The 72,089-nt window shown below is 42.1% G+C and overlaps 1 protein-coding gene across 1 annotated transcript; it reads left to right on the forward strand.

Annotated features, from left to right (window-relative positions):
• The first annotated feature begins 37,882 nt into the window (after window positions 1-37,882).
• LOC124649776 (putative leucine-rich repeat receptor-like protein kinase At2g19210) lies at window positions 37,883-47,939 on the forward strand. Its single transcript, XM_047189351.1, has 11 exons — window positions 37,883-37,988; window positions 38,141-39,187; window positions 39,432-39,570; window positions 39,653-39,724; window positions 39,818-39,889; window positions 39,971-40,051; window positions 41,723-41,886; window positions 41,983-42,254; window positions 42,347-42,473; window positions 47,080-47,148; window positions 47,248-47,939. The coding sequence occupies exons 1-11, from the start codon at window positions 37,883-37,885 to the stop codon at window positions 47,937-47,939; spliced, it is 2,841 nt and encodes a 946-aa protein (XP_047045307.1).
• Window positions 47,940-72,089: the final 24,150 nt, after the last annotated feature.

A 72,089-nucleotide genomic window follows, 5' to 3' on the forward strand; every position in this document is an offset into this window, starting at 1 on the left:
ACGAGTGCTAGAAAGACGTTCATCTTTCCCTCTGCTATAGATGCCTCTACGAGTGCCGTAAATAGCAAGAGTTCGGAAATACGCATAAACAACAACCCACGTTCGATATTTCACTTATGGAAATATCAAGGGACAACGGGCTCATCGGCAGAATCACTACACCCGAAATATTCGGGAGTGCCTGTCGAAATTTAAAACGGTTGAAAGCAAAGTTGCGCATACAACAGGTTTAGCAAAACCTGCAACACGAGTTGATCACTCACATGATTTGCTAAACAGCCAATATACATACATTGAAAACGAGCAACCAAGATTCGCTCAAAATTGAAAACTTGCCAACGGCAATAATATGGTAAAAGTACATATACATGTATCTACCGACTGAAAAGGCGTCAGTACATAATCCAAACACTTGGATAACATAGTCAAACTATCTATTTACAAATAGTCATTTAAACCCTGAAATCATCCTCGCGGAGTTCCTTTTTCTTTAGGTCCCTTTGAATCCTTCTCGAGTCTGTCGACAATTATGTTTGCAGGCAATAACACCTTCGGATACAGCGCCTCCAAGTTTCCGGTAACGTTGGCAATCGACAGTAAACCTGCCGAAGGATAACGGGCAAGTACAAGAGCAAGTGTAAACCTGGCTCCTGCAAAAACTTGTGCGCGCACTAAGTCCCGGATCTTCTTGGCATTACCAAACTCCGACATCAAGGCAAGGAGCATGGGGGGAACTGCGTTCAAAGGAAACATCGTCTTCCAAACCACCCTCATGGCTTTATAGCACTTGTCGAAGAAGTGGTGGACCTGCTGAACTCGATCCTGAAATTGTGCGACAGCCGAAGCCTTCGAGTGCTCCCGCCAGAAAATTTCCTCGGCTGAGGATAGCTCGATCAAGGCATTCACACGCTCATGAACCCGTTTGCTCTCTTCCGCACGGTTCAGAGCTATGACTGACAAGAAACAAAAAGAGGATCAGATAAAACGCTATCGACCAAAGGGTGAAGAGATTAAAGGACTCACAGTTCAAGCTCTCGGTAGCTTTATGCAACTCAGTAAGAGCGTACCGCTCTACGTTGGCTGCAGTCTCGCTCTTCTTGTTGATAATCGCGGCCAAGGCATAAGTGCTGCGCAGGTCCTTCTCCATCTGGGCGATCCGACCCTTCATCCGTTGGATCCGATCACTTTCGGGAAGAACACCAGAGGAGTCATCAACAAATGAGGGCACTGAGAAAACCTGAAGACAACAACGTCAAAGAGGATGATATGGTCAAATTGAGAATCCAACAAAACTCCCATCGGGAGAGGTATAAGCAATCCTTATCAGAAGAAGCACAAGTGAAAGATATTATGATAAAAACATGCTGGCAACATTGCCAGCATAGTATTCATTACAAACTTAAAGTTCTCGCAGCAGAATAATGTTTCATACTAGCCCAAGGGTAAAATTGTTACAACAGTCAAGGAGCCTGAGTCTGGGTCGACAGGCTAGGGCCAACCGATGTTTTTCTTGAAACTAAATCAAGGAGCTGGCGAGCACAAGTACGGGCAGACGCCGTAAAGGCGCTTAAATCAATAGATCGCCCATCTTTTCCTTTCGGCAGCTCCTTAGTCATTTCTTCGATATCAGCCTTAAAGCCGTAACCCATCATAAGCTGGAAGGCAAGAAGGGCGCCATAGGTACGCGAGGTACGCTTGAATACCTCAATGACCTCCTTGGTGTCGACTGCAAAGGCGTCAATCAGCTGCCCCAGAGTCTTCTCCTGCGTGGCCTTGGGGAATATCATCGAATGCATCCGCGTCAGAGCACCCTTTCCCTTGTCAAGGAGCCCCCGGGTGAGTTGGTGAGTGGTGAGAACCGTCGACACACCGTTCGCCGGGGAATTGCTCAGAATTTTATCCAAGGAAGTAGCAGGGATGTCGGCGGCTTCTGCAATTAGTCAAAGAAAATCGTTGACGAAGAAGCAGATCCATAAAAAAGTAGTAATCTACAAGGGATATAGGAACTTACCAAGCAGGGCCAAGGCAGACTGGCGGAGGAGTTCATCCTTTTCTGCTGCCCGGGTTTCCTCCTCCCTCAGCCGCTCCTTCAGCTTGTTCAGCTCTTCTTTCAGGGAGTCGACCTCCTGGCGAGCCACGGCGGCCTTTTTGATGGTGCCTTCCAACTTCGAAGAGGAAGACTTAGCCTCCTCTTGCTGCCGAATCTTGTCCGCCTCCAGAGAGGTGAATTGAGAGGCGAAGGCCTCTAGAGAGGATATCACACCTCGCAGATCCTTGAAAAAAAGGGAATATTTGACAAGGATCGTTAAGCAAAAACACACTCCGAAGGATTCTTGCTAGATTCAATGGGGACTTACAGAAGAAGGAGCTCCGGCAGCAGCAGGAGCATCTTTCCCTTTGGAAAGAGAGGAGGCGGTCGATGCTTGCGCCACAGGAGCCGCCTTAAGAGCCGAAGCTTCGGAAGCCGTGGCGGCTGGCGAGTCAGCATCAGATCTGACCCTCTTAGGCGGAGGCTCAATAAAAGCATCATCACTACAAGAAAGATTCAATCAACCAAGTCGTGAGAAGAATGTGAAAAATCGAGAAAGTTGAAGATAGTAAGAAGAAGAAAAGCACTTACAAATCAAGGAGATCATCTTCGTCGGCAAAACCGCCGATTGATCTCTTCTTAGGTGAAGCCCTGGTATCCTCCGCAGCTGCATTAACAAAGGCACCGTGATCAGCGTCATCGTTGCGCACTGATCCCTCTGTGTTGCGAGTATCACCGGCTGATGGGGGGAGATTGGCATGGGCAGTTTCAGAATCTATCGGGTCATCAGGTTCGCATGATGGGCTTGTGTCTCAACAGTATGAGAGTTAACAGGTTCTAAAGAGCCTCTTCCTTCGGAATTTTCATTTGGCAAGTTATGTAAATCCTCGGAGGCTGCGAAGGTCTGTTGAAGGAAAAATAAATAAGAATAACAGTGATATATGTCGGCAGCAGCATAACAAGAATTTGAGGAGGGAAATTACCTCTGATGGTGGATGATCGGCATCGAAAGGAATATACGGAGATGACAGTGGGATCGAATCCTCTTGATTGAAGAAAGTGAGGCGACGGACCTCATCGAGCAGTTCTTTTTCCGACAATTCGGCAGCGTTAATTCTAGTTTCATCTTTTGGACCTGAGTACAACCACATCGGGCGAACCCTGGCCATGACTGGCTGGACTCGACGTTTCAGAAACACTGCCGCTACTTCTGTGCCGATCATGGTTTGCCCGTCAGTCTCCTTGATCCGAAGGAATCTGGCAAATAGTTCATCGGCTGCCACCTTTTCGTCGGGAGAGAGAGCATTCTTCCAGGAATTCTTAGGTTTGGCCTCAAGGACGTCGACGAAGCGAGGGAGCTGAGATTCGGGTGACGAGGAATCCTTGATATAGAACCACTTCAATCTCCACCCTTGCACGGACTCTCTCATTGGGAAATTGAAGTAATTGACATCCGAACGGGCTACGAATCCTACTCCTCCGGTGACAAATGATCCATTGCTACTGCTATACCTCTTCACATAGAAGATCTTTTTCCACAAACCAAAATGGGGCTCAACGCCCAGATATGCTTCGCAGAGGGTAATGAACACAGCAACGTGAAGGATCCAGTTGGGAGTGAGTTGCCACAATTGGATTTCGTAAGTTCGCAAAAGATGAAGGAGGAATTCGTGAACAGGAAGTGAAAGGCCTCGGTACAAGAACGACAAGAACATCACGGTAAAACCGGCAGGAGGGTTAGGACGAGAAATCGCACCTGGAAAGATTACATTCCCCTCATCGGAGGAGATCAATCCCAGGCTTCGGGATCTCTTCTCGTCACGCTTGGTGACGGACGAGGCTATCCAATCACCAGACTTGGCTGCTGAGCTTGGTGGCGCCGGCGGCGCCGGAGCTGGGGGAGGAGCACTGGGGGCGCCCTCCTTCGAAAGAATCGAGGAAGTTTTGGCGGCGGCACCGCCGCTCGCGGAGCTGGCGGCGGCGCTAGGGTTCTTCTTCTTCACCATTGAGAGATCTGGGAGAAATCAGAAGACAGTGGTGGCGGCGCAAGCAGTTGTGAACAGGAGAAGGAGCGAGAACGGCAAAGAAGAAGAATGAAAGGGATTTTTTATCTCTTGGGGAACTTAAGGTTTTGTATTGGTAATGGGCCTTTTCTCCAGTTAATGATTGCGGAAATCGAGGAGGCGCCTCGATAACCGTGTAAAGAGGAGCAGGAATCGCTTGAAAACAGGGCTGGCAGGTCGTGTCTTATCAGTTAGAATCAAGGGGATAGAAAAACGTCATCAATGACATCATGGAGAATGATTGCATACGAAGAGATAAGAAAATGTCGGGTGATCGACTTGAGCCTATGCGCGGATTGCGAGCATCCGCACCTAGGCTCGAGGGCTACTCCCATCGGGAGCGCTGTCGCGCACCCGACAGAACGAGGACTCGAAGGAAATATTTGACTCGAGTCTGCACTCGGGCGTAAAACGCCCGTGCCCAGACTCGGGGGCTACTCCCATCGGGAGCGCTGGGCGCGCACCCGACAGAACTTTTTTCGCACTCCAGGATCATGCCCAGGGACTTGATTCTGTGTAGGGTAACGTTGTTTTGCTATCGGCAGTTAACCAACAAAGGTTGGGCACGTTATTCGTTATCCCTTGCATAAAGAAAATATATCGGATGATCTACAAAGACTTACAGGAAAAACTTCGGCAGAAGAAGATGTTCGAGTGGTACAACTTGAGTCTACGCACGGATTGCAAGCATCCGTACCTAGACTCGGGGGCTACTCCCATCGGGAGCGCTGACGCGCACCCGATAGAAGACAGAAGGAAATCAAGAATGATCAAGAAGGAGGACTTCGGAAGAAGATATGCTTCAGTCTCTACCCGAACTATGTTCGGCTAGACACTCGGGGGCTACTGACATGGGCATTACCCTTCGGTTAACCAATATTGTTCTACCCTATACGGTCCAGATGGAGGCCCATGAAGGTACCCGAAGGGAAGTTGGGCCACTAGGACGGTGCGGTGGAAGATTACTTGAAGTACAAGACATGGAAGAAGCCGAACAAGGAAAGGTTAGAGATAGATCTATTGTAAGCCTACTCGTACTCGATTAGACCTCTCGAGACCTGGTTACCTATATAAAGGCCAGGAGAGGGGATATCGAGGGACACAATCAATCTTAGCGATCTTAGCCAACAGAAGCTTAAAACTAGGTTACCCTAGAAACCAGCTATCTCGACGAGATCACAGCCGAACTATTCGGCACCCCTTTGTAACACTGTTTTCATCATAATCAAGGACAGACAAGCAGGACGTAAGGGTTTTACCCCACCGAGGGCCCCGAACCTGGGTAAATCGCTCCCCCCGTTTGTCTGTGTACCGATGTCTCGTATCAGCTTGCAGGATTTCATCAACCCTAAGTCCCAATCGGAGGACATTGTCGAGGAACACCCCCGACACCAGGGATTCGGCCCGGCCACCTTTCTTTTTCTTTTTCCTATTAAGTCACCAGTAAGTAGATCTGCAGGTTTGATAATACCATAAATTCCTCAAGCGGCCAAATCTTGTGATTCAAATTTCTCTGTGCTCGTGAATGAAATCTCTACCACAAATAATTACATGCATGTAATTTAGGGTGTTTATTATGTGCAGATAAATAGAAACCTAAATGTATCTGATTGTGTATTTTAATTATTGTGTGAGATTTATACAACCTTTTTTCATGAGGTTAATCTGGTTATGAAGTGTATTTAAGTATCTTTATATTGGCACTAGCCTCACATGCAGGACCTTCTTGGATTTGAACTGTTTTAGAAAACAAAATCTGTCCAGAGAGCCAGTAAATGATTTTTAGTTTGAAAACTAATAATGATTTTGAAACAAAACCAAGTGCCACTGGTAGATATATCTATAGGGTAATTCTGTGCCAAAGGAAATATTTTTAAGAGTTATAGTTTAATTCCAAGAATTTAATTACTGAAACAGAATACCTTTTCAGTATTTGATTTTTATAAAATCATTTACAAATCAGAAAAATACGAAACCAGTGGGGTTGGCTCACATTTAGTCTCACCTATCCAGGGGTATGTTTGGTGTTGGTTGGTGATGCTCTAATGCTGGTATTCCTAGCTATTTGTGTGCTCTGGTTACTTCCTTGTGTAATTTTTCTAGGTTATTTAAAAATGTGTTTGCAGTTGATTTTTGTGCATGTGTACTCTACATGTTATTAGCTTTCAGTAGGTATGCTGCATGCATTTTTGTGACATACAGAAAGATTTAGACCATTTAAATGGTTCCTAAGTCAATTCTGGAATTGCAAAAATCATATCTTTTGTTTTAAAAATTATAAATGGGTGAAACCACTTTCAGTAGCTTGCATTAGTAAACCTTTACATACTGTAATTTTCCCAAATTTTTATGTGAATTATTCTGTTGTGGCTTGTTGATTGGGTATGGCTTGTTGTTTTTCTTTTTGCGACGCTAGATTCGAACACCGCCGGAAACGAAGGAGGAGGAGACTTTGGAGGGATTGAAGAGGAAGACCAGGGGCACTTTGCTGATCAAGGCAAGCCACCTCTTGATGCATCTCTGATCCTATACATTTTACTCTTGCATTATTGCAGGTTTTATAAAGTGCATGTCTTTTTATTTTCATTTCGGTGGTTAGTGCCACCCGGAGTTTTATTAGTCCACCCTTAGGGTGCAGCCCTTGCTGGTACCTACCGATCACACCTCTATTAGTGATATGGTGCTTACCACCTCATCACACTTGTCGCCTCTTTTCAAAGGGAAATTGGACTATAGGATGGGAGCCCTGGAAAAATATTTGTGAAAATTGTTTTCAAGCAAAAAAGGTTTTTCTGGAAAACCTTGGAATGGGGTTGCCCCGCCCAAGTGTGGTTTTTGTGATACACAAAAAGGTTTATGAAAGATATTGCTGGAGGCAAATGGAGATGAAAAGTTGTTTTCAAAAAACCTTGGTGACCATAGTACGAAACCGGACCTAGCCAGTACAACCACATTACCCTTTAGTGGGACGGGGCGTAGTGTAGTAGTTTGTCTCGCCTTAGTTTGGGTCCTGCAAATGTAAGGGGTAGTCCGAGCATGGACGCCTATCGACCGGGCCTTCCCGACGTACTGGGGACGCCTTTCCTTCTTTTCAGATGGCAGGGGTACAACCTATGAGCTCCCAATGAATAATGCCCCGCAGTTGGTCGCGGCATTCCGGAGGGTCGAGCTGGTCGGGGAATTTGCTACTCCTGGGTAAACGACCCCTCGGACTCTGGTGTTGGGAGGTACAACTCTAGGCGGGATGTCTTAGGCTAAGGCGAGCAGGCGAAAAACTACGATCGGGTACTTGTCGTGGCATATGTTGTTATGCAGGGATGATGCCCACACGATGAGTATTCGGATCTTGTGGGGAAAGTGTACAACCTATGGAGAGTGTAAATCTATTCGAATAGCCGTGTCCGCGGTTATGGACATGGGAATGGCGGTACGTGGCATTAGAGGAAAGTTTTGTTTTCTCCAAAGTGTTTTCGAAAGTGATTATTTCGGGAAGTTTATGCCAGTGGGACTAGTGAAAAAGTACCTGCGAGGTACGGTGGAAAGTTGGAAAGGAAATGGCCATATGAGATGGCTGAAATTAAATTGGGTCACCCTTACCTATTAGTCTGCAAACAAAATGGTTTACAAAAAGGTTTTCAGCAAAGATATAGAGATGTCATACTCTCGAGAGGAACCACCTCTCGCTCCTTGTCGCCCTAGGTAGTGCCTGTTCCTTGCTACTGCCATATTGCATATCCTTTATTTCTCTCTAAGGTGGTTTGCGAGTACATTCAAACGTACTCATTGGCATTGTTGTCCTGGCTATTTACTTGGCCAGACTTTGAAGAGGAGTACTACGAAGAAGAAAAGTACGACGCCGAAGACGCGAACTAGGACGCTCTCCCAGTCAACCGCCTGTAGGGTAAAGGCCTGACGTGGGTTCCACCGCTGTTTGGAGTCAAATAAATTCCGCTGCTGTTTGTTGAACTTCGGCCTTGATGGCCTATGATGTAAGACTTCCGTATTAATGTTATTTCGGTACTTGTAATGGATGATGTAATCTGGTATCAGTTCAGTTATGTATTCACGATGGAATGATCTTGGGATCGTGAAATTGTATGCATAACAGGAGTTCTGGACTGGTAAGTCCGGGGCCCCACAGAGCTGGTATCAAAGCCATCATGACTGTAGGAGACCTTAGTTAGCATGGGCGTTAGATTGGAAAATACTACTTTCGTAAAATTATTTACTATAATTATTTTCCTACATACTAGAAGTTTAGCCTCTATCTTTCTTACCCCTTCAAAAACTTCTAATTCTCACCCCTCTGATTTCTAGCGACTTTTAAATTTCTTATTGTACTATCTCATCCTCTTCCAAGCCCATATATTTGGCGATGTTCCCCCAACTCAGATTCACCGGACTCGAGGTACTGAAGACATGACAAAGTCAGTTGATTCGAATAGGATACCCCAAATATTAGGTGTCCCTTGAAACTAGTCCTATGCGCGATTCATGTAGTTGTTGTAGTTCCGAAGTGTGAGCTTGATTGTTTGGATATGATTGTTGTGTGATGCTATTTTGTGCCTTTGGCATCCCTGCTATGTTATGCTTTTAATTTTCCTACTTTGCATTTGCATTCCCCGTTTTCAAAGTGCTGTATTTTTTTTAACAAGCCCTCCCCTTTTAAGTGGCTGCCCATCTCCTTGTTTTTCCATTAATATCTGAATCCACACCTCTCCAGGATGGTTGAAACCCGTAGTGGAAACGCCAGCGGGTCAGACCAAAACCCCCCTCCACCTCCGGACCCAACCATGGTGCAACTTCTGCGCCTTGTGATGGAAGACCGCGATGCCGCTCGTGCAGAGCGCCAAGCTAGCCTTGCTACCCTCCAGCACCTCGCTCAACTTGCTACCGGAAACGCCAACAACAATAATGGCGGGAACGGGAATGGAGAACCCCGCTCTAAGCTGAAAGATTTCCAGAGCACCAACCCTCCTGTTTTCTCCAAGTGCACTGAACCTCTCGACGCCGATGATTGGCTTCGCACCATTGAGAACAACCTAGAGGTCGCCGGAGTCGGCAATGATGAGAAGGTGTTGTTCACCACTCACTTTCTTTCTGGACCTGCCCGCGCTTGGTGGGAAAACGTCAAGGCCATTCAAGCTGAAGGGCACGTCATCAACTGGGAAGAATTCAAGGCCAAGTTCCGCAAGACCCACATTCCGTCTGGACTGATCAAGCTCATGAAGGACAAGTTCATGAATCTGAGGCAAGGAAGCATGTCTGTAGTGGAGTACATGGACAAGTTCACCACTCTGTCCAGGTATGCTCCAGAAGACACCGACACCGAAGAGAAGAAGAAGGACCGCTTTCTGAACGGTCTGCATGATGAGATGCAGAGTATCTTGGTGGCTGTTCCATACCCTGATCTCGAGTCGCTGGTAGATGCCTCCATTATGGTTGAGAGCAAGCGCAAGAATGCGTTTGAAAACCGCAAGCGCAAGGCGATGCTGCAGCAGGGCAGCTCCAGCACTCAGCGACCCCGCAGTTTCCCTCCACCCAGACCGGCGCCCCAGCCACAGAGGGCATCACCCCCTGCACCTCGCCCCAACAACCCCAACCGCAACTTCAACCCTCAGCGTTTTGGAGGAAGCAACTACAATCCCAATTACAACTGCCAGACCAACACTGTCCGCCCCACCACCAATGGGTGTTATGCCTGCGGACAACCGGGTCATTTCTCCAAGGAGTGTCCCAACAAGATGAACCCTACTCAACGCCCCAATGCGCCCAAGCCAAATCAGGCACAAGCTCGTACTGCTGCCGGAAGGCACCAGAACCAGAGGAAGCCAGCCGGACCAGCTAAAGGGCACCTGAATCATGTCAACGCTGAAGAGGCTCAGGAAGCACCGGATATCGTTCTGGGTACGTTTCCCGTCAACTCAGTACCCTCCATCGTCTTGTTTGATTCCGGAGCGCCGCATTCATTTGTTACTAAGACGTTCACTAGAAAGAGTGGCTTAAGACCTACCATCATGAGACGGCCTATGCTAGTTCAAATTCCGGGAACCTCCACCAAAACGGATCTATCCTGCAAGGATGTTCCTATAGATATTCAGGGGAAGCGTTTTCACGCCAATCTGATAGTATTGGGTGAGCAAGGTCTGGAAGTTATTCTAGGTATGGATTGGATGGTCAAGTATAAGGGTCATATAGACTGTGCTCGCCGAGCCATAACCATGACTGCTGAAGACGGCAAGATAGTTGAACATGTAGCCACCATGCCATCCTCGAAGGCCTTTGATGCGCGTAGATGTACACGTCCGTTGGGAACCCCAAGAGGAAGGTGTGATGCGCACAGCAGCAAGTTTTCCCTCAGAAAGAAACCAAGGTTATCGAACCAGTAGGAGCCAAGAAGCACGTGAAGGTTGTTGGTGGAGGAATGTAGTGCGGCGCAACACCAGTTAAACCGGCGCCTACGTGGAACCTGCACAACACAATCAAAGTACTTTGCCCCAACGTAACAGTGAGGTTGTCAATCTCACCGGCTTGTTGAAAACAAAGGATTAAGCGTATCGAGTGGAAGATGGAGTTTGTTTGCAAAGAACAGTAAAGCGAGTAGAATGTATTCAGATGTAAAAGAATGGACCGGGGTCCACAGTTCACTAGTGGTGTCTCTCCAATAAGATAACTAGCATGCTTGGGTGAACAAATTACAGGTGAGCAATTGACAAATAAAGATTCAATACATATCAACGATGATTACTATGTGATTTAATCAGGGCATTACGACAAAGTACATAGACCGCTATCCAGCATGCATCTATACCTAAATAATCCACCTTCAAGTTATCATCCGAACCCCTTCCAGTATTAAGTTGCGAACAACAGATAATTGCATTAAGTATGGTGCGTAATGTAATCAACACAAATATCCTTAGACAAAGCATCGATGTTTTATCCCTAGTACGTAGCAACAGCACATCCACAACCTTAGAACTTTCTGTCACTGTCCCAGATTTAATGGAGGCATGAACCCACTATCGAGCATAATTACCCCCTCTTGGAGTTACAAGTATCAACTTGGCCAGAGCCTCTACTAGCAACGGAGAGCATGCAAGAACATAAACAACACATATACGATAGATTGATAATCAACTTAACATAATATTCTCTATTCATCGGATCTCACCAAACACAACATGTAGCATTACAAATAGATGATCTTGATCATGTTAGGCAGCTCACAAGATCTATAACAATGAAAGCACAAGTGGAGAAGACAACCATCTAGCTACTGCTATCACTACAAGAAAAGTTGCCATGGCCGACGAAGTTGAAGTCGCGCCGTGGTTGCTGGTGTACCATGGCCGATGATTTTTGGTCCCTCCGTGGTGCATGTCAAAACTTTTTATTTCTCGTTTTTGAGGCCACCTAGCCCGACGAAAGCGGCCAAAACGTCGCGTATGGTGGCCCGGGACGTGGTGCATCTCGAAATCTCGGGTTCGCCGGATGAGTCAACGCAAATCCGCACCGCCGAGGGATGTAGGGCCCAGATGGCAGCCTCTCTGGCATTGTTTTTTTTCCTAGATCGCGCCATCTCGTTCAACATTCTCCGATCGAGCCGTTTACGATGCAGGATCATGGGTCCCGCATGTCATCCTCTATGAACCAAAATTCTTTCTATTCTTGGATTTTTTTTGACCCCCTGATTTCTAGCTACTTCCTTTTTCTTTTGATCCCTTGCCGCCTTGGAAACGTTGAGACCGCTGCTGCTAAATGGGACCCGCATGTCATCCTCTATGTGCAATCAACTTTATTTTCTTGGAGTTTTTTTGGCACCTCAAATTTGGTCACTTGCCTTTTTCTTTCGATCCCCTTCCGCCTCTCAAACGGTGATACCGCTGCCGCTAACTGGGACCCGCATGTCATCCTCTATGTACTATAAAACTTTCTTTTCTTGAATTATTTTTGGCACCTCATATTTGGTCACTTACCTTTTTCTTTCGATCCCCTGCCGCCTCTCAAACGGTGATACCGCTGCTGCTAAATGGTACCCGCATGTCATCCTCTATGTACTATAAAACTTTCTTTTCTTGAATTATTTTTGGCTCCTCATATTTTTTCACTTGCCTTTTTCTTTCGATCCCCTGCCGCCTCTCAAACGGTGGTACCGCTGCTGCTAAATGGGACCCGCATGTCATCCTCTATGTACTATAAAACTTTCTTTTCTTGAATTATTTTTGGCTCTTGATATTTTTTCACTTGCCTTTTTCTTTCGATCTCATGCCACGTTTGAAACGTTGAGGAACCTGCAGGCTCATGGGACCCGCATGTCATCCTCTATGTACTATAAAAGTTCATTTTCTTGGTTTTTTTTCACCCTCTGATTTTTGGCAATTTCTTTTTTCTTTTGATCCCTTGCCGCCTCTCAAACGGTGATACCGCTGCTGCTAAATGGGACCCGCATGTCATCCTCTATGTACTATAAAACTTTCTTTTCTTGAATTATTTTTGGTTCCTGATATTTTTTCACTTGCCTTTTTCTTTCGATCTCATGCCACGTTTGAAACGTTGAGGAACCTGCAGGCTCATGGGACCCGCATGTCATCCTCTATGTACTATAAAAGTTCATTTTCTTGGTTTTTTTTCACCCTCTGATTTTTGGCAATTTCTTTTTTCTTTTGATCCCCTGCCGCCTCTCAAACGCTGATACCGCTGCTGCTAAATGGGACCCGCATGTCATCCTCTATGTACTATAAAACTTTCTTTTCTTGAATTATTTTTGGCTCCTCATATTTGGTCACTTGCCCTCTTCGTCTGTCCTTCGGTGTTCTGGAACACTCCATGGAAAATAGGGCCTTGGGATTTTGTTTCGTCCAATTCCGAGAATATTTGTAAACTAACTTTTCTGAAATCAAAAACAGCAGAAAACGAGAAGCGGCACTTGTGGCATCTTGTTAATAGGTTAGTCCCGGAAAATGAATAAAAACATCATAAAGTGTGAACAAAACATGTAGGTATTGTCATAAAACTAGCATGGAACATAAGAAATTATAGATACGTTGGAGACGTATCAAGCATCCCCAAGCTTAGTTCCTACTCGCCCTCGAGTAGGTAAACGATAAAAAGAATAATTTCTGAAGTGACATGCTACCAACATAATCTTGATCAACACTATTGTAAAGCATATGAGGTGAATGAAGTGACTCAAAGCAATGGTCTATAGTTTGCTAAAAAAAAGATGATGACTAAACAACTGAATCATATAGCAAAAACTTTTCATGAATAGTACTTTCAAGACAAGCATCAAAAAGTCTTTGATACGTCTCAAACGTATCTATAATTTCTTATGTTCCATGCTACTTTTATGACAATACTTGAATGTTTTATACATACTTTACATCATTATTATACATTTTCCGGCACTAACCTATTCACAAGATGCCGAAGCGCCGATTCGTTGTTTCTCGCTGTTTTTGGTTTCAGAAATCCTAGTAAGGAAATATTCTCGGAATTGGACGAAATCAACGCCCAGGGTCCTATTTTTCCACGAAGCTTCCAGAAGAACGAAGGGATAACGAAGTGGAGCGACGAGGCACCCACACCACAGGGCCGCGCGGCCAGGGTGGGCCCCGCGCCGCCCTATGGTGTGGGGCCCTCGTGCCGCCTCCTGACCTGCCCTTCCGCCTACTTAAAGCCTTCGTCGTGAATACCCCTGTACCGAGAGCCACGATATGGAAAACCTTCCAGAGACGCCGCCGCCAATCCATCTCGGGGGATTCAGGAGATCGCCTCCGGCACCCTGCCGGAGAGGGGAATCATCACCGGAGGGGCTCTACATCATCATGCCCGCCTCCGGATTGATGCGTGAGTAGTTCATCCTTGGACTATGGGTCCATAGCAGTAGCTAGATGGTTGTCTTCTCCGCTTGTGCTATCATTGTTTAGATCTTGTGAGCTGCCTAACATGATCAAGATCATCTATTTGTAATGCTACATGTTGTGTTTGATGGGATCCGATGAATCTAGAATACTATGTCAAGTTGATTATCAATCTATCATATATGTGTTGTTTATGTTCTTGCATGCTCTCCGTTGCTAGTAGAGGCTCTGGCCAAGTTGATACTTGTAACTCCAAGAGGGAGTATTTATGCTCGATAGTGGGTTCATGCCTCCATTTAATCTGGGATCGTGACAGAAGGTTCTAAGGTTGTGGATGTGCTGTTCCTACTAGGGATAAAACATCAATGCTTTGTCTAAGGATATTTGTGTTGATTACATTACGCACCATATTTTATGCAATTATCTATTGTTTACAACTTAATACTGGAGGGGGTGCGGATGCTAACCCGAAGGTGGATTATTTAGGCATAGATGCATGCTGGATAGCGGTCTATGTACTTTGTCGTAATGCCCTGATTAAATCTCATAGTAATCATCATTGATATGTATTGAATCTTTATTTGTAAATTGCCCATCTGTAATTTGTTCACCCAGCATGTTAGTTATCTTATTGGAGAGACACCACTAGTGAACTGTGGACCCCGGTTCATTCTTTTACATCTGAATACATTCTACTGCAATCATTGTTCTTTACTGTTCTTTGCAAACAAACACCATTTTCCACTCGATACGCTTAATCCTTTGTTTTCAGCAAGCCGGTGAGATTGACAACCTCACTGTTACGTTGCGGCAAAGTATCTTGATTGTGTTGTGCAGGTTCCACGTTGGCGCTGGTTTCACTGGTGTTGCGCCGCACTACACTCCTTCACCAACAACCTTCACGTGCTTCTTGCCTCCTAATGGTTCGATAACCTTGGTTTCTTTCTGAGGAAAACTTGCTGCTGTGCGCATCACACCTTCCTCTTGGGGTTCCCAACGGACGTGTACATCTACGCGCATCAACCAACTTTTTCTGGCGCCGTTGCCGGGGAGATCAAGACACGCTGCAAGGGGAGTCTCCACATCCAATCTCTTTACTTTGTTTTTGTCTTTCTTTACTTTATTTTATTTACTGTCTTGTTTGCTTCATATCTAAAAACACAAAAAAATTAGTTACTTTACTTTCTGTCTAATTTAGTAGCTCTATATCGAAAACACAAAAAATTAGTTACTTTATTTACTGTCTTGTTTATTTGCTCTATATCAAAACACATAAAAAATTAATTACTTGCATTTACTTTATTTTGTTATCATGACTAGTCCTGTAGCTGTTGCTCTATCACCTGAGGAATCGATCTTTACTTTTAAACAAGGAGGGACAGGACAAATGACACTTGGAAGATCCCTGCTGAAACTCATGGGAGCAATCATAGATATGGGGAAAGGCACTCTAAATTTTACCTCTACACCCGGATGCGGTCATGTATTCCCTAAACCAAAGAGTAAGAAGAGTAGGCTCAAAGCCTCTGGTAAGAATGTTAATGCTTCATCTCTTGAAAATACTTGATTTGCACTTTCTGCGCCTAGTTGAAAGGCGTTAAAGAAAAGCACTTCTTGGGAGATAACCCAAGTTTCATTTTATTTACTGTATTGTTGAGTCTTGGAAGTTGTTTACTACTGTAGCAACCTCTCCTTATCATGTTTTTGTGCCAAGTAAAGTCTCTATGGTAAAGTTGTTGCTAGATTTGGATTGCTGCACAGAAACAGCATTGCTGTCTGTCACGAATTCACGCAGATCTCTCTGTAGAAGAGTCAAAAAAATCTGAAAATTTACGTGCGTGATCCTCAGATATGTACGCAACTTTCATTAGTTTTGAGTTTTTCCGTTTGAGCAAGTTAAGTGCCCCTGCAAAATTCGTCTTTACGGACTGTTCTGTTTTTGACAGATTCTGCCTTTTATTTCGCATTGCCGTTTTTGCTATGTTGAATGAGTTTCTTTGTTCCATTAACTTTCAGAAGCTTTGTGCAATGTCCAGAAGTGTTAAGAATGATTGTGTCACCTCTGAATATGTGAATTTTTGATTATACACTAACCCTCTAATGAGTTTGCTTGAAGTTTGGTGTGGAGGAAGTTTTCAAGGATCAAGAGAAGAGGATGATATACTATGATCAAGAAGAGTGAAAGGTCTAAGCTTGGGGATGCCCCGGTGGTTCATCCCTGCATATTTTAAGAAGACTCAAGCATCTAAGCTTGGGGATGCCCAAGGCATCCCCTTCTTCATCGACAACTTATCGGGTCACTTCTAGTGAAACTATATTTTTATTCCATCACATCTTATGTTCTTTACTTGGAGCGTCGGTTTGCTTTTATTTTTGTTTTGGTTTGAATAAAGTTGGATCCCATCATCCTTATATTGGAGATATTACGCTCCGCTTTTTCATATGGAACACTTGTGTTCTTAATTGTGCTTTAATGTTCATGGCGATGGCTGAAATTGCTTCGTTAAATTGCTATTTGGTTAGAATCAGAAAATGCTGCATATGGTTTGGAATAACTTGGCAATTGTTTGAGCTCTCATAGATCATGTTTAAGCTCTTGCATCATGTAGTTTAATCTATTAATGGAGAACTACCGTAGAGCTTGTTTAATTTGGTTTGCATGATTGGTCTCTCTAAGTCTAGATAATTTCTGGTAAAGTGTTTGAACAACAAGGAAGACAGTGTAGAGTCTTATAATGCTTGTAATATGTTCTTGTGTAAGTTTTGCTGTACCTGTTCATACTTGTGTTTGCTTCAAACAACCTTGCTAGCCCAAACCTTGTACTGAGAGGAAATGCTTCTCGTGCATCCAAACACCTTGAGCCAAAACCCATGCCATTTGTGTCCACCATATCTACCTACTATGTGGTATTTTTCTGCCATTCCAAAGTAAATTACTTGAGTGCTACCTTTAAAATTTCATTCCTTTATCTTTGCAATATATAGCTCATGGGACAAATAGCTTAAAAACTATTGTGGTGATGAATATGTAGTTATGTGTCTTAATTCTTATAAGTTGCTTGTTGAGCGGTAACCATGTTTCTGGGGACGCCATCAACTTTTTACCTTTGTTGGATATCATGTGAGATGCTATGCATGTTCGTCTTTGTAATGTCCCAGGTTTAGAGACGATCGAGGGGTAGATTTTAGAAAGGGATGTGCATTGCATTGCAAATTCTGGGGAAATTTCGCGCTTTTAAACAAAAACTGCATCGAAGCGGGACAAGTTTCTCTCTCGACACCTTACAGGGTTAGGGTTTCGAGAGTGCGACAAACTTGCACCTCACTTAATTAGTTTAGGGTTTTGAGAAGAGAGGGGGAGAGATTACATCAAACTTAAGTTGCATGGTTGAGTTCAAAGTTAAATTGCATGATTGAATTCAACTCAAAGTTGAATTTGAGTTTCAAAATACAAACATTAAATAAAGATCTCTTAATCCAATTGTGAGGAAATTCATTAAGTAAATAATAATAATACACATAATGAGATATACAAATAATAATAAAGCTCATTAGAGAAAACCTTGAGCTTTATTGATTAACACACATTATACATTGTCTTTACAATATTCATAATGAAAATAAATGAATATTACACCACATTACATGAATTACTTAAATAGAAAAAGAAAAAGAAAATTACAAGTAAATAAATATATATCCTAAACTACAAAATAATCTTGAGCATGATGATCTTCATGGCATTTTGATCATCATTTGGATCCCTGCACACAAACACAAAGACAATAAAACAAGTATTATGCCAAGTGGCATTGCCACTTGGCAGGTTAGTAAAAGAAATGGAATTGAGAGGATATGATCTAGATCAGCCGAGCTGATCTTTCCACAGCACAAGTCCCAAGCTGGATGCACACACACACAACCAGGCAGCACACAATGCTTGTGTGCATGCTCAACAGCACATCAAGGTTGCTGCATGCTCTCCACACACATAGTGACCAGGGGAGGTGTACAACATGGTTGTCGACCATAGTGGAAAGTGAGAAAGCCAGTATATAGGGTTTTCTGAAGCAAACCCTAACCATTGCATCGACAGCAGCCTCACAGGGTAAGTCTCAAGAACACAAGAACACAAGAACACAAGAACAGCTTGAACAGCCACTGCTGTTCAGCACATCTTCACTACCACAGCAAATGAACCAGTAGATCAAGCACAAGTCACCAGGAGGAGCAGGGCAAGCCAAACAAAGCATCCAGAAGCAAAACCTCTACACCAACCCCATTTCTAGGAGCTGGAGTGAGGTATACATATAGATCATGAGCAAGCAAAGTTTTGCTCATACAAATCCCTCATGTGCATGAGACACAGAAATAAAAGAAGGGTAGAACCCTATTTGTGTCATCATCTGGCTGTAAAGCCATTTGGTGCAAGCAAATATGGGTAAAGACATTAGGAGATCATCCTATGGGAACAACAGTTATGCAAATCAGTGCATAACTGAAGAAATCCAGCAAAGAATGAAGTCACAGACTAGCCTAGCCCACACACTTAGCACCTACAGCTATCTGTGCCATCAGACAAATAGACAATATGTGTCTATTTTGTTTCAACAGCAAAGGCTACTGGTTATTCCAACAAAAAGGGATCAGCCAGAAAGAAGTTGTTCATCCACAACAAGCCAACATGGGGTGGGAGCTTCCTGAGCAACCAAGAGTGGCTACTGAGGCCACCTCAACCAACCAAAACAGTTAAACCATCAAGCCAACACAAGCATCATCACCCAGAAGGGTTCAGAGTGGGCTAGGGTCCCCAACAAATGTTGGCATCCCTCTAGCCCAAGCAAATTAAATTAATATGATCATCACTGTGTCACAGTTCACATCATTTATCTGTTTAAGCAATCAGAACTACACAGATAAATGAAATAGTCAAGCTATATATGCACAGAGTCTTGCAGATGATCCAAAGGATCATTGCAAGCATCCACTGATGCTTGAGCAAGCAACAACACACACAGGCTAAGCCTGTATGTAGCACAAAACAACACTGGATGAGCACAGAGTGAACCACAGTGAGGCACAGACAACATAGAGCAGTTTCTTCAAGCAACTGGTGATCATATGACCACCAGAAGCTTGCAAGACCTTAACAATATGAATTAATCAGCCACAGGACATGAACAAATATATCACAGATAATTAAATCAGTCATGCTCAATAGGGCATTTATATGAACAACAACACAAGGGTTAGCCCATCAGAAACACTGGCACTTGCAAATTTGCAAGAATTGCATACTGCAATCAAGCCAGGGAAGCATACATGAATACACTTGAATTATGGCAAGCCATGACCATCACTGGATGCTCATGAGCAATCACAAGAGGGCCACAGTAGGAGTCTAGCATACCACAGTAGTGCATAGAACAAAGCTAGTAGAGCAGCAGTAGCTAGCAATTCATGGCAGCAGCAGAGAGCGTAGCGGCACACACACAACCATAGCACAAGCACAACAGCTTGCAGCCATGGCGCTTGTAGGCAGCAGCAGCCAGCGCATCAAGACAACACCTGGGCGAGCATGGCGCAGCGCCCATCGGCAGGGCCAGCATCTCCATGAGGGGAAGCAGACCAGTAACCAGAGCTAGACGATAAGGTGGAGGAGAGAAAGGGGAGAACATGGGGTACTAACCTGGAGCAGCACCACGGCGTCACCGTGGCGGCACGGCGGCACAGCCTGGCCACGGCAGCGCCAAGCCTGGGCCAAGCCAGGCGGTCGCCGAGGCGCGGAGGCTCCAGCACAACCATGGCGAGGCACACGGCCACGCCACGGCACCAGGCTCGTCGGCATCGACGAAGTCGCCGCGAACCACCATGGCCATGTCGCTGAGGTGTCGGGGAAGAGCGATGGCGGCGAGGAAAACCAGATCGACGCGGATCACTGGATGCGCCGTCGAGAGGCGGTTCAGATCCACCTGATCTCGCCGGCAGCGACGGCCGGAGATGGCCGGCGTAACTCGGCGACGGCGTGGGCGACGCGGATCGCCAGAGAGAGGAGGGGAATTAGGGTTCGAGGAGGCGGCACGATGGAGAGGTGGAGTGAGCGACCGCTTAGGTCGGTTGGACCCGAGCTGGTCTAACCAAACCCACTGGGCCACCCTGACAGGTGGGCCCAGGGGCAAATTTGGTATTTCACAAATTCCAATTAAAACCTGAAACTTTGAAATTTGATAAAAAATTATGTATAGCTCTAAAAAAATAATTAAAAATATGAAAATCACTCAGCATAAAATTCTCTATCATAATAAAATATGAAACAGAATTGTAAAGACAAATATGATTAAGCCCTAGTTTAATGATTAAAATTAATCATTTAAACAACACTTTATATTTTTTATATTAAAAAAATAAGTCCATAAATATTATTGGACATTCAAAACACCTTGACAACATTTCAAGGTTGTATTTTACCCTAAACAGAGTATCCCTAAATTGTTCTTAGTATTAACCTTCCACATAAAATAATAAAACACCGGAAAGGGGGGAAACAACCCAAAAAGCTGAATCATGCATAATTGCTTCTTTAACCATTGCCCTTATCGGACAATGATGCTATTTTTCAGCAACAGAGGACAAGGGTCAGTCCACACCATCCAACCGCAACACTTTGCGGTGTTCGAGCAAGTTCATCGCTTGCTCATGTCATTTGAGTATTTTTACCAAATTACTTGCAAAGTACTATGTTTATCACCATTGCATAAAAAACAAAACCACTATTTTCATAACTATGAATATGACTATGTGGTGGGCAATGGAACCATGGATTGTGTTGATATGGTGGAGGTTCCATTGCGAGGGTTTATATCCATCTAGGATTAAACAAAAAATATCGTCCAGTGATTCTTGTGCCGTACAACCCGTGTTCACCATAAGATCTGGAGTGGGACGGAGTAGCCAATTGTATTTCCACCTCTCGTACATCAACGGATGCGCTTACCGTAGACACTTGACCCAGGTTGGGCAAGCGGTGGGGTGGGGATCCCATTCTAATTCCCCACGGTAAGTGGTCTATGATGGGTTGCAGCTACGGCGAAGGAGTTTGGTTAACGAGTCCCAAGCTGTTGTCGTGGTCGGGGTCCATCCTTAATTGGTGTAAGAGGACCGACGAGGACCCGGGGTCGGGGTATGCAACAAAGGGTGGGTGTGCGAGGTAGCGGAGGAATATGAACGGCTAGGACCTTATACCGGGCCTCACACCACGGGAAGTGTGGACGGGAAAGCTGCCCGGTTGGCACCAAGGTTAAGATCTCTTATGGGTAAAGAAACACACCTCTCGCGAGTGTAACGAATTGTGACCGAGTCACTCCTTGTTCCGGGATTTGGAGCTACGAACGCTGCTGGAAAGGAACTCCATGAAGTTCTAGTCAACCGGTGAAGGCTGACGGACATAGTTCTTTTGAATAAAAACAACCTTTTGAAGAAATGGTTATCAAAACCTGCATGGTATCAGACTTTCTGGTATGGTACTGTAGTTAGTGCATTAAACACCTCTTTCCTAATATGAACTTGTTGAGTACGCTCGTACTCATACCACTCTTAAATCCCCTGCTTAGACTGTCTGAACCATCTGGAGGAGGACAACGACAACCCTGAAGGAGCCGACATCATCGGCTATGAAGAACCAGACCTCTCTGGAGGTATTGAAGGCGTAGACTACCTCATAGTCTACGGAACCGGGGAGGCTTCAGGAGGAGACCAAGCTTAGAAGTATCGAGTAGTAGTAGTAGCTAGCCGAGCAGCACGAACTCTTAATACTTAGCTGCCCGAGAGAATAAATGATTAGTCTCATGAAACTTCTATATTGTAAGTTAAGTTGGGTTCGCCACGAACCCAGGAGTAACCCTCTCAGGACCCAAGAGGAGCTCCAGGATGATATGTACCTATGGTTTGTAATAATGTATGAATGAGTTATGGATCTGCTATGTTCTGTCGTACTACTCTGAGGGATGTAATATTTGCGGATTGGTACTTCGCGAATGTTATATCAACGACTGGCATACTACAACATGCAGTGGTATGCAGGGTCACCACAGTCTTGTCTGAAGTAAGTGAGATTTCATGATCAAATGGTTTGAGTATGCATATGTTAGAGAAGAACATTGGGCCGCTAACTAAAGCCATGTATCATGGTGGAAGTTTCAGTTTGGACATACAACCTCAATCTCTTATGAGAATATTATTTGTTGTTGAATGCTTAAGCATTAAAAGAGGAGTCCATTATCTGTTGTCTATGTTGTCCTGGTATGGATGTCTAAGTTGAGAATAATCAAAAGCGAGAAATCCAATGCGTGCTTTCTCCTTAGACCTTTGTACAGGTGGCATAGAGGTACCCCTTTGTGACACTTGGTTGAAACATATGTCATGTGATGATAATCTGTGTTATCCGAGCTGATTAGGACAAGGTGCGAGCACTATTAGTACTCTATGCATGAGACTTGCAACTTGTAGGAAGTATTATGCATAGCACATATGAATTATTACTACCGTTGACAAAATTGTTTCTATGTTTTCAAAATAAAAGCTCTAGCACAAAAATAGTAATCCATGCTTCCCTCTGCGAAGGGCCATTCTTTTACTTTATGTTGAGTCAGTTTACCCACTTCTTTCTATCTTAGAAGCAAACACTTGTGTTAAATGTGTGCATTGATTCTTACATGTTTACTTATTGCACCTGTTATATTACTCTATGTTGACAAATATCCATGAGATATACATGTTACAAGTTGAAAGCAATTGCTGAAACTTAAATCATCCTTTGTGTTGCTTTATTGCATTCTACTTTGAATTTATTGCTTATGAGTTAGCTCTTATGCAAGTCTTGTTGATACTTGTCTTGAAAGTACTATTCATGAAAAGTTTTGCTATATGATTCATTTGTTTAGTCATTATCTTTGTTAGCAATCTTTTGCTTCAGATCACTCCATCCATCTCATATGCTTTACAATAATGTTGATCAAGGTTATGTTGGTAGCATGTCGCTTCAGAAATTATTTGTGTTATCGTTTACCTACTCGAGGGCGAGTAGGAACTAAGCTTGGGGATGCTGATACGTCTCAAACGTATCTATAATTTCTTATGTTCCATGCTACTTTTATGATAATACTTGAATGTTTTGTACATACTTTACATCATTATTATACATTTTCCGGCACTAACCTATTAACAAGATGTCGAAGCGCTAGTTGCGGTTTTCTGCTGTTTTTGGTTTCAGAAATCCTAGTAAGGAAATATTCTCGGAATTGGACGAAATCAACGCCTAGGGTCATATTTTTCCACGAAGCTTCCAGAAGACCGAAGGGATAACGAAGTGGGGCGACGAGGCGCCCACACCACAGGGTCACGCGGCCAGGGTGGGCCTCGCGCCGCCCTATGGTGTGGGGCCCTCGCGCCGCCTCCTGACCTGCCCTTCCGCCTACTTAAAGCCTTCGTCGCGAATACCCCTGTACCGAGAGCCATGATACGTCTCCAACGTATCGATAATTTCTTATGTTCCATGCTACTTTATTGATGATACCTACATGTTTTATGCACATTATATGTCGTATTTATGCATTTTCTGGAACTAACCTATTAACAAGATGCCGAAGAGCCGATTCGTTGTTTTCTGCTGTTTTTGGTTTCGGAAATCCTAGTAAGGAAATATTCTCGGAATTGGACGAAACTTTCGCCCAGGGTCCTATTTTTGCACGAAGCTTCCAGAAGACCGAAGAGATAACGAAGTGGGGCCACGAGGCAGCCAGGGGCTAGGGCGGCGTGGCCCAGGCCCTGGCCGCGCCGGCCTTCCCCCTGGGCTCCTCGTGTGGCCCCCCGCGTTGCCCTTCCGCCTACTTAAAGTCTCCGTCGCGAAAACCCCGATGCCGAGAGCCACGATACGGAAAACCTTCCGGAGACGCCGCCGCCGCGAATCCCATCTCGGGGGATTCAGGAGATCGCCTCCGGCACCCTGCCGGAGAGGGGATTCATCTCCCGGAGGACTCTACACCGCCATGGTCGCCTCCGGAGTGATGAGTGAGTAGTTCACCCCTGGACCATGGGTCCATAGCAGTAGCTAGATGGTCGTCTTCTCCTTGTTGTGCTTCATTGTTGGATCTTGTGAGCTGCCTAACATGATCAAGATCATCTATATGTAATTCTATATGTTGTGTTTGTCGGGATCCGATGGATAGAGAGTACTATGATTATGGTGATTATCAATCTATTGTTTATGTGTTGTTTATGATCTTGCATGCTCTCCGTTATTAGTAGAGGCTCTGGCCAAGTTTGTACTCTTAACTCCAAGAGGGAGTATTTATGCTCGATAGTGGGTTCATGCCTTCATTGACACCTGGGACGATGACGAGAAAGTTCTAAGGTTGTGATGTCTTGTTGCCACTAGGGATAAAACATTGATTCTATGTCTAAGGATGTAGTTGTCGATTACATTACGCACCATACTTAATGCAATTGTCCGTTGCTTAGCAACTTAATACCGAATGGGGTTCGGATGATAACTTCGAAGATGGACTTTTTAGGCATAGATGCGGTTGGATGGCGGTCTATGTACTTTGTCGTAATGCCCAATTAAATCTCACTATATTTATCATATCATGTATATGCATTGTTATGCCTTTCTCTATTTGTCAATTGTCCGACTGTAATTTGTTCACCCAACATGCTTTTATCTTATGGGAGAGACACCTCTAGTGAACTATGGACCCCGGTCCTATTCTTTACATAGCATACAATCTACTGCAATTGTGTTTTACTGTTTTCTTTGCAAACATCTTCCACTCGATACGTTTAATCCTTTGTTACGAGCAAGCCGGTGAGATTGACAACCTCACTTGTTTCGTTGGGGCAAAGTACTTTGGTTTTGTTGTGCGAGATTCCACGTTGGCGTCGGAATCCACGGTGTTGCGCCGCATCACATTTCGCCACCATCAACCTTCAACGTGCTTCTTGGCTCCTCCTGGTTCGATTCAACCTTGGTTTCTTTCTGAGGGAAAACTTGCTACTGTGCGCATCATACCTTCCTCTTGGGGTTCCCAACGGACGTGTACATCTACGCGCATCAAGCCTGTTTTCTGGCGCCGTTGCCGGGGAGATCAAGACACGCTGCAAGGGGAGTCTCCACTTCTCAATCTCTTTACTTTGTTTTTGTCTTGCTTTATTTTATTTACTACTTTGTTTGCTGCACTAAATCAAAACACAAAAAAAATTAGTTGCTAGTTTTACTTTATTTACTGTCTTGCTCTCTATATCAAAAACACAAAAAAATTAGTTACTTGTCTTTACTTTATCCGCCTTGTTTACTTTTTGCTTATTGCATCATGTTTCCTTTTAATTTCACCACAAAAGACATACCGGTAGGACGCGGGTCCATAGTTGGGAGAAATAATATAGAAGAATTTTTCAATCATGTTAGTATTACTGAAAATTTTGAAGATAAACACTTGGTAGAACTTGCACCTACCTATGAAATTGCTGCTGCTGCTTTAGTTCGCATGTTGGAAACTAAATTTGTTAATCTCAATCCTATAATCCAACACATGTTTCTTACACTTGGTGATATGGAAGAAGGGGAAAAGAAAGATTTTGTTTTAGAAACCCTTCTTAGAGAATTTGGCGGTCTAGCAAGAGAGGGTAGAAAGGTTTTTGCTAAATTTAATATGCTAGGTTCTCATACCAATTTTATTGGTCTCCTTAAAAAATGGACATGGATAGAATAACGTACACTAATAACATTAATGATGGTGGGGAAATCAAAGCAACAATACCATGTAAACTCCTAGCTATGAATGATGCACTAGAAAATAACTATGCTTGGCTTGTTCCTGAAAATTTGTTCGATGAAAGTAGCAAGCCTAAGACTAATGAAAAGGGAGACGCTAAAACTTATATATCAAATATACTATGCTTGGTTGAGAAAACTCCCAACACCCCGGGTAATAATGTTGATGCTTCTACTCTCGATGTTACTTGATTTGCACTTTCTGCGCCTAGCTGAAAGGCGTTAAAGAAAAGCGCTTATGGGAGACAACCCATGTTTTTACTACAGAAATTTTTTGTTTTGTTGAGTCTTGGAAGTTGTGTACTACTGTAGCAACCTCTCCTTATCATGTTTTTGTGCCAAGTAAAGTTTCTATGTTAAAGTTGATGTTATATTTGGGATCGCTGCGCAGAAACAGCATTGCTGTCTGTCACGAATCTGGGCACAGTTCTCTGTAGAAAATTCGAAAAAATCTGCCAATTTACGAGCGTGATCCTCAGATATGTACGCAACTTTCATTAGTTATGAGTTTTTCCATTTGAGCAAGTCTGGTGACAGCTTTAAATTCGTCTTTACGGACTGTTCTGTTTTTGACAGATTCTGCCTTCTATTTCGCATTGCCTCTTTTGCTATGTTGGATTTATTTCTTTGATCCACTAATGTCCAATAGCTTTATGCAATGTCCAGAAGTGTAAAGAATGATTGTGTCACCTCTGAATGTATGAATTATTAATTGTGCACTAACCCTCTAATGAGTTTGCTTGAAGTTTGGTGTGAAGGAAGTTTTCAAGGGTCAAGAGAGGAGAATGATATACTATGATCAAGAGGAGTGAAAGCTCTAAGCTTGGGGATGCCCCCGTGGTTCACCCCTGCATATTCTAAGAAGACTCAAGCGTCTAAGCTTGGGGATGCCCAAGGCATCCCCTTCTTCATCGACAACATCATCAGGTTCCTCCACTGAAACTATATTTTTATTCAATCACATCTTGTGTTCTTTACTTGGAGCGTCGGTTTGTTTTTGTTTTTGTTTTTGTTTGAATAAAATGGATCCTAGCATTCACTTTGTGGGAGAGAGACACGCTCCGCTGTTGCATATGGACACATGTGTCCTTAGGCTTTACTCATAATGTTCATGGCGAAGTTTCTTCTTCGTTAAATTGTTATATGGTTGGAATTGAAAAATGCTACGTGTAGTAATTCTAAAATGTCTTGGATAATGTGATACTTGGCAATTGTTGTGCTCATGTTTAAGCTCTTGCATCATATGCTTTGCACCCATTAATGAAGAAATACATAGAGCTTGCTAAAATTTGATTTGCATATTTGGTCTCTCTAAGGTCTAGATAATATCTAGTATTGAGTTTTGAACAACAAGGAAGACGCTGTAGAGTCTTATAATGTTTACAATATGTCTTTTATGTGAGTTTTGCTGCACCTGTTCATCCTTGAGTTTGCTTCAAATAACCTTGCTAGCCTAAACCTTGTATCGAGAGGGAATACTTCTCATGCATCCAAAATCCTTGAGCCAACTACTATGCCATTTGTGTCCACCATACCTACCTACTACATGGTATTTCTCCGCCATTCCAAAGTAAATTGCTTGAGTGCTACCTTTAAAATTCCATCATTCACTTTTGCAATATATAGCTCATGGGACAAAATAGCCCTAAAAACTATCGTAGTATTGAATATGTACTTATGCACTTTATCTTTTATTAAGTTGCTTGTTGTGCGATAACCATGCTTCAGGGAACGCCATCAACTATTGTTGAATATCATGTGAGTTGCTATGCATGTCCGTCTTGTCTGAAGGATCTATCATTTTAGTGGTTGGAGCATGCAAAATTGTTAGAGAAGAACATTGGGCCGCTAACTAAAGCCGTGAATCATGGTGGAAGTTTCAGTTTTGGACATATATCCTCAATCTCATATGAGAATAATAATCATTGCTACATGCTTATGCATTTAAGAGGAGTCCATTATCTGTTGTCCATGTTGTCCCGGTATGGATGTCTAAGTTGAGAATAATCAAAAGCGAGAAATCCAGAATGCGAGCTTTCTCCTTAGACCTTTGTACAGGCGGCATGGAGGTACCCCTTTGTGACAATTGGTTGAAACATGGCATGCAAAGATCCGGTAGTCCAAGCTAAGTAGGACGAGGTGCGGGCACTATTAGTATACTATGCATGAGGCTTGCAACTTGTAAGATATAATTTACATAACTCATATGCTTTATTACTACCGTTGACAAAATTGTTTCATGTTTTCAAAATAAAAGCTCTAGCACAAAATCGATGCTTTCCTCTTTGAAGGATCATTCTTTTTACTTTTATGTTGAGTCGGTTTACCTATCTCCCTCCACCTTAAGAAGCAAACACTTGTGTGAACTGTGCATTGATTCCTACATACTTGCATATTGCACTTGTTATATTACTTTATGTTGACAATATCCATGAGATATACATGTTATAAGTTGAAAGCAACCGCTGAAACTTAATCTTCCTTTGCGTTGCTTCAACACCTTTACTTTGATTTATTGCTTTATGAGTTAACTCTTATGCAAGACTTATTGATGCTTGTCTTGAAGTACTATTCATGAAAAGTCTTTGCTTTATGATTCAGTTGTTTACTCATGTCATTACCTTTGTTTTGATCGCTGCATTCATTACATATGTTTACAAATAGTATGATCAAGATTATGATGGCATGTCACTTCAGAAATTATCTTTGTTATCGTTTTACCCGCTCGGGACGAGCAAAACTAAGCTTAGGGATGCTGATACGTCTCCAACGTATCGATAATTTCTTATGTTCCATGCTACTTTATTGATGATACCTACATGTTTTATGCACATTATATGTCATATTTATGCATTTTACTGGAACTAACCTATTAACAAGATGCCGAAGAGCCGATTCTTGTTTTCTCGCTGTTTTTGGTTTCAGAAATCCTAGTAAGGAAATATTCTCGGAATTGGACGAAACTTTCGCCCAGGGTCCTATTTTTGCACGAAGCTTCCAGAAGACCGAAGAGATAACGAAGTGGGGCCACGAGGCAGCCAGGGGCTAGGGCGGCGCGGCCCAGGCCCTGACCGCGCCGGCCTGCCCCCTGGGCTCCTCGTGTGGCCCCCCGCGTTGCCCTTCCGCCTACTTAAAGTCTCCGTCGCGAAAACCCCAGTACCGAGAGCCACGATACGGAAAACCTTCCAGAGACGCCGCCGCCGCGAATACCATCTCGGGGGATTCAGGAGATCGCCTCCGGCACCCTGCCGGAGAGGGGATTCATCTCCCGGAGGACTCTACACCGCCATGGTCGCCTCCGGAGTGATGAGTGAGTAGTTCACCCACTGGACCATGGGTCCATAGCGGTAGCTAGATGGTCGTCTTCTCCTTGTTGTGCTTCATTGTTGGATCTTGTGAGCTGCCTAACATGATCAAGATCATCTATATGTAATTCTATATGTTGTGTTTGTCGGGATCCGATGGATAGAGAGTACTATGATTATGGTGATTATCAATCTATTGTTTATGTGTTGTTTATGATCTTGCATGCTCTCCGTTATTAGTAGAGGCTCGGCCAAGTTTGTACTCTTAACTCCAAGAGGGAGTATTTATGCTCGATAGTGGGTTCATGCCTTCATTGACACTGGGACGAGTGACGAAAGTTCTAAGGTTGTGATGTGCTCGTTGCCACTAGGGATAAAACATTGATTCTATGTCTAAGGATGTAGTTGTCGATTACATTACGCACCATACTTAATGCAATTGTCCGTTGCTTAGCAACTTAATACTGAATGGGGTTCGGATGATAACCTCGAAGGTGGACTTTTTAGGCATAGATGCAGTTGGATGGCGGTCTATGTACTTTGTCGTAATGCCCAATTAAATCTCACTATATTTATCATATCATGTATATGCATTGTTATGCCTTTCTCTATTTGTCAATTGCCCGACTGTAATTTGTTCACCCAACATGCTTTTATCTTATGGGAGAGACACCTCTAGTGAACTGTGGACCCCGGTCCTATTCTTTACATAGCATACAATCTACTGCAATTGTGTTTTACTGTTTTCTTTGCAAACATCTTCCACTCGATACGTTTAATCCTTTGTTACAGCACGCCGGTGAGATTGACAACCTCACTGTTTCGTTGGGGCAAAGTACTTTGGTTTTGTTGTGCAGATTCCACGTTGGCGCCGGAATTCCTGGTGTTGCGCCGCATCACATTTCGCGACCATCAACCTTCAACGTGCTTCTTGGCTCCTCCTGGTTCGATTCAACCTTGGTTTCTTTCTGAGGGAAAACTTGCCACTGTGCGCATCATACCTTCCTCTTTGGGTTCCCAACGGACGTGTACATCTACGCGCATCAAGCCACGATACGGAAAACCTTCCAGAGACGCTGCCGCCGCCAATCCCATCTCGGGGGATTCAGGAGATCACCTCCGGCACCCTGCCGGAGAGGGGAATCATCACCGGAGGGGCTCTACATCATCATGCCCGCCTCCGGATTGATGCGTGAGTAGTTCATCCTTGGACTATGGGTCCATAGCAATAGCTAGATGGTTGTCTTCTCCGCTTGTGCTATCATTGTTTAGATCTTGTGAGCTGCCTAACATGATCAAGATCATCTATTTGTAATGCTACATGTTGTGTTTGATGGGATCCGATGAATCTAGAATACTATGTCAAGTTGATTATCAATCTATCATATATGTGTTGTTTATGTTCTTGCATGCTCTCCGTTGCTAGTAGAGGCTCTGGCCAAGTTGATACTTGTAACTCCAAGAGGGAGTATTTATGCTCGATAGTGGGTTCATGCCTCCATTTAATCTGGGATCCTGACAGAAGGTTCTAAGGTTGTGGATGTGCTGTTGCTACTAGGGATAAAACATCAATGCTTTGTCTCAGGATATTTGTGTTGATTACATTACGCACCATACTTAATGCAATTATCTATTGTTTACAACTTAATACTGGAGGGGGTGCGGATGCTAACCCGAAGGTGGATTATTTAGGCATAGATGCATGCTGGATAACGGTCTATGTACTTTGTCGTAATGCCCTGATTAAATCTCATAGTAATCATCATTGATATGTATTGAATCTTTATTTGTAAATTGCCCATCTGTAATTTGTTCACCCAGCATGCTAGTTATCTTATTGGAGAGACACCACTAGTGAACTGTGGACCCCGGTCCATTCTTTTACATCTGAATACATTCTACTGCAATCATTGTTCTTTACTGTTCTTTGCAAACAAACACCATTTTCCACTCGATACGCTTAATCCTTTGTTTTCAGCAAGCCGGTGAGATTGACAACCTCAGTGTTACGTTGGGGCAAAGTATCTTGATTGTGTTGTGCAGGTTCCACGTTGGCGCTGGTTTCACTGGTGTTGCGCCGCACTACACTCCTCCACCAACAACCTTCACGTGCTTCTTGGCTCCTACTGGTTCGATAACCTTGGTTTCTTTCTGAGGGAAAACTTGCTGCTGTGCGCATCACACCTTCCTCTTGGGGTTCACAACGGACGTGTACATCTACGCGCATCAGTCTTGCATAAGAGTTAACTCATAAAGCAATAGATTCTTAATAAGAGGTTTTGAAGCAACACAAAGGAAGATTTAAGTTTCAACAATTGCTTTCAACTTTCAACATGTATATATCATGGATAATTGTCAACACAAAGTAATATAATAAGTGCAATAAGTAAGCATGTAGGGTTTTCCCGGAAAATGCATAAAAACATCATAAAATGTGAACAAAACATGTAGGTATTGTCATAAAACTAGCATGGAACATAAGAAATTATAGATACGTTGGAGACGTATCACTTGGCGCATGCTTACACCATGTTATGACTATAACCAGTCAACAAAAGCCTCTATGATCATTTAGTTTTTGACTTGTAATATCACTTTATGCTTTGATTGATAATGTTTTGTCGCTATGCATGATTATGGCTATTATTGCTCTCTTAGTTGCTCGTGCATCCAACCACCAAAAACCAAAGTTGCTAATTGTGTCCATCATATCTACCTATATGTGGTATTTTACCGCCACTCCAAAATAAATTGCTTGTGTGCTACCTTTAAACTTTCAAAAATTATCACCTGTTTTGTGTAAATTATAGCTCACGGGAAAGTAGTCTAATATTGTGTTAAGTATTATGTCCTATGCATTTTGTAGTTCTTATAAGTTGCTTGTTGTGTGATAACCATGCTGTCATGGGGAACACCATCAATATGCCTTTGTTGAATATCATGTGAATTACTATGTATGCTCATCTTGTTTGAAGTAAGGAAGATTTACCATGAGTTGAAAATATTGGAGTATGCATATTGTTAGAGAGGAAGATTGAGCCGCCAACTAAAGCCATGTTCACATGGTGGAAGTTTCAGCTGGACAAAAGTCCAAATATCTGTTGTCCTTGTTTTCCTTGTATGGATGTCCAAAAAGTTGAGATTTATAAAATTGAGAAATCAAATGAGATTCATCTCCTAGGACCTTTGTATAGGAGGCAAGGAGGTACCCCTTTGTCACACTTGGTTAAAACATATGTATTTGATGAAAATCCATGGAAGTCCAAGCTAATTAGGACAAGGTGTGAGCACTATTAGTATATTATGCATGAGGAAAGTAATCTTATAGGAAGTTTTTATGCATAATCCATACAATTTATCACTACTGTTGACATGAGTAGAACCTCTCAAATTAAATATTTTCAACACTCCTATTGCTTTCAAAATAAAAAGCTCTAGCACATGAGTGATCCCTGCTTCCCTCTACGAAGGGCCTTTCTTTTACTATTATGTTGAGTCTTCATCTTCTACCTTATGCACCAATTAAGAGAGCATAGTTGTCATTCTTAGTGCAATGTGCATATGTTTTGCTATTCCATAAGGACATGTTGAGTACTACTTTATTATGTTTACTTTATGATCATAAACACATGGTTTTTTCAATGCAATATTATTCATGATCCTTTGTTTGAGTTACTCTTCATGTTATAACATAGTTGCTAAGTTTAACTGAATTATATCTATCTTGCCTATGTTAGCTTACTTAGATCCTAGCTCAGAATGCTTTACATGCTTGATCAAGATTGTGTTGGCTTCATGTCACCTCAAAAATTATCTTTGTTATCACTTACCTACTCACGGACGAGCATCAATTAAGCTTGGGGGTGCTAGATACGTCTCAAACCGTATCTATAATTTTTGATACTCCATGATTATTTTACACCAATTCATATATGTTTTGCTTACACTTCGTTCCACTTTTACATGATTTCCGGCACTAACCTGTTTTCTGCTGTTTTCGGCCACAGTGCTAGTTCCCTGTTTTCTGCAATTTTTGTATTTCAGAAAAGTTGTACAGGAAATATTCTCGGAATTGGACGAAACAAAAGCCGAAGTCAATATTTTACTGAAACAAAGACGAAGTCCGAAGGGAGGTCGAAGAGGCGCAGTAGGGCGGCTAGACCTGCCCTAGGCGCGGCCTGGACCTGGCCCGCACCTAGGGGTGGTCTGGGCCCACCAGGCGCCCCACCGACCTAAATCCTCCGCCTATTTATACATCTTCTCGGGAAAACCCTAGATACCCGAGCCTCCATCCACGAAAAGTTCCGTCGCGGCCGCCATCGCAGAACCCATCTCGGGGGGTTCTGAAGCTCTTCCCGGCACCCTGCCGGAGGGGGAAATCATTGTCGGAGGCATCTACATCGCCACGCCCATCTCCGAAGTGATGCGTGAGTAGTTCATCCCTAGACTATGGGTCCGTAGCAGTAGCTAGATGGTTGTCTTCTCCACTTTGTGCTTCATGTATCGATCTTGTGAGCTGCTCTACATGATCAAGATCATCTTTATGTAATCCTATATGTTTAGTTTGCTGATATCTGATGAATATTGTATACTATGTTGAGATTCATTATATATTCATGTCATATGTTATTTGTGATCTTGCATGCTGTCCGTTGCTAGTAGAAACTCTGGCCAAGTGGACACTTGTGACTCCAAGAGGGGGTATTTATGCTGATAGTAGGTTCATGCCTCTAATTTTCTAGGTGAGTGAATTTATAACTTCTAATATTGTAGATGTGTTGTTGCTACTAGGGAGAAAACAACAATATTTTATCCGAGCGTAATTATATTGTTTACTTTACACACATTGCTTAATGCGATAGTCTGTTGCTTGCAACTTTATACTGGAAGGGGTGCGGACACTAACCTGTAGGTGGATTATTAGTCATAGACGCATTTGGATTACGGTCTATGTATTATGTTGTAATGCCCATATCAAATCTCATAGTAATCATCTTGTCATGTATGTTCGATATTCTGTCAATTGCCCAGCTGTAATTTGTTCATCCAACATGTTATTTCTTTATGGAGAGACACCTCTAGTGAACTGTGGACCCTGTTCCTATTTTCCATTACTGATAAATTCAACTGTAATCTTGTTCTGTTTACTTTCTGCAAACATCTCCTTACATTCGATACGTCTAATCCTTTATGTTCAGCGAACCGGTGAGATTGACAACTTCACTGTAAGTTGGGGCAAAGTATTTTGGTTATGTTGTGTGTAGGTTCCACGTTGTTGATGACGTTGGTAGTGCGCCCTGCCACTAGTCAGCCAGCAACACCTTCAGAAGTCACGCCTTTATCCGATTGGTCGATTAAACCTTGGTTTTGTACTGAGGGAAAACTTGCTGATGTGTTCATCACACCTTACTCTTGGGGTTTCCCAACCGCTTCCACCACTGCCATCACCAAAGCACCATCACCCCTTTCGGTATTTCTAGAAAAGAAAGCATGAACATCGGTAAGCTCATCAGAACAGAATTAATAAGAACAAGCATATCTCCATATGAGAGCAACTGGCTTTGCTAGCACCTCAACTTTTTCTCAAAGCGTTTTTCCACTGGATTCCATTCTTTATTTAGTAATCTTCTGTAGTGTATAGGTTCCCCTAGATACCGAAAAGGAAGAGCTTCGCATCCGAAGATTTTCTTATACTGGTTCTCCATCTCTCTTGCTTTTCCAAAACAGAAGATCTCACTCTTGTGGAAATTTATTTTAAGGCCTCATAGTTGCTCGAAGATACAAATAATCAATTTCATGTTCACAGTCTTCTCTAAATCGCGTTCCATGAAAAGAATTGTATCATGAGCATACTGACACTCCACCATCCACTAGATGGGGTACAAGTCCTACCACTTGACCATCCTCTTTTGCCCTTGCAATAAGGATCACCAACATATCAGCCACAATATTAAATAAGATGGGGGATAAAGGATCGCCTTGTCTTAATCCTTCTTTTTTGGAGTTAATGGCCAATATCGTTATTAACATTTACTCCTACCGACCCCCCTGGCTATACTGCATAATTAAGTAGCACCACTCTTGTGCAAAACCTTCCATACGCAAAGTTTAACTTTATCGTAGGCCTTTTCAAAATCTATTTTAAATATAACTCCATCCATTTTCTTCCTATGAAGTTCATGAATGGTTTCATGCAAGACCACTACTCCCTCAAGATAATGCAAGACCACTACTCCAGGCATGAAAGCAGTTTGAGTTGGCTTAATTACTTTTGGGTCTATCCCTGTAACTCTATTTGTACCTACTTTTGTGAATATCTTAAAGCTCATGTGTTAGTAGGCAAATAGGGCGATACTGCTGAATCTGAACCGCATCCTCTTTGTTAGGAACTAAAGTTATAATACCAAAGTTTAGCTTATACAGCGGCAACTCTTTTTGTTGCAACTGCCTAAACAACGACATCAAATCATGTTTTACTACTTTCCAAAAAGTTTGATAAAATTTAGCTGGGATCCCATCTGGTCCCGGGGCTTTATTATGTTCCATTTGAGATATAGCCTCAAACACTTCTTCTTCTGTGAAATCAGCTATAAGAATGTTGTTCTCATGTGAAGACAACTGAGGAATGTCTGAAATGAAATCTTCTCGCATGCTAAAGTTATTTTTGGTCGGTGACCCAAATAACTTTTTGTAATTCTTTGTTATAAAAACCTTTAAATTTTCCTCGCCAACTATAATCCCTTCGTCTTGCTCTAATTGATATATTCTTTTTTTCCTATGTTTACCATTCGCAATCACGTGAAAGTATTTCATGTTATTCCCGCCCTCTTTTATATGTTTAACTTTTGCACACTGAGCCCATTTTGACTCTTCCTCCCTTCTAAGTTTTGATAACTTATCATTTGCCTCTCTTAACTTACCGCTTTCTACTTTATTAAGAGGGCATGTTTCAGCTCGAATATCTAGCTCATCAATAAGTAGCATCAACCGCTTTCTCTCTCCTTAAACTGCCCACTCCTATTTTTTGCCCATCCTCTGAGAAAGCACCGAAGGTGACGTACCTTGGTTTGCCATATCTCAAGAGGATCTTTCCCGACATTAATGGCGTTCCATTCTGTCTTGAACATTTCATAAAAACCTTCCTCACTTAACCAAGATAGTTCGAGTGAAAATTGGGCTTTATTACCAAGGTTAGCTTGATCACCTGAATCTAATAATAAAGGAGTATGATCTGACCCGTTCTAGTCAATGTCCTAACAGAGACTAGTGGAAACTTTTATTCCCGCTCTACGCTTGCTAGCACTCTGTGTATCTTTTCGTAGGTAGCATTTTCTCCACAACTCGCCCAAGTAAATTGTCTTACTGAGAGAACGATTTCTCTTAGCTTTAAGCTTTCTGTAATCGCATTAAAAACAAAGGGCCATCTCGCATTACAATTATTGTTATTCTTCTCCTGGGGTCTGCGAATAATATTGAAATCGCCACCCACGAGCATAGGTAGGGTTTCATTTTCACAAACCCGAACTAATTCTGTTAGAAAGGGGGGTTTATGGGCGTCTTGTGCAGCTCCATATACTGCGACAAAAGCCCATTCAAATCCATCCAACTTGGACCTTAGGTGGAATTTAACGCAGAAGTCTCCTGGATCAATGTTTTTGACCTTTAGAGAATCCGTATTAAAACCGACCAGTATACCCCCGAAACGCCCGAGTGGCGGGAGGCAAAACCAAACAAAATCCTGACCGCCTGCTAAATGTCTTTAAAAAGATGAAGAGAAATTAGACCGTCCTATTTCTAACAACGCGATGAAGTCTAATTTTTGCTCCCTTATAGATTCCGAAATAAAGAGATGCTTCACTATTCCAAAATTAGATAACCAAGTACGTACCTCATCTTTAAGCCAAACATCTGAGTTCTCCTTCTTGCTGTTTCTGGCTCAAGCATCTGTCATGCAAAGATGTTTGCCTCTGTAAATTAAGGTGGAACACATAAGAAATTAGCAACCACTGATTGTAATATTGATTCACATTTCCACTTTCTTTATTACTAGGTAAAGATATTTTTGGACGTGAGAGGAATCACGTTTATCGACTTTAATCTAGTTTGGTGTAACTCGTTATAAAATGCCCCCCGAACAATGACGTACGCTCAACTGCCTGCAGCTCAGATCTCCAAATCTCGGTCAAGAAAAAAGAAAGTGCTTCCAGCTGCAGAGCAAAAAGTCAGAAGAGAAGAGAAGGAGAAGGGGTTCACGACGACGCCCAAATCAGGCCTTGCAAGTTGCAAGTCGTCTGCTAACTCTGCGCTACAAGGAAATAATGGAGCGCCTAGCAAAGACGTTGACAAGCTAGAACAGAAGTAAACTCTTCGCCATGGTATGTGCTCCTCTCTTTATCATTACGCCAAATTGACCACGTATGACGAAAAGGACGCCAGCGAATGCCACAACAGGTCGCACCAGTCAGCCACTCACGTACTACCCGCTATGCAACTTGTGTACCAGAATACTGGGTTGGGTAGACGTGCGGATGTGATATACGGTCCGTACCAACAAACTATTCTCAGCACTAGGTACGGATGTGTGTCATTAGGACAATGACAGTTCGATAGATTTGTATTTCCTATGCTAGTCCATCCATTTCATAATTCTTTTCATGGTAAATCGAGAAAGAATTATAGAATGGAGCTAGTAGATGAGACTGGGCAAGGCATGTAGAGTACATGCATGAATGAAGCGGCCAGACTTAACAGTATATTATGATGCTCCAATAGCCGCTTGTTGGGTGTGTGTGATGGAGAAATCAACGCCTCGAGCAATGGCGGCCGGTCCATGGGCATTGCTCCTCTTCGTCGCCGCCGGCGTGGTACTCCAAGCTCGCGCCCAGCCTGACAGCAAAGGTATGCCCATGGACCGAGTGGAAAAGATTGCCCAGTATTTCCGGGAAGATTATGGAAAAGATCGTTGCATGATTTCCATGCACTTGCCATGCCCCATGGGTACATTGTTGCTTGATCATGTCTCTGAATCGCACGTGCAATATGCATTGCAGGATTCATAAGCATAGACTGCGGCCTCTCGGGTAAGACGGGCTACGAGGATGACAGCACCAAGATCTCCTACGTCCCGGACGCCGGGTTCATTGACGCCGGCACCAACCACAACATATCGGCAGAGTACGTAACCCCGTCCATGGGCAAGCACTGGTACGACGTCCGCAGCTTCACCGGCACACGCAACTGCTACACGCTCCGTTCCCTCGTGCCCGGCGTCAAGTACATCGTCCGAGCCATGTTCAAGTACGGCAACTATGACGGCCTCGACCGTCCCCCGGTGTTCGACCTCCACATCGGCGTCAACTACTGGCACACGGTGAACATCTCCGGACCGGGGGCGGCGATTCTCCAGGAGGCCATGGTGGTGGTGCCGGACGACTTCGTGCAGGTGTGCCTGGTGAACACCGGCACCGGGACTCCCTTTATCTCTAGCCTTGACCTGAGGCCGCTGCACAGGACACACTATCCGCAGGTGTCCGCGGTGCAGGGGCTGGCACTAACAACCAGGCTCAACTTCGGCCCGACCGACGACACCGTCATCGTCAGGTATCCCGATGACCCACACGACCGGATATGGTACCCTATGGTCGACACGACACGATGGACCGAGATATCGACGACGCAAAAGGCGCAGAGTAGAGACGATGATTTCTTCGAGGCGCCGTCGACGGTGTTGCAGACAGCGATCAGGCCTCGGAACGCCTCTCACAACTTAGAGTTCACATGGTCCTCCGAGCCCACCCCTGTGGACCCGTCACCTGGGTACATCGTCATCCTGCACTTCGCCGAGCTGCAGATCCTCCCTGGCAACGACGTGCGGCAGTTGAACATCGTCCTAAACGACAAGCCATGGTATACGACAGGTTTCACGACGGAATACCTCTTTGATGCCGTCGCCTACAACACTCAACCCTTCCAATACAACAGCCGTTACAACCTCAACGTCGAGGCCAGCGGTAACGCAACGCTACCTCCGTTCATCAACGCTATCGAGGTCTTCTCCGTCTTCCCCACCACAAACATTGGCAGCGACTCCCAGGACGGTATGTATTAAAACATCGGTTTCGCTAATTCTCAGTCAACTGAATCATAATATTGCACCGTGAACCATGTTAGCATGAGTTGCAATATACAGCTTGCAACTGAGATTTTTCTGGTCCCACCATGGTATGTCATGCAAATACATACATAATAATCTACTAAATATAAGAAACAGGTGACCATTTCCCCGAAAGAAACAGAGAGGTAATAAATAATAATTTATCACATCATGGCGATTGACTGCAGTATCTGCAATCACGGCGATTAGGGCGAAATATCACGTTAGGAACAACTGGATGGGTGATCCCTGCGTTCCCAATGCCATGGCGTGGGATAGGTTGGCCTGCAGCTACGCCATTGGCAGACGTCCAAGGATCACAAGCGTGTAAGTAGTTTCATAATATATGGATGGAAGCTGTGTGCTGAACCTGAAGTCCTGAACCAATTGAAAGTTGCTATCTGTGCAGAAACCTGTCTTCTAGTGGTCTGAATGGTGATATATCGTCTTCTTTCGCGAACCTCAAGGCAGTCCAGTACTTGTACGTTCCAAGTTTCATATCTATTGGCCTAGTTTGTAGCTTTTTTTGCAGCCAAAATGTTATATAAAAGTGATATTGTTTCATGTCTTGCAGGGACCTGTCAAACAACAACTTGATGGGCTCGATTCCAGATGCCCTGTCGCAATTGCCTTTGTTGACAGTTCTGTATGTTCGGAATCTTTTGTAAAATTTTACCCAATTTGCATAACCTATAATTTTAAAATTTCCAGTATTTTGTTTCCACAGAGATTTGTCAGGCAATCAACTCAATGGATCAATCCCCTCTGGACTCCTCAAAAGAATTCAAGATGGTTCCCTCAATCTAAAGTATTTTTCCCCATTGTACTTCCCAACTATCTATCTATTGTATACTAAAGTCACAATACGGAGGTCTAAAATAGAGACACCACATTACTCCACATAGGCTAAAATAATATACTAGGTTGATCTCTATTTTAGTGATTGAGATTAAAGGATAAAAGTATTACATACAACATTTAATGTGTACACTTGAGTATATGGCACGGTAAGTTGAAAAGACCAAGTAAATAGAAAATACTAAGGTCTCTAACGCGTTGTACAACTTCGTTTAGTCTTTTTTTTAAATAAATGTTAGACAGGGTAAATTTGTGGAAACTGAATGGTCACCAGATAATATCTATAGTGTGTATAACTTTTTTAGAATTTGGAGAGATTATTAATTAATAAATTAATCGACCCCGGAGGAATATGCACTTCTATATTGAAATATTGACAATGATTCAATAAAAATATTGACCAACGTGTGATCTGGAGTTTAATTCTATATAGTGTTCCTATAAGAAGTCAAATATACACATTTGGCGATTACTATGTTGTCGTGTTTTTTTTTTGAAATGTTATAATAAACATCTCCACTAATTAAAATGATTACATTTGTTTTCCACCAAAAAGTGCCTTTGGCACATGAGCACCACCAGGTTTTTGAAAAACATATTTTCGGGATTCCAAAAAACCTGGGGTTAAATATTCACATACAAATAAATCTTCTGAAGGTACAGTAGAAATTTCGGAGAAAAATATTCTGTATTATGAACTATATAAAAAAAGAAAATTTCTAACTAAAACTATCACTATTCACAACTATCAATTTGTTTTTCCTATATCTCACAATACAACACAATCTCTACCGAAACTTCACATGAGTATTCATGACATGTGTATGTATTCATGTAATAAATTTTATGACTTTTTGAAACCTAGATGTGCAATTTTAAAATATTCAAAAACAGGGAGCACTGGTCAGGTGCACCGAATCTGCTCTCTTTTCCCAATTGGTGTTTTATAATTAACAATAAATTGGCACTGGCCATATAACTTACTCCCTTCGGCCTTGTTTATTAGTACTGCGCATATCCCTATGCTATCAATTTTACCAACTTAATATAAGTTAGTAACTACAAAAGGTATAGCACTAGAAAATTTAGATTTTATATTTTTCAATGATTTTTAAAAAATATGTAATTCATATTAAGTTGGTTAAATTGACAATCTTGGGATCCACACAACACTAATAAATCAGGACAGAGGTGGCAAATGTTTCTTTTTAAAAACTAACCTTAATATTTCTAATTGCATAATAGCAGTGCTACAAATTACAAGTTAATCTATCAAGCATATTAAATAACATAATACAATCGTGGTGGTTTTGACGTGTGTATGCACATGGTAAAGGCCATTTCGCAGCTTTGTCCTCCATACAGACAACAAATTTTCGTTTTTTCTGTTTTTTCTCAATCCATGTATTTCAACAAACAATAATATAGATGATTTCAAAGTATTTTCAGTTGACTCACAAATATATGACAACAAGGTTAACTAATACGGTATACGGTGTTGAGTTTGGTCTATTTGCGTGGGCCACGATGCTAGATCTATCTAATAACATGTTACTTGTAGAATTTCTCTAATTTGTATCTTAATAAATTTATTTTGCATCTCCAATCCATATTTTGTCAGATATGGCAACAATCCAAATCTTTGCACCAATGGCGATTCATGCCAACTGCATGCAAAAAAGAACAACAAGCTGGCACTCTACATTGTTGTTCCTGCAGTTTTGCTTGTCGTGATAGTGTTAATGACAATACTACTCATCCGCTTGCTAAAACGAAAGAAGCAAGGTGAGGGGTCTGCATGAGCCAACTAGTGGTCTGATAAAAAAAAATCCATACGTGCGCACCACTAATGTTAGCTACTGCCATTGTCCACCTATGAAGGATCAATGGACAACACCATAACGCCGCAGAATGAGACAATCACGAGCCACGCAACTGCAAATGATGCCGGCGACGACAGTTCGCTGCGACGTCTTGAGAGCCGTCGCTTCACATACAAGGAGCTTAAGATGATAACGAACAACTTCCAGCGAGTGCTCGGACAGGGAGGGTTTGGGTACGTGTACAGTGGCTTCCTAGAGGACGGTACCCAGGTTGCGGTGAAGCTGCGGTCACATTCTTCCAAGCAAGGTGTCAAGGAGTTCCTGGCGGAGGTAAAAAAATTCTATTACAACTGTTAATGGTTCAGTGTTCAAGGTACCTCCTCAAATCAAAATTTGATAGGTTATATTCGAACATTATCCAGGCGCAGATTTTGACACGGATCCATCACATGAATCTTGTGTCCATGATTGGTTACTGTATGGATGGGGAGTACATGGCCCTTGTCTATGAGTATATGTCCGAAGGAACCTTGCAAGAGCACATTGAAGGTATGTAAGTTATTTAGAGGTACTCCCTCCATTAAAAAATGTAGGACATATTTGGTTAGTTGGAATGGATTGTTAGAGAGTCAAACATACGAGACAAAAATATATTAGGTTTATAGAAAGTCAATCTTGTTTAACTATACTTCGCGCCATAAAAGAGTGAACTCCCCTCATCGCATGTGAACATAACCCCTATATCCTCAGTTTTTTCGTATGCTTTTTTGAGCTGGATCTTCTAACATTTATCAGAATGATGCAAACAATGTACCGTTGGATATCCTTTTTGGGCGATTTTCTAGCATTTATCAGAATCATGCAAATAATGTGCCTTTGGATAGATATTGAAATAATCCTACTTTTGTGTTTATAAAGTCTTCCAAAATTCCTTACGGATTTTGATTAACTTTAAATACACTAAAGTATGTTTTCTCGAACTTGTTTGTTTCCGTATTGTTTCGGTGATGTAGTTTCCAAACAACTCAGACTGATGCAGTTTTTTCTGTAGAATTTTTTTGAAATAAAGTTATGGTTTCGGAGCAATTTCAAAATACATGTATCTATTTTTTGAACTTATCTGTTTTGCGCACTGTTTTTGGCACTCTTTTTAAACCGCTTATTGAATAAAGTAAGTATATTGTTGGAAAGCTATTGAAATTACACAACTTTTTTGTATAGATCATTTTCCGAATTCCTGTCGATTTACAATTAGTTTTATAAATAGTGATGAGCGTCGGTGGGGTAACGGTTTGAAGTTAGCACAACTATGGTACTCGAGTGGGCGTTACGGAATGCTGGAGCAAAGTTAGACTAAGGCTGGTCATAGTGAGGAGTAACTAAAACTTGTAGCATGCATATGTTACTAGTTTATGTTACTAATTTCATAGTGGGTAGAAACTTATATGTGGTTTCATACATTGTGTCATTTATTATGTTGTAGATTCGTCTTATCTTGAGGTGTGATGTTATGGTAAAATTGCTAGTTACCACCTCACAATCTTTATTCATTTATCGTCAATGCCATGTCAGCAAAACATTTTGAGGTGCATGATGTTACTACCTGTGTTACTACCACTATGAGTAGTCTAATATTTTGACAACTACATATGACATTGGTTGATTTGGCAAGCCGAAGCTTTGTCGGACTGACCTGGTATGATTGTGAACTTCTTGATATGTGTGTGTGAACTTCTTGATATAAATGCTCTTGGCTGCACATTGTATTTTTGTCATAGTTTCTAAACCGTTTAACAAAATGATGAAGCAATATACCGTTGGAAAGCTCTTGAAATTCCACGATCTTTTTTAGAGATTTTTTAAATGGTAGTTTTCAAAATAATTTAAATATGCTAAATGATATTTTTTCTGAACTTCTCTTTTTCGTGCTACATTCCGAGTGGTTTGTACAAAAACTTCAACACTTTGAAGCCTTAACGTGTTTCCTGTTTTTTACCCCGACTTCTATATTTTCATGTTTTTCAATGAGGTTAATTTGAGTCCATATCAAAGAACTTCTAAATTTTGAAGAGTTACCTGTGGTTCATGTTTTTGATGGCAAACATTTTTTGTAGTTTTACTATCCTAATAATATACCATTGGATAGATTGTGTTTTACTACAACTTTTTCATATATAATATTCCAAATTTCATTACGATTTTAGAATCGACTTGAAATATACTAATTTTTTTGTTTCTCACTTTTGTTAGATCAGAATTCAATGTTATCCAACAAACTTCTAAAGTTTGAAAAGTGAACTTATTTTTCCTGTTTTACATAGTAAATTGTTTTGCAGATAGTGGACTTCATATAAGGATATCGTAAACATAACTTGGTTCCATCCTCACAAGTTCTGAACTAACACAGTCAAGCAACAATAGTACTACGTATTTGCTGGTTAACTGAAGCTATATTTGTAGTGAATATAGCTAGAAATCACTATGGAGATTTTTCAAAACATAGCATGATTCTGGACAGAATAGACTTTTTTAATAGGAGAAGCTGAACCAGAATTAAAACGCAATGAGTTACTTACATGGACGCAATTGAATTTGGAACTTTGTAACCAGAATTAAAACATAGCATGTCCCCCCGTTGCTATATATTGCCGGCTCAGCATGTTTCTGGTCCGCCGGTGATAGATCAATACTAACGGCGCGGCAAAAATAGGGTGCGCCCGGGATAAGGTTGGACTAAGTCCGAGCGGAGGCAAAAATATGACGCCCCTTACCGCCGGCACACTTCTATACTGGGCTGCTGGTGGTAAATTAATTACGACCAGCGCCCCACTATAGGGGTGCGCCGGCGGTAAAGGCAGCTCAGCTTTTTGCTCCTCCACACCCACCTTTCTCCTTTTTTACATTGAAAAAATAAATGAATATGATAGAAATTCCAAATAATAAATTCTTCAAGATGAATAAATGTTATACTATGTTCTAGTTGTTAGGAAAATTAACAAAAACGAATTCTGATTTTTTTTTTTTTGCAAAATGTCGCTGACATTTGTAAAATGACATTTCTCGTTGCATACGTCCTCCGATGAAAAAGGTTTTTATATAAAATGTATCTACGAAAATTTTTACATCCGATTTCAACCCTCTCCGAGCATTTAGAGATTTTTACAATCATCAAATTCGAAAAGGAAATAGGAGTTTTCGGAGGATAAAATTTTTAAAGGAAAAGAAATTAAATACCGTTGGTGGTAACCTTTCATATATAGGCACAAACCAGCCTCTCCTCTTTCACTTCTCTTCTCCTCCTTCATTACTCCTCCTCCTCATGTTTTACTTCTCCTCCTCCACCTTCACTTCTGCGGCCACCTTTTCTTCTCCTCCCCCCACTTTCCCTTCTCCCCCCACTTTCCCTTCTCCCCCCACTTTCCCTTCTCCCTCCTCCTCTTCTACCTTCTTACCTCACCTCCTTCATCTCCCTCCCTCCGGCAAGAACCTTCTCAACGTACTCACCGGCGACCAGCTCCTCGACCTTCCTATAACAAGCTTCTGCGTCCGTCCGACCTTCCTCCGACAAACTTCTCCGGCGACCACCTACTCTCACTCCAACGAAGATGGCCACGGTGAAAACCATGGTGACGCCGAATCACACAGTAATGGAGGTGCCAAGGTCACGACCTAGAACTCGACCGAGATCTAGATCTAGATCGAACTTTTTTTGAATCCTGGAAAAAATACCGCCGGCGCACCAGGCTGGTGCGTCGGCAATAACCCGTGTTACCGCTGGCGCACGTGCTGGTGCACCGGCGATAAGCCGTTACCACCGGCTTGTTCCCACCGGCACGCGCTGGTGCGCCGACGATAAGTGATTTTGGTGCGCCGGGATAAGCCTTTTCCCTAGTATGTCATAGGAAACGAAAATCTCATGGTTTGCAGCATCTTTGAAAACAACCGACTAGGACCTTGATCTCATCTGACACGTCACAGATGGCATTGGTTACTTCTAAGAATCTTGGAATTTAGTATTGTTGTTCTTGAATTGATGCTTTTTCTTCAATTGATGCTTGTTCTCTAATTCCTGCTTTTCCTCTCTTGGGTTTAACAAAATCAGACAAGGTTAATTCAGTGCGTGAGAACTATGTATTACCCTTTTGTTTTTTTGTGTTGCCGATTATGCTCCTCTATTGCCACTTCTTAAATTAGCTTGATCAGCTTCTTTGCACATCCTCGTCATCCTCACCAACTTGACGGATAAGTATTTAACATATATATACTATTAAAGTATAAATTTAATAAGTGTCTATTGGTATTGATGCCGCATTGTAGCTAGATATTCATGTTTTTATGTATTAATAACTTGTTCAAAGTTATGATAGTTTGGCTCTTCTAACAAACCAAAAATGTCTTGTTTTTTGGATGGAGAGTGTGTATCTTAAATAAATTTTGGGTTACATTACACAAAACACTAGTTTCTGACTTCAGTAAATAAAAGATGATTTATTGTTATTTAAGCACTTCTCAAAACAGAGTTTTGCCTGGCTTTACAAATTGGGTGTGACTAATTTTCTGTAACCAAGAATCTAACATACTATTTAGTCAGATGAAGTCATCGAATTTTAGTTGCAACTCACCATTAGTATGAATAACGAAACAAACCTAATAATCGGTATTTTTTCCTAGTCGTAACATTACTTGGAACTGAAAAAATTCATTTGCAACCCAAACTTGCAACTCATGTGCACGAATCACGGTGCAAATCTAAAGGTGGAGGACTCTACGGAGAACTAAGTTAGTTCTCAGCTAACCGAGAACTAGCAAAACCATTAGAAATAACATGAAAAATTGAATGCACTTCTAAGCGCTTCTAACATACTCTCTCCATCCTCAAATAAGTGTTCTTCTAGTTTTATTTTGGGTCAGTTTTTTTTCTAATTTGATCAGCTTTATAGATGTATATAATATAAATTTGGTGCATTATGAAACAACATTTCAAAATGGATCTAGTGATATTAGTATAGTGTGACAAATGATGCTATGTTTTCCTATAAAATTGGTTAAGTTATAATAATCCTGACTTGGGACAAGTGCTAGAAGTACACTTATTCGTGAAGGGAGGGAGTATGAAAACTGATACAGTTATTCATCCTACAATGTCTATTTCCAGGAAGCAACCGCAACGGAGCTTGTCTGTCCTGGCCACAGAGGCTCCGAATTGCACTTGAATCTTCGCAAGGTATGCACTGCATAGTCCACCTCTATTCCTCATGTCCTACAATTGTTGAACATTTTATGTTTCAAGAAACCTGGGCAACAACGGTCTGACCATGTGTAGGGCTGGAGTATCTGCACAAGGGCTGCAATCCACCCCTCATCCATCGGGACGTGAAGGCCACCAACATACTATTGAACGCCAAGTTGGAGGCTAGAATTGCTGACTTCGGCCTATCCAAGGCCTTCAATAGCAATGACCCCCACGTGTCTACGAACACGCTTGTCGGCACACCCGGATATGTCGATCCTGAGTACCAGGCGACAATGAAGCCGACAACCAAGAGCGATGTATACAGCTTTGGAGTCGTGTTGTTGGAGCTGGTCACGGGAAAGCCAGCCATTTTGCGGGAGCCAGAGCCCATCAACATCATCTGGTGGGCACGACGGCAACTAGCACAGGGAAACATCGAGGCCGTGGTGGATGGGCGCATGCGAGGTGACTATGATGTTAACTCGGTATGGAAAGTTGCAGACATCGCCCTCAAATGCACTGCACACTCCTCACTACAACGTCCCACCATGACCGATGTGGTGATACAGTTGCATGAATGCATCGAGCTAGAGAATGGACGTGCTGCTGGCGACTATGCGAACAACTTCTACACCGGTAGCAGCAACAATGACCCAAACATGAGTTATGATGCTTACACCACTGATCAGTCCAGTATTATGAGTAGAAACAGCACTGCGTTTGATACTGAGCATAATCTTCGGAGGGAACCAACAATGCCCACTGGTCCTGCTGCACGTTGATGTTTTCTATGTAATATTGGTGGTCTGTACCCATTGCAGTCGTTTGATTACATGGTTTCTCCCTGAAGTGATATCTGCGGTATTTCTAAGAATTTTGATTTTACATAAGTGAGTGTACTTTTATAGATATACATGCATTTAAGTGTGGTTATTTAATTTGTTTAGTGAAGCCTTTTGGGTCGATGCGTGTACATATATACTATAATGGAAGAGGTTATTTGTCCATTTCTAACTAGGGTTGGTGTTCCTATTTTATGAAAACCATATGTATAAGGGATTTCTATTTCCGTGCCCTCGGCTCCTTAGTAGTACTCAGTTTCCCCAGCTCCTTAGTTTTTTCTCAGTTTTCCCCAAGCCCTTGTTTGAAACCCGCAGAAGGAGCTCAGACGGGACGATACCCGTTTAGTTGACCGTTCCGTGCTGATGTGTGGGGCCGCGTCGAGTGGGGCTGGTAGAAAGGGACCGCGTGGGACAGGACGAGACCGCGTTTGGTTGCACGTGAGCAGGAGCTGGGTTCTGTCTCTCTCGACCCCAAATTGGCATTATTAAGAGCACCTTTTCCCCCTTCTTTCTCTCTGTCCTTTTTCACCAAATTAGTATCAAATCTAGAGAAGCTTGCATTTCTGTCTTTCTTCAATTGTTTGTGCCTTTTGGCCCTCGTTGTTTGCCCAATATGGCAGCAAATCTAGTACTCCCTCTGGTCCATATGTATATAATTAAATCTAGAAGCAAATCTCCAGGGTAATGTACGATAAATTAACACAGTCATAGTAAATCGAGAAAACAAAGTAGGGCCAACAAAATATAGTAGAATATGGATAGATTATAAGGATCCCTCCCTAAATAATAAGCTACATACACAGCAGCCAACATAGTAACAGGTTCGAGGTTCTTCACAACACCATCATACTAACAACATAACAACAAGGGATCCCTAGCTAACAACAAAATAGAAGCTGTTTTGCAGCAGCAGCACACGTCTAGAACTCCGCCTACCCCATCTGGCTTTGCCTCCACTTGCTGCTCCCCTTGGGCACCTTGGACTTGAGCAGAAGGATGCGCCCGGCGGCGATCTCCACCCGCTAAAAGTTGCGGAGGTGCATGCCGAGCGCCTTGTGCTTGGCGCGGAAGAAGTAGACGTCCACCGTCATGCCGACCTTGGGGAAGCTCTTGCCAATGTCCTCGGCATGCGTGAGGAGGCAGTTGAAGTCGGTGCCGCCGAGTCTCCTAGTGCAGAAGGGGAACCTGTAGACAACCTTGGCGAAGTAGGAGATGTACTGGCCGACCTGCAGCCTCCGCAGCACCTGCCGAGTCTCGTCATCGCTGCAGACGTCGCTGCCAGACACCTGATCCATATCAAACGGAAACTATGAGTGAATGAGTTGCAACGATGACTAACGTGCATGATAATAAAGTTAGGAAAAACAGAGCCATCCTCAGTCAGAGTAGACACGATTATATATCTACAAGGATGGTGTTAGCGAACCAAAGCTCATGCACAACAGATTTGTACAAAGCAATGGTTCGCTGAACCCTCCCTGTAAAAATTTGTGCCCAACGATTCATCATAGGCAAAGAAACAGATTCCAGATCTGGATTTGAACACATTCTAGATTATTTGCAAAATTAAACGGTTGATACCTTTTGATTCGTGCATAAAATAACTGATTGAGATCCCATGATTATTTGCATAAATTAACTGATTGAGATCCCATTATTACTTACATAAATTAACCGAACGGCCGAACCAGAAATCTTAAACAAAATCAAGAAGGGATCAAAACAAAATGGAATAAAATCGGCGCAAATATTAACCCAATACTCATCCATATACAGATCGGCACTAATACTTACTAAGGAACCAGCAAAAATAGGGTTCAAAAAGGAATGAGGAACAAAAAATGGAGCAAACCGTAGTTACCTCGTTCCATGGGTCGTAGGGGTTTGGGGGCAAGATGTACGGCACTTCTGATACGTCTCAAACGTATCTATAATTTCTTATGTTCCATGCTACTTCTATGATAATACTCACATGTTTTATACATACTTTACATCATTATTATGCATTTTCTGGCACTAACCTATTAACAAGATGCCGAAGCGCCAGTTGCTGTTTTCTGCTATTTTTGGTTTCAGAAATACTACAAAAGAAATATTCTCGGAATTTGACGAAATCAACGCCCAGGGTCTTATTTTTGCACGAAGCTTCCGGAAGACCAAAGGGATTACGAAGAGGGGCCACGAGGGCCCGGCACCATAGGCCGGCGCGGCCAGAGGGGGCCCGCGCCGCTCTATGGGGTGGGCCCCTCGTGCCGCCTCCTGACCTACCCTTCCGCCTACTTATAGCCTTCGTCACGAATACCCCTGTACCGAGAGCCACGATACGGAAAACCTTCCAGAGACGCCGCCGCCGCCTATCCCAGCTCGGGGGATTCAGGAGATCGCCTCCGGCACCCTACCGGAGAGGGGAATCATCACCGGAGGGCTCTACATCATCATGCCCGCCTCCGGATTGATGCGTGAGTAGTTCATCCTTGGACTATGGGTCCATAGCAGTAGCTAGTTGGTTGTCTTCTCCGCTTGTGCTATCATGTTTAGATCTTGTGAGCTGCCTAACATGATCAAGATCATCTATTTGTAATGCTACATGTTGTGTTTGGTGGGATCCGATGAATATAGAATATTATGTCAAGTTGATTATCAATCTATCATATATGTGTTGTTTATGTTCTTGCATGCTCTTTGTTGCTAGTAGAGGCTCAGGCCAAGTTGATACTTGTAACTCCAAGAGGAGGTATTTATGCTCGATAGTGGGTTCATGCCTCCATTGAATCTGGGACAGTGACAGAAATTTCTAAGGTTGTGGATGTGCTGTTGCTACTAGGGATAAAACATCGATGCTTTGTCTAAGGATATTTGTGTTGATTACATTACGCACCATACTTAATGCAATTGTCTGTTGTTTACAACTTAATACTGGAAGGGGTGCGGATGCTAACCTAAAGGTGGATTATTTAGGCATAGATGCATGCTGGATAGCGGTCTATGTACTTTGTCGTAATGCCCTGATTAAATCTCATAGTGATCATCATGATATGTATTGAATCTTTATTTGTCAATTGCCCACCTGTAATTTGTTCACCCAGCATGTTATTTATCTTATTGGAGAGACACCACTAGTGAACTATGGACCCCGATCCATTCTTTTACATCTGAATACAATCTACTGCAATCATTGTTCTCTACTGTTCTTTGCAAACAAACATCATCTTCCACTCGATACGTTTAATCCTTTGTTTTCAGCAAGCCGGTGAGATTGACAACCTCACTATTACGTTGGGGCAAAATATCTTGATTGTGTTAGGCAGGTTCCACGTTGGCGCCGGTTTCACTGGTGTTGCGCCGCACTACACTCCTCCACCAACAACCTTCACGTGCTTCTTGACTCCTACTGGTTCGATAACCTTGGTTTCATACTGAGGGAAACTTGCTTCTATACGCATCACACCTTCCACTTGGGGTTCCCAACGGACGTGTGCTTCACGTGTGTCAAGCTAAATTTCTAGCGCCGCTGCCGGGGAGATCAAAACACGCTGCAAGGGGAGTCTTCCACATCCAATCTCTTTACTTTGTTTATTGTCTTGCTTTACTTTATTTTAGTTTCTGTCTTGTTTGCTTCATATCAAAAACACACAAAAAATAGTTGCTTTACTTTCTGTATTGTTTACTTGCTCTATATCAAAACACAAAAAATTTAGTTACTTGTCTTTACTTTATTCTATTTGCTTACTTTACTTTTATTACTGCTACAATGGGTACTCCTGAAAATACTAAGTTGTCTGATTTCACTAGCACAAATAATAATGATTTTATAAGTACTCCTATTGCTCCACCTGCTACTACAGCAGAGTTCTATGAAATTAAGCCTACTTTACTGAATCTTGTTATGAGAGAGCAATTTTCTGGTGTTAGTACTGATGATGTTGTTGCCCATCTTAATAATTTTGTTGAACTTTGTGAAATGCAAAAGTATAAGGATATAGATGGTGATATTATAAAACTGAAATTGTTTCCTTTCTCATTAAGAGGAAGAGCTAAAGATTGGTTGCTTTCTTTGCCTAAGAATAGTATTGATTCATGGACTAAATGTAAAGATGTTTTTATTGGTAAATATTATCCTCCTGCTAAGATTATATCTTTGAGAAGTAGCATTATGAATTTTAAGCAATTTCATAATGAACATGTTGCTCAAGCATGGGAGAGAATGAAATCTGTGGTAAAGAATTGCCCTACCCATGGACTAACTACTTGGATGATCATCCAAACCTTTTATGCAGGATTGAATTTTTCCTGAAGGAACCTATTGGATTCAGCTACTGGAGGTACTTTTATGTCCATCACCTTAGGCGCCGCAACAAAGCTTCTTGATGATATGACGATCAATTACTCTGAATGGCACACTGAAAGAACTCCTCAAGGTAAGAAGGTAAATTATGTTGAAGAAACCTCTTCTTTGGGTGATAAGATTGATGCTATTATGTCTATGCTTGCAAATGGTAGATCTCATATTGATCCTAATAATGTTCCCTTAGCTTCATTGGTTGCTCAAGAAGAAAATGTTGATGTGAATTTCATTAAGAATAATAATTTCAACAACAATGCTTATAGGAATAATTATGGTAACAACAACTATAGGCCATATCCTTCTAATAATGGTAGTGGTTATGCTAATTCTTACAACAATAATAAGAGCGTACCCTCTGGTCTTGAAGTGATGCTTAAAGAATTTATTAGTACACAAACTGCTTTTAATAAAATTGTTGAAGAAAAGCTTGGTAAAATTGATGTTCTTGCTTCTAAGGTTGATAATCTTGCTCTTGATGTTGATCTTTTAAAACTGAAAGTTATGCATGAGGAAGTTAAAGATGCTAGGTTTGCTAAAACAAATGTCATCCAAGTTCTAATTAATGATAATATTAGAATGTTGGCTGAATTGCATGCTAGGTGGGATAGAGAAGAAAAAGAAAAACTTGCTAAAGAGAATAATGTAGCTAAAGTTTGGACTATTACCACTACTAGTAATGTTGATTCTACACATGTTGCTACACCTCCTACTATCAATGGTAAAATAATTGGTGTTGGCAATGTTTCTACTCCTAGTGCAAAGCGTGCAAAATTGCCTGAAACTGCTGAAACTGCTTGTGATAAAACTGCTGAAATTTTTCAAAATATTGGGGACAATGATCCCATTGCTGTAGATCATAAAGAGTTAGACTTTGATGATTGTCATATTACTGAAGTTATAAAGTTCTTACAAAAACTTGCTAGAAGTCCTAATGCTAGTGCTATAAATTTATCCTTTACAAAACATATTACAAATGCTCTCATTAAAGCTAGAGAAGAGAAATTAAAACTTGAAGCTTCTATACCTAGGAAATTAGAAGATGGTTGGGAGCCCATCATTAAGATTAAATTCAATGATTTTGAATGTAATGCTTTATGTGATCTTGGTGCAAGTATTTCTGTTATGCCTAAGAAAATTTATGATATGCTTGACTTGCCACCATTGAAAAATTGTTATTTGGATGTTAATCTTGCTGATAATTCTAAAAAGAAACATTTGGGGAGGATTGATAATGTTCGCATTACGGTTAACAATAACCTTGTCCCCGTTGATTTTGTTGTCTTGGACATTGAATGCAATGCATCTTGTCCTATTGTCTTGGGAAGACCCTTTCTTCGAACTGTTGGTGCTGTTATTGATATGAAAGAAGGAAATATTAAGTATCAATTTCCTCTCAAGAAAGGTATGGAACACTTCCCTAGAAATATAATGAAGTTGCCTTTTGATTCTATTATAAGAACAAATTATGATGTTGATGCTTCTTCTCTTGATGTTACTTGATTTGCACTTTCTGCGCCTAGCTGAAAGGCGTTAAAGAAAAGCACTTCTTGGGAGATAACCCATGTTTTTATTTTACTACTGTATTGTTGAGTCTTGGAAGTTGTTAGTACTGTATCAACCTCTCCTTATCATGTTTTTGTACCAAGTAAAGTCTCTATGGTAAAGTTGATGCTAGATTTGGATTGCTGCGCAGAAACAGAATTTGCTGTCTGTCACGAGTTTGCGTAGAACTCTCTGTAGAAAAATCAAAAAAATCTGCCAATTTACATGCGTGATCCTCAGATATGTACCCAACTTTCATTAGTTTTGAGTTTTTCCGTTTGAGCAAGTTAAGTGCCTCTGTAAAATTTGTCTTTACGGACTGTTCTGTTTTGACAGATTCTGCCTTTTAATTTGCATTGCCGCTTTTGCTATGTTGAATGGGTTTATTTGTTCCATTAACTTTCAGTAGCTTTGTGCAATGTTCAGAAGTTTTAAGAATGATTATGTCACCTCTGAATATATGAATTTTTGATTATGCACTAACCCTCTAATGAGTTTGCTTTAAGTTTGGTGTGGAGGAAGTTTTCAAGGGTCAAGAGAAGAGGATGATACAATATGATCAAGAAGAGTGAAAGGTCTAAGCTTGGGGATGCCCCGGTGGTTCATCCCTGCATATTTTAAGAAGACTCAAGCATCTAAGCTTGGCGATGCCCAAGGCATCCCCTTCTTCATCGACAACTTATCAGGTCACTTCTAGTGAAACTATATTTTTATTCCATCACATCTTATGTTCTTTACTTGGAGCTTCTGTTTGCTTTTATTTTTGTTTTGGTTTGAATAAAGTTGGATCTCACCATCCTTATATTGGAGATATTACGCTCCGCTTTTTCATATGGAACACTTGTGTTCTTAGTTGTGCTTTAATGTTCATGGCGAAGGCTGAAAATTGCTTCGTTGATTGCTATTTGGTTGGAATCAGAAAATGCTTCATATGGTTTGGAATAACATGAAACTTGGCAATTGGTTTGAGCTCTCATTAGATCATGTTTAAGCTCTTGCATCATGTAGTTTAATCTATTAGCGGAGAACTACCGTAGAGCTTGTTAAAATTTGGTTTGCATGATTGGTCTCTCTAAGTCTAGATATTTTCTGGTAAAGTGTTTGAACAACAAGGAAGACAGTGTAGAGTCTTATAATGCTTGTAATATGTTCTTGTGTAAGTTTTGTTGTACCTGTTCATACTTGTGTTTTCTTCAAACAACCTTGCTAGCCCAAAGCCTTGTACTGAGAGGAAATGCTTCTCGTGCATCCAAACACCTTGAGCCAAAACTCATGCCATTTGTGTTCACCATATCTACCTACTATGTGGTATTTTTCTACAATTGCAAAGTAAATTTCTTGAGTGCTACCTTTAAAATTTCATTCCTTTATCTTTGCAATATATAGCTCACGGGACAAATAGCTTAAAAACTATTGTGGTGATGAATATGTAGTTATGTGTCTTATTTCTTATAAGTTGCTTGTTGAGCGGAAACCATGTTTCTGGGGACGCCATCAACTTTTTACCTTTGTTGGATATCATGTGAGATGCTATGCATGTTCGTCTTGTCTGAAGTAAGGGTGATGTCATGATCAAATGGTTTGAGTATGCATATGTTAGAGAAGAACATTGGGCCGCTAACCAAAGCCATGTATCATGGTGGAAGTTTTCGGTTTGGACATACAACCTCACTCTCTTATGAGAATATTATCCGTTGTTGAATGCTTAAGCATTAAAAGAGGAGTCCATTATCTGTTGTCTATGTTGTCCCAAGTATGGATGTCTTAAGTTGAGATCTATTAAAAACGAGAAATCAAATGCAATTGATCTCCTTGGACCTTTGTACGAGCGGCATAGAGGTACCCCTTTGTGACACTTGGTTGAAACATATGTTATGCAATGATAATCCATGTAATCCAAGCTAATTAGGACAAGATGCGGGCACTATTGGTATTCTATGCATGAGGCTTGCAACTTGTACGAAGTATTATGCATAGCACATATGAATTATTACTACCGTTGACAAAATTGTTTCTATGTTTTCAAAATAAAAGCTCTAGCACAAAAATAGTAATCCATGCTTCCCTCTGCGAAGGGCCATTCTTTTACATTATGTTGAGTCAGTCTACCTACTTCTTTCTATCTTAGAAGCAAACACTTGTGTTAACTGAGTGCATTGATTCTTACATGTTTACTTATTGCACTTGTTATACTACTCTATGTTGACAAATATCCATGAGATATACATGTTACAAGTTGAAAGCAATTGCTGAAACTTAATCATCCTTTGTGTTGCTTCAATGCATTCTACTTTGAATCTATTGCTTTATGAGTTAGCTCTTATGCAAGTCTTGTTGATACTTGTCTTGAAAGTACTATTCATGAAAGGTTTTGCTATATGATTCATTTGTTTAGTCATTATCTTTTTGTTAGCAATCTTTTGCTTCAGATCACTCCATCCATCTCATATGCTTTATAATAATATTGATCAAGATTATGTTGGTAGCATGTCACTTCAGAAATTATTTGTTGTTATCGTTTACCTACTCGAGGGTGACTAGGAACTAAGCTTGGGGATGCTTGATACGTCTCAAACGTATCTATAATTTCTTATGTTCCATTCTACTTTTATGATAATACTCACATGTTTTATACATACTTTACATCATTATTATGCATTTTCCGGCACTAACCTATTAACAAGATGCCGAAGCGCCAGTTGCTGTTTTTTTGCTGTTTTTGGTTTCAGAAATCCTACAAAGGAAATATTCTCGGAATTGGACGAAATCAACGCCCATGATCTTATTTTTCCACGAAGCTTCCGGAAGACCGAAGGGATTACGAAGAGGGGCCACGGGGGCCCCGCACCATAGGCCGGCGCGGCGAGAGGGGGGCCGCGACGCCCTATGGGTTGGGCCCCTCGTGCCGCCTCCTGACCTACCCTTCCGCCTACTTATAGCCTTCGTCGCGAATACCCCTGTACCGAGAGCCACGATACGGAAAACCTTCCAGAGACGCCGCCGCCGCCAATCCCATCTCGGGGGATTCAGGAGATCGCCTCCGGCACCCTGCCGAAGAGGGGAATCATCACCGGAGGGCTCTACATCATCATGCCCGTCTCCGGATTGATGCGTGAGTAGTTCATCCTTGGACTATGGGTCCATAGCAGTAGCTAGTTGGTTGTCTTCTCCGCTTGTGCTATCATGTTTAGATCTTGTGAGCTGCCTAACATGATCAAGATCATCTATTTGTAATGCTACATGTTGTGTTTGGTGGGATCCGATGAATATAGAATATTATGTCAAGTTGATTATCAATCTATCATATATGTGTTGTTTATGTTCTTGCATGCTCTCCGTTGCTAGTAGAGGCTCTGGCCAAGTTGATACTTGTAACTCCAAGAGGGGGTATTTATGCTCGATAGTGGGTTCATGCCTCCATTGAATCTGGGACAGTGACAGAAAGTTCTAAGGTTGTGGATGTGTGATACGTCTCCAACGTATCGATAATTTCTTATGTTCCATGCTACATTATTGATGATATCTACATGTTTTATACACATTATATGTCATATTTATGCGTTTTCCGGAACTAACCTATTGACGAGATGCCGAAGTGCCGGTTCTCGTTTTCTCGCTGTTTTTGGTTTCGGAAATCCTAGTAACGAAATATTCTCGGAATCGGACGAAATCAACGCCCGAGTTCCTATTTTTCCCGGAACCATCCAAAACACCCGAGAGCCGCCGGAGGAAGCCCTGGGGGCCCCACACCACACCCTGGCGCGGCCAGAGGGGGGGCCGCGCCGCCCTATGGTGTGGTGGCCCCAGGCCCCCTCCGAGGCTGCCCTTTCGCCTATATAAAGCCCCTGCATCGAAAACCCTTACGGAATAAGCCACGGTACGCGAAACCTTCCAGAGCCGCCGCCATCGCGAAGCCAAGATATGGGGGACAGGAGTCTCCGTTCCGGCACCTGCCGGACGGGGAAGTGCCCCGGAAGGCTTCTCCATCGACACCGCTGCCATCTCCACCACCATCTTCATCACCGCTCGCTGCTCCCATGAGGAGGGAGTAGTTCTCCATCGAGGCTCGGGGCTGTACCGGTAGCTATGTGGTTCATCTCTCTCCTATGTACTTCAATACAATAATCTCATGAGCTGCCTTACATGATTGAGATTCATATGATGATGCTTGTAATCTAGATGTCATTATGCTAGTCAAGTGGGTTTTACTTATGTGATCTCCGGAGACTCCTTGTCCCACGTGTGTAAAGGTGATAGTGTGTGCACCGTGTGGGTCTCTTAGGCTATATTTCACTGTAATACTTATTCACTGTTATGAATGGCATAGTGAAGTGCTTATTTATATCTCTTTACGATTGCAATGTGTTTTGTATCACAATTTATCTATGTGCTACTCTAGCAATGTTATTAAAGTAGTTTTATTCCTCCTACACGATGTAATGGTGACGAGTGTGTGCATCCGTGTTAGTACTTGGTTTATGCTATGATCATGATCTCTTGTAGATTGCGAAGTTAACTATTGCTATGATAGTATTGATGTGTATTATTCCTCCTACATAAGCATGAAGGTGACAGGTGTGCATGCTACGTTAGTACTTGGTTTAGTCGTATTGATCTATCTTACACTCTAAGGTTACTTAAATATGAACATTTAATTGTGGAGCTTGTTAACTCCGGCATTGAGGGTTCGTGTAATCCTACGCAATGTGTTCATCATCCAACAAGAGAGTGTAGAGTATGCATTTATCTATTCCGTTATGTGATCAATGTTGAGAGTGTCCACTAGTGAAAGTCTATTCCCTAGGCCTTGTTCCTAAATATCGCTATCGCTGCTTGTCTACTTGTTTTACCGAGCTACTACTCGCTGCGTTACTACCGCATGTTTACTTCCCGCAATATTACTACCATCAATCGCACGCCAGACAAGCACTTTTTCGGCGCCATACTTCTGCTCATATTCATTCATACCACTTGTATTTCACTATCTCTTCGCCGAACTAGTACACCTATTAGGTGTGTTGGGGACACAAGAGACTTCTTGCTTTGTGGTTGCGGTGGTTGCATGAGAGAGATATCTTTGACCTCTTCCTCCCCGAGTTCGATAAACCTTGGGTAATCCACTTAAGGGAAACTTGTCTGCTGTTCTACAAACCTCTCGCTCTTGGAGGCCCAACACTGTCTACAAGAATAGAAGCACCCGTAGACATCAAGCACTTTTCTGGCGCCGTTGCCGGGGAGGGAAGGTAAACGACACTCACACATTGGCAAGCCCGGCAACTAAGCACTTTTCCTCCCTCGTCAACTACGCGCCAAGCACTTTTCTGGCGCCGTTGCCGTGGAGGAAAGGTAAAAGGCACTCATACTCCGGTTCCGGTAACAAGTACTTTTCCGGCGCCATTGTGTGTGTGCTCGAAGCTATTTCCTTTAGACTCGCAATTGCGACATTTGGTTTCTTGTTTACACTAGTTAGGCATAATGGACAACGATGAGCTTCTTATTCTATTTCCTGATTTAAGACATGGATGGTTTGATGCGAAAATTAAAAAACCCATGGAACATATTAATATGAATGCTTTGAACACTATTGTTGCTAATGCTATGGAAAATTCTAAGCTTGGGGAAGCTGGTTTTGATGAGCATGATATTTTTAGTCCCCCAAGCATTGAGGAGAAAATTTACTTTGATGATACTATGCCTCCTATATTTGATGATGAGAATAATAATGATAGCTACTTTGTTGAATTTGCTCCCACTACAACTAATAAAATTGATTATGCCTATGTGGAGAGTAATAATTTTATGCATGAGACTCATGATAAGAATGCTTTATGTGATAGTTATATTGTTGAGTTTGCTCATGTTTCTACTGAAAGTTATTATGAGAGAGGAAAATACGATTGTAAAATTTTTCATGTTACTAAAATGCCTCTCTATGTGCTGAAATTTTTGAAGCTACACTTGTTTTATCTTCCTATGCTTGTTACTTTGCTCTTCATGAACTTGTTTATTTACAAGATTCCTATGCATAGGAAGCATGTTAGACTTAAATGTGTTTTGAATTTGCCTTTTGATGCTCTGTTTTTCTTCAAATACTATTTCTTAAGAGTGCATCATTAAAACTGCTGAGCCCATCTTAATGGCTATAAAGAAAGAACTTCTTGGGAGATAACCCATGTGTTTATTTTACTACAGCAATTTTTGTTTTGTTGAGTCTTGGAAGTTGTTTACTACTGTACGTAGCAACCTCGCCTTATCATGTTTTTGTGCCAAGTAAAGTTTCTATGTTAAAGTTGATGTTATATTTGGGATCGCTGCGCAGAAACAGCATTGCTGTCTGTCACGAATTCTGGCCTAAGTCTCTGTAGAAAATTCGAAAAAATCTGCCAATTTACGAGCGTGATCCTCAGATATGTACGCAACTTTCATTAGTATTGAGTTTTTCCGTTTGAGCAAGTCTGGTGCCATTTTAAAATTCGTCTTTACGGACTGTTCTGTTTTTGACAGATTCTGCCTTTTATTTCGCATTGCCGCTTTTGTTAAGTTGAATGAGTTTCTTTGTTCCATTAACTTTCAGAAGTTTTATGCAATGTCCAGAAGTGTAAAGAATGATTGTGTCACCTCTGAACATGTGAATTATTAATTGTGCACAAACCCTCTAATGAGTTTGCTTGAAGTTTGGTGTGAAGGAAGTTTTCAAGGGTCAAGAGAGGAGTATGATATACTATGATCAAGAGGAGTGAAAGCTCTAAGCTTGGGGATGCCCCGTGGTTCACCCCTGCATATTTTAAGAAGACTCAAGCGTCTAAGCTTGGGGATGCCCAAGGCATCCCCTTCTTCATCGACAACATCATCGGGTTCCTCCCCCGAAACTATATTTTTATTCGATCACATCTTGTGTTCTTTACTTGGAGCGTCGGTTTGTTTTTGTTTTTGTTTTTGTTTGAATAAAATGGATCCTAGCATTCACTTTGTGGGAGAGAGACACGCTCCGCTGTTGCATATGGACAAATATGTCCTTAGGCTTTACTCATAATGTTCAAGGCGAAGTTTCTTCTTCGTTAAATTGTTATATGGTTGGAATTGGAAAATGCTACATGTAGTAATTCTAAAATGTCTTGGATAATGTGATACTTGGCAATTGTTGTGCTCATGTTTAAGCTCTTGCATCATATGCTTTGCACCCATTAGTGAAGAAATACATAGAGCTTGCTAAAATTTGATTTGCATATTTGGTCTCTCTAAGGTCTAGATAATATCTAGTATTGAGTTTTGAACAACAAGGAAGACGGTGTAGAGTCTTATAATGTTTACAATATGTCTTTTATGTGAGTTTTGCTGCACCGGTTCATCCTTGAGTTTGCTTCAAATAACCTTGCTAGCCTAAACCTTGTATCGAGAGGGAATACTTCTCATGCATCCAAAATCCTTGAGCCAACCACTATGCCATTTGTGTCCACCATACCTACCTACTACATGGTATTTCTCCGCCATTCCAAAGTAAATTGCTTGAGTGCTACCTTTAAAATTCCATCATTCACCTTTGCAATATATAGCTCATCGGACAAAATAGCCTTAAAAACTATCGTAGTATTGAATATGTACTTATGCACTTTATCTCTTATTAAGTTGCTTGTTGTGCGATAACCATGCTTCGGGGAACGCCATCAACTATTGTTGAATATCATGTGAGTTGCTATGCATGTCCGTCTTGTACTGAAGGATCTATCACCTTAATGATTGGAGCATGCAAATTGTTAGAGAAGAACATTGGGCCGCTAACTAAAGCCATGAATCATGGTGGAAGTTTCAGTTTTGGACATATATCCTCAATCTCATATGAGAATAATAATCATTGCTACATGCTTATGCATTTAAGAGGAGTCCATTATCTGTTGTCCATGTTGTCCCGGTATGGATGTCTAAGTTGAGAATAATCAAAAGCGAGAAATCCAAAATGCGAGCATTCTCCTTAGACCTTTGTACATGCGACATGGAGGTACCCCTTTGTGACACTTGGTTGAAACATGGCATGCAAAGATCCGGTAGTCCAAGCTAAGTAGGACGAGGTGCGGGCACTATTAGTACACTATGCATGAGGCTTGCAACTTGTAAGATATAATTTACATAACTCATATGCTTTATTACTACCGTTGACAAAATTGTTTCATGTTTTCAAAATAAAAGCTCTAGCACAAATACAGCAATCGATGCTTTCCTCTTTGAAGGACCTTTCTTTTACTTTTATTGTTGATTCAGTTTACCTATCTCCCTCCACCTTAAGAAGCAAACACTTGTGTGAACTGTGCACTGATTCCTACATACTTGCATATTGCACTTGTTATATTACTTTATGTTGACAATATCCATGAGATATACATGTTATAAGTTGAAAGCAACCGCTGAAACTTAATCTTCCTTTGTGTTGCTTCAATACCTTTACTTTGATTTATTGCTTTATGAGTTAACTCTTATGCAAGACTTATTGATGCTTGTCTTGAAGTACTATTCATGAAAAGTCTTTGCTTTATGATTCATTTGTTTACTCATGTCATCACCATTGTTTTGATCGCTGCATTCATCTCATATGCTTACAATAGTATGATCAAGGTTATGATGGCATGTCACTTCGAAATTATCTTTGTTATCGTTTTACCTGCTCGGGACGAGCAGAACTAAGCTTGGGGATGCTGATACGTCTCCAACGTATCGATAATTTCTTATGTTCCATGCTACATTATTGATGATATCTACATGTTTTATACACATTATATGTCATATTTATGCGTTTTCCGAACTAACCTATTGACGAGATGCCGAAGTGCCGGTTCTCGTTTTCTCGCTATTTTTGGTTTCGAAATCCTAGTAACGAAATATTCTCGGAATCGGACGAAATCAACGCCCGGGTTCCTATTTTTCCCGGAACCATCCGGAACACCCGAGAGCCGCCGGAGGAAGCCCTGGGGGCCCCACACCACACCCGGCGCGGCCGGAGGGGGGCCGCGCCGCCCTATGGTGTGGTGGCCCCAGGCCCCCTCCGAGGCTGCCCTTTCGCCTATATAAAGCCCCTGCATCGAAAACCCTTACGGAATAAGCCACGGTACGCGAAACCTTCCAGAGCCGCCGCCATCGCGAAGCCAAGATATGGGGGACAGGAGTCTTTGTTCCGGCACCCTGCCGGACGGGGAAGTGCCCCCGGAAGGCTTCTCCATCGACACCGCTGCCATCTCCACCACCATCTTCATCACCGCTGCTGCTCCCATGAGGAGGGAGTAGTTCTCCATCGAGGCTCGGGGCTGTACCGGTAGCTATGTGGTTCATCTCTCTCCTATGTACTTCAATACAATAATCTCATGAGCTGCCTTACATGATTGAGATTCATATGATGATGCTTGTAATCTAGATGTCATTATGCTAGTCAAGTGGGTTTTACTTATGTGATCTCCGGAGACTCCTTGTCCCACGTGTGTAAAGGTGATAGTGTGTGCACCGTGTGGGTCTCTTAGGCTATATTTCACAGAATACTTATTCACTGTTATGAATGGCATAGTGAAGTGCTTATTTATATCTCTTTACGATTGCAATGTGTTTTGTATCACAATTTATCTATGTGCTACTCTAGCAATGTTATTAAAGTAGTTTTATTCCTCCTACACGATGTAATGGTGACAGTGTGTGCATCCGTGTTAGTACTTGGTTTATGCTATGATCATGATCTCTTGTAGATTGCGAAGTTAACTATTGCTATGATAGTATTGATGTGTATTATTCCTCCTACATAAGCATGAAGGTGACGAGTGTGCATGCTACGTTAGTACTTGGTTTAGTCGTATTGATCTATCTTACACTCTAAGGTTACTTAAATATGAACATTTAATTGTGGAGCTTGTTAACTCCGGCATTGAGGGTTCGTGTAATCCTACGCAATGTGTTCATCATCCAACAAGAGAGTGTAGAGTATGCATTTATCTATTCTGTTATGTGATCAATGTTGAGAGTGTCCACTAGTGAAAGTCTATTCCCTAGGCCTTGTTCCTAAATACTGCTATCGCTGCTTGTCTACTGTTTTACTGAGCTACTACTGCTGCGTTACTACTGCATGTTTACTTCCCGCAATATTACTACCATCAACTGCACGCCAGCAAGCACTTTTCTGTCGCCATACTTCTGCTCATATTCATTCATACCACTTGTATTTCACTATCTCTTCGCCGAACTAGTACACCTATTAGGTGTGTTGGGGACACAAGAGACTTCTTGCTTTGTGGTTGCAGGGTTGCATGAGAGAGATATCTTTGACCTCTTCCTCCCTGAGTTCGATAAACCTTGGGTAATCCACTTAAGGGAAACTTGCTGCTGTTCTACAAACCTCTGCTCTTGGAGGCCCAACACTGTCTACAAGAATAGAAGCACCCGTAGACATCAATGTGCTGTTGCTACTAGGGATTAAACATCGATGCTTTGTCTAAGGATATTGTGTTGATTACATTACGTACCATACTTAATGCAATTGTCTGTTGTTTACAACTTAATACTGGAAGGGGTGCGGATCCTAACCTGAAGGTGGATTATTTAGGCATAGATGCATGCTGGATAGCGGTCTATGTACTTTGTCGTAATGCCCTGATTAAATTTCATAGTGATCATCATGATATGTATTGAATCTTTATTTGTCAATTGCCCACCTGTATTTGTTCACCCAGCATGTTATTTATCTTATTGGAGAGACACCACTAGTGAACTGTGGACCCCGGTCCATTCTTTTACATCTGAATACAATCTACTGCGATCATTGTTCTCTACTGTTCTTTGCAAACAAACATCATCTTCCACTCGATATGTTTAATCCTTTGTTTTCAGCAAGCCGGTGAGATTGACAACCTCACTGTTACGTTGGGGCAAAGTATCTTGATTGTGTTGTACAGGTTCCACGTTGGCGCCGGTTTCACTGGTGTTGCGCCGCACTACACTCCTCCACCAACAAACTTGACGTGCTTCTTGACTCCTACTGGTTCAATAACCTTGGTTTCATACTGAGGGAAACTTGCTTCTATACGCATCACACCTTCCACTTGGGGTTCCCAACGGACGTGTGCTTCATGCGTGTCAACTTCCTCATAGGGGTCAAATCCCGGAGGGATCTGACCGCCACTGGCGGCAGCCTCCGATGTACCGGCGGCGGCGACGGCCGTTGAGGGGACGACGTCGAAGAGGGAGGCGTCGCGCTTGGAGCCGACGGCGTCGTGGACGATGGGATTTGCATTCTCCTTGTTCATCTCGCCGGCAGAGCAGAGGGAGAGGGAGAGGGTTTTTTGCTTTTGAGAAAATGATGGGACGTGAGAGGCGGCGTTGCCTGAGCGAGTGAGAGTGACAGAGATAGTGTGAGGAGGCGTCTATAAAGGCTAGGAGTGGTTAATGCGACCCGCCTCCTACGCGTCCACCATTGCACGTATGCACGTCTTGGACTTCTACAACGCGACACGCGTCCACGATTGCACGTCTTCGATTTCTGCACCGCGACCCGCGTCTACGCATCAACAATTGCACGTCTTCCACTTCTGCACCGCAACACGCGTACTCGAGTCTAACCTTGGAAATTTAGATATACTCAGGTATACCCTCGAGTCTTATACTAGCATTTTTTGTGTGCTCAGTTTTCCCCTTGAGTGCTAATACTGACTAGTGCAATATACTCAGTTTTACCCTCAAGTGGCTGGTCAACAGAAAGTCAACAAATAGGATTAACTAGTTAAATGAGTCATTTAATGTACAAAAAAATCCGTAAAAGAGTGGCACTTACTCATTGAGTCTTCTTACGCGACCTGCCACGTTGGGAACCATAACAATCATAGATCAATCAAGTTTTACCACAAATTACCACTTCTCCAATCACCTACTAGCTATGAAGATGCATGACTTTCCACAATAAGCCCTTCCCAAAACAGCTTTTCTCAAAACATATTTTGTCTAAATGAGGCCACAATTCTCACACTCTTGTATATTTGTATTGCAAATAGTTTGAGGTAGGCCAAGATGGGTTTCATTGTACAAAACACACATTTTCCATTTTTAAATCTCATATTTGAATCCCTTAGTCTGTTTACTACTCAGGTGCCCTTGGTTTCTTGATACTACTCAGTTTTGCCCTCTCCCTTCACAAATTCTCACAGACGTGCAACATTGCCCTGATGGTCTAGCCCATGTCACGCGGATCGTGTCCGCCGACCGTTGATCGTATGATCTAACGGGCAGCATACCTCTCTCTCTCTCTCTCTGATCGGGGCCACCACCCTCTCTCTGTGTGTCGGCGGTTAGCTTCCACCCTCTAAGTATGCTAAAGGGCGGTTTTCTGTATTATTTTTCATGCGCTAAAAATTATAAACTCTTTTAGGCATTATTTTTCACGCAAAAAATGATAAACCATCACCGATTTGTTTTAGCCATTAATTTTCACGCAAAAAATGATAAACCATCACCGATTTGTTGTAGCCATTAATTTTCACGCAAAAAATGATAAACCATCACCAATTTGTTGTAGCCATTACTTTTCACGCAAAAAATGATAAACCATCACCGATTTGTTGTAGCCATTACTTTTCACGCAAAAAATGATAAACCATCACCGATTTATTGTAGCCATTACTATTCACGCTAAAAATGATAAACGAAATAATCTATCTATCTCTGTATTTGAAGTTTGGGAGGGTTCACCATCTAGTTATGTTAACTTCCGAGGTTTTTACCTAAAAATCAAATGGGTATTATAAAGGTAAATAAAAGTTCAAAAAAATATAAAAACGAAACATTCTACCTATATCTTTGTATAGAAGATCGTCTGTATGATTTTTGAGGTTATTTAGAGAAGGTAGAAAAAAACCCCTATAACAACAAGGAATATCTAAAAAGGAAAGTTCCACAAAATTTGAAATTTAAGGTGAAAATGATGCCATACATGATGTTGTTTTTCGAGGTTTTGACCTGAAAATCAATTGGGTATTATAAAGGGAAATAAAAAGTTCGAAAAATGTAAAAACGAAATAATCTATCTATCTATGTATAGAAGATCATCTGTATGAAATTTGAGGTCATTTAGAGAAGGTAGAAAAAAACACCTTGTTAGAAAACCTGGTTTCAGTGAGACGGAACGGCATGCGCTTAAGCAAAGTGATTTTTCGAACATCTCCAAATGACCCCAAATTTGCCATACATGATGTCATACGTGTAACAACAAGGAATATCTAAAAAGTGTCAAAAAAGTTTGTCGAACCGTATAGCTCTATCAAAGAACCTCACCATGGCGCTAGTATAATTTTTAGTTACAAACTTTCGTTACCTAACCTTCAACATGAAACTTGTTTCAAATTCATTTTGGCGTACAAGAAACAAATCCCACCTTGATTCGAGCACCACAACCTCCAAACGATGTCGATGCCAATATCGGCATGGTCAGAACGGCTATGCTCGCCGCCCTTTGTTAGGTCACTGTCGGGATGCACCCTCAATACCGTCCCCTCATTCGATCACTGCCACACCAGAGATACCGCCGACGCCAATGCCGAACATACATGCATGCTGATGCCAATGTCGAACATGCATGCACGCCGCTGTGGGCACGGCCACGCCGCCCCGCTATGCTGGACGCCACAGACCACCGCGAGGTCTTTCCCTTTGCCACCACACTTTTCTAGCACCCACCTATATACGCCAGAAAGGAGAGACACTAGTTTTCTCTACACTAGTTAAATGCCCGTGTGTTGCTACGGGTGAAAAATATATAACTTCTTTCCTTTTAGATTTTCTATCAACTCTCTTGCTGGTTACAAAGCTAATATTTTTTTTACCTTAAACTATCAACATCATATTTACATCATTGTTGGTTGCTGCGATGATGCTTGACTTCTTATTTTACCTATACATCACACATGTAAAACATGAGGTGCATGAAGTTTGTGATTATGTTGCAAATCCTGGCACATTTTCTTCATTTACTCAACCTGCATCACATCTCGTCCTCCACCTGTGTCTTGCTAGGATACACATTGTTTCTCATCCTGCCATCCTCTTCATGAAACCTCCCCCTCCAATCTTTACATTTGTTGTGCTCCATGATCATTCCGACTTCACTTGGATTCAATGCATCAATATGTCACCCTTCATTCTCTCCCTGCCACACAACCACACATGGTGGAAACCTCTCTAGCCTTAATACATTGAAGAAAATATCTTGTTTTGACATGCCAATCAAGCAACTATTGCCTATTTATCTAACTTGACATGCCACTCGACCAACACCCTTCTTTCACCGGCTAGCAGCTATCCTTACATAAGTGTTACACCTACTTGAATTTGGTTCCCCTTTTCTACAAGTGTTGCTCTGTTATTCCATCTGGCTGACCCTAATTTCTTCCGATACACCATCAAGCAACACAAATAAAAAAAAATCACTCCTTCATAAAGCTTGTATGTTATATTTCCATAAACATCTAAGCTCCCTAATTCAGTTTCAGAAGCCCACAATGCATTTCGGTTTATATAATCTGGATAGACAAAAGTCAATATAACACCGAAGTTTCTTCACAGAAAAGACACACTACCAATAACATAAGAAATAAGAATATCCTACAAGTTGTTCTCAAACAAAAACGATTATGAACTAATGGAAAAGGCATCTTAAGAGACAACGAGAAGGATAGTGACATATTTCATGAACCTACTGTAATACTATATGTTAGCGGGAAATCAGAGAGCATAAATTGTCTCAAGCAGAATATCCACATCCCTCTATTCTTATGCGGTAATTGACAAACTTGTGTACAGTACCTAATTTTGAGTAAACCCTAGTTTCAGCTACATTAGACCCTTGTGTGTGTCAATTCCCTTACATACTACCTAACAATACATTTTATTGTGAAACTATTGATTTCATATCATAAATGATCGTATTTTTGTCTGAAACAACGGCCAAACTTAGATATCATTGAGTTTGACTAAATTTGTTGGCCTTATTTATTGTGACAGAGCGAGTAATCAATTATGATCTCACTTGCAAATTCACGCACCATCAGGAACAGAAATGTAAACTGACCTTATAAGAAAAATGAAACAAATACAATACAACAAGGAAATGTGAACTGAGTTGCTCAAATTTTATATAAGCATGGCATAATAATACTCTTTGCATGCCTTATGAAGGTGTGAACATGGATGGGCCTTATGTATATTTACAAATATATACCAGTTTAAATTGAATGTAGTTTTTACAGATATAGCACATTACATGTTGTAAACATAGTTGTGTTCGTAGTGTACATTTTCTTCAGGATGACAAATTTTAATTGATGCATCATCTATAAATAGCAAGCATTGCATTTTAAGAACACCTCCAACCATGAAACTGGAATAAATTGAGCTGGCATAAAAAAAATATGATGGGCAGATAGAAAAACAATATAGCAAAACACTAATAAGAAGGATGCAATGCACCATTGATATGTGTACTGAGTTTTGGTGGAATTGGAATACTGTCAAGGAGTATTATCTATGTGAAATGAAACTACAAATAATTTGTGACAAAGATTTTTGTATTTGCATCTCTTACCAAATAATACAAGGAACTTGTATTGCCGATTAATATTCATAGCTACTTGCTTGCGTCGACGACGACCATGACGGCGGTGAACACCCAAATCACTGAACTGCAGTTTCAGTAGAGTCCTAACGAGGTCCCTATTTCTGCACTTGTTTTAACAGAACTTTCATTACACATTTTAACATCACATTGATGGATAATAGTCAGCTAATCACCCACCACCTTGCATATATCAAAGAACTTGCAGAAGTTGATAAGCACATGGAACAGATAACAGGTTTGCATACCTTACTACTTGAAGAATCATCTCCTTAACTGTTGGAAATGTCAATCATGTTTAGAACTCTTTAGGTTGTAGTGCTGAGGGGAATTGAGGACCCAAACATCGTGAAGCCGAACATGTCCTGCTGCACCTCCAGATAGCCCAACGTCGTATGGCAGTACTCATCGTCCATCTTCTCCAGCACCGCCTAGATTGTTGTCGCGTCGTCCGTCAGCGAGCAGTTCACTTTCCCTGCCTCGGCATGCTGCGTGGCCATGAAGATGAGGTATCTCTCCGGGAGTCCTGCTGCAGCCGCTGCCGCCTATCCTTGGTGCAATACAACTTGGTAAGCCAGTTCATGTGTTAAGCTGAAACCATAAAAACAATTAGTTGTCATGGTTCATTTCTACGATTGCACTAAATTAAGTCTCGATGTCATAATACTATACTTATATCAGTTATCACAACAAAAGGGAAGGGAAATTGTCATGAAATAATTGTTATAAGACAACAAAACTTGTAAATTTTAGTCAAATATCGTCTAATTATCTACCTCTTAGCAAGACAAGGAAATAAATACAATATATATGGAGAGGGAACAACATAAATTATGGAGTACCAAAGTATTTCTATAAATAAACAAAGCTTGTACAGCTCAGAGACAGTAGAGGCATCATCTCATCAGATATTGGGGCGTCAGGGTTTTCCTGAGGTCATGTGCTATGATGATCACTCCTTGCATGCCAATGCCGTAGCTAGACCTGGAGTCACCAATGATCTAACTCGCATCCATGGATGTGGATGGCTGAGCAGCAACCAGACACAAGGGAACCTCGTGTAGGAAAAAGAGAAAAATACAGTGGCCAATGTCGATGGGGGTGGTACCTTACTACCATGTCATAACAATGGCGCTGACGAATGTAACCATAGTGCAAGAGTATAAAGCGAGGCTCGGTAGAAGCACAGAGTAATATGAATGGCGGCAACATCGCGTACATGTCCGTCGCGGACAACACATACTGTAGCAGAACAGCATCACCATGGTGCTCCCCTAAAAGATCCTTCCTTATTCCTTGAGAAGGAACAATGTTTACATCACTTCATGGTGAGTAATAGTTCATATGTTATGCAGAACATGAACTAAAGAACTAAAAGAGCTCGGAGTCTCGGACATAGACATCTAAGAAGAATTTTGCCTCCAGATTTTCATCAAATCTACGAGCGCTTAGCAGCAATACACATGCACAGCTGCATGCCCATGATGTCAAGGGGCAACCTCAGATCGTTGCAGGACACGCCGGCATCGTCTGGAGATGATGTTCGCGAGAGTTTCCTGTGGCCTGCATCGTTCGCCTCAAGGTCTCCTCCCCAGCCGCTCCCCGGGCAGTGGCGTAGGTGGAGAAGCTCTTCAGCTCGTTTGCATCAACAACGAAGCACGGGATGACGGGAATTTCCGGAGCTCCGTCGGGGCGGCGAGCTGATCGAGTTGGAGAACCAAATCAGGAGGCGTCGGGGGCTCGGCTGCAGGGAGGACCAAATCGCTCGCCGGAAATCGATGGGTGGCGGCGCGATGGGGGAGGAAGCTTTGTTTTCGCTCTGTTCGGTCGGAGATGCGGGCGACATCAGGGCATGGACCGTGGAGGCACGCGAGGAATTACATGATTTGGGGAGGGTCACTCTCCTCTTTTTTAAGTAGTAGAGATTGCTCGCGTTCGTGTCCGATACGGTCAGTCAAAGTTTTGAGGTAGTCGTCGATGTCATCAACCATTTCTTATATTCTTTGCATCGTTAAACGCGTGTAGTTGATATCTATCTAATGCGTCTGGTCTCGCCTCATGCAGTTCTTTGTGGACGTCGATCTCATCTCGGCACCCCGCAGGCCACCTCCACCGTGCCATCGCTGTAGAGCTCCGTTTAAAAACCTAATCCTACCCGTGTATTGCCCCTTGTATCAGCGTCATGGCCCCACTTGTCATTCGATATACCGAAGCCCCACTAATTCGCGTTTTGGTCAGGGATACAGCGATGCTTACGGTCAAACAAAGATGGATGGTCTGAAGTGTCTTTGCGGGCTCTACGTGGCCCCACTAGTCAGAAGATAACGGTCAACCGTCAGGCAACCGGCCGTTACAGCATGTGTGATGGTTTCAGACAAGGGCTTGGGGAAAACTGAGGAAAAACTAAGCGTCTGGGGAAAACTGAGCACAACTAAGGACCCGAGGACACGAAAATAGAAATCCCTATGTATAATGAATGGCTCTCCTTCGTGTAGCTCCAAATCTCGATCATAGTGTTTCCATTCACTTAGTTTTTTTAAATGGTGATAAAAACCCCGGCTTCTGCATCATGATGATG

Source organism: Lolium rigidum, chromosome 4 (assembly GCF_022539505.1).
Source record: "Lolium rigidum isolate FL_2022 chromosome 4, APGP_CSIRO_Lrig_0.1, whole genome shotgun sequence".
Classification (NCBI taxonomy): domain Eukaryota; kingdom Viridiplantae; phylum Streptophyta; class Magnoliopsida; order Poales; family Poaceae; genus Lolium; species Lolium rigidum.

Coding starts and splice junctions, on each gene's coding strand:
- LOC124649776 (XM_047189351.1), top strand. CDS start 37,883: ATGGAGAAATCAACGCCTCGAGCAATGGCGGCCGGTCCATGGGCATTG. Junction 37,989..38,140: donor CGCCCAGCCTGACAGCAAAG/GTATGCCCATGG, acceptor TATGCATTGCAG/GATTCATAAGCATAGACTGC. Junction 47,149..47,247: donor TGCACTTGAATCTTCGCAAG/GTATGCACTGCA, acceptor GACCATGTGTAG/GGCTGGAGTATCTGCACAAG.